This window comes from Zalophus californianus, chromosome 11 (genome assembly GCF_009762305.2).
Source record: "Zalophus californianus isolate mZalCal1 chromosome 11, mZalCal1.pri.v2, whole genome shotgun sequence".
Lineage (NCBI taxonomy): Eukaryota > Metazoa > Chordata > Mammalia > Carnivora > Otariidae > Zalophus > Zalophus californianus.
Window position 1 is genome coordinate 109,139,512 of NC_045605.1, and position 68,687 is coordinate 109,208,198.

At 54.4% G+C, this 68,687-nt stretch overlaps 3 protein-coding genes across 6 annotated transcripts; 1 reads left to right on the forward strand and 2 right to left on the reverse strand.

Moving 5' to 3' along the window:
• Positions 1 to 4,920: 4,920 nt before the first annotated feature.
• Positions 4,921 to 17,574, reverse strand: MRPL21 (mitochondrial ribosomal protein L21). Of its 4 annotated transcripts, XM_035722739.1 has the most exons (8): positions 17,311 to 17,458; positions 14,554 to 14,611; positions 11,937 to 12,022; positions 10,540 to 10,703; positions 7,920 to 7,972; positions 7,175 to 7,278; positions 6,706 to 6,910; positions 4,921 to 5,037 (listed from the first exon to the last, which is right to left on the reverse strand). In XM_035722739.1, exons 1-7 carry the CDS (start codon positions 17,408 to 17,410, stop codon positions 6,741 to 6,743), a joined length of 735 nt encoding a protein of 244 aa, XP_035578632.1. In that variant the 5' UTR covers positions 17,411 to 17,458; the 3' UTR covers positions 4,921 to 5,037; positions 6,706 to 6,740. The 4 variants fall into 4 exon arrangements, with proteins under 4 accessions (XP_035578632.1, XP_027435084.1, XP_027435085.1 ...); XM_027579283.2 differs by lacking the exons at positions 14,554 to 14,611; positions 17,311 to 17,458 and adding an exon at positions 12,683 to 13,015; XM_027579284.1 differs by lacking the exon at positions 6,706 to 6,910 and having other exon boundaries at positions 4,922 to 5,037; positions 17,311 to 17,457.
• IGHMBP2 (immunoglobulin mu DNA binding protein 2) lies at positions 17,503 to 44,723 on the forward strand. Its single transcript, XM_027579280.1, has 15 exons — positions 17,503 to 17,633; positions 19,858 to 20,027; positions 22,822 to 23,005; positions 23,233 to 23,330; positions 25,749 to 25,912; positions 27,199 to 27,399; positions 29,408 to 29,555; positions 31,999 to 32,173; positions 34,506 to 34,688; positions 35,004 to 35,122; positions 35,639 to 35,733; positions 36,896 to 37,019; positions 37,844 to 38,743; positions 40,942 to 41,114; positions 43,633 to 44,723. Exons 1-15 carry the CDS (start codon positions 17,548 to 17,550, stop codon positions 43,825 to 43,827), a joined length of 3,015 nt encoding a protein of 1,004 aa, XP_027435081.1. The 5' UTR covers positions 17,503 to 17,547; the 3' UTR covers positions 43,828 to 44,723.
• A 15,414-nt stretch (positions 44,724 to 60,137) lies between these two features.
• Positions 60,138 to 61,212, reverse strand: MRGPRD (MAS related GPR family member D). Its single transcript, XM_027581480.1, is given in 2 exon segments — positions 60,138 to 61,163; positions 61,165 to 61,212. Coding segments are annotated over 2 exon segments (1,074 nt in total).
• Between the last annotated feature and the right edge of the window lie 7,475 nt (positions 61,213 to 68,687).

Consider the following 68,687-nt stretch of genomic DNA (forward strand, 5'->3'; position numbering starts at 1 on the left):
AAATACCAGTTTCTTCTCAAGTCTGGGCTCGACAGTTCCGTAGAGTCTTCCCTCGAAGGGGCAGGCACATCAGGAGCTCCCATTTGCGTGCACTGTCGGATCCCGGGAGAACTTTTCTGGAAGGCCAGACACTGGGCACCCCTTGCGCACCCACAATTAGCCACCGCCGTGACAGTGACAATGCTCCCCCTGCACAGGTGCTGGTGCGAGGCCAGGCGGGCGCCGCGCCTGTCCCCTGCCACAGGCAGGAAACCGAGGAGCCTCATGAGCTCGCTCAGGGCTCGGAGGCCGACTTCTCTGGCCGACAGACTCTCTGCTTCGAACGAGTCAGGAACTCCCCTCAAAAAGACAGTTATCATATGATCTCATATGCGGAATTTGAGAAACAAAACAGAGGATCCTAGGGGAAAAGAGGAAAAAATAAAACAAGATGAAACCGGGAGGGGGACAAACCGTAAGAGACTCTTAACCACAGAAAACGAACTGAGGGTCGCTGGAGGGGCGGGGGGTGGGGGGCTGGGGCAGCTGGGCATGAGGGAGGGCACGTGATGTCATGAGCGCTGGGTGTTATAGAAGACTGATGAATCGCTGACCTCTACCTCTGAAACCAGTAATACATTATATGTTAATTAAAAATAAAACAAAAGAAAATGATCCTTGATGACGTGCCTCAGAGATCCCTCAGAGATCATTCCCGGAGACAATCAGATAGGCTCTGCCGGCCCTGAAGTTTGGTTAGGAGCCCGGGGGGCAGGGCAAGACCCCCACCTCGCCATTCTGTCCCCGCACACGGAGCCTCGAACCCCTGGGCGGGCGGAGCAGGGGGCGCCGTGTCTCCTGGCCACCTTCCGCAGGAGCGAAGAGAGAAGAAACCCAGAGGGCGTCTTTAGGGGACATTAGGCGTCCCCGGCTAATGCGTCTCCAGTCCCTGCAGTGTCACGGCACAGGAAGTGGGTCAAAGGGCAGGTGGGGCAGCTATCTCCTAGAGCCATGTGGCTGTGCCCCGCCTCTGAGGAAGTGGCCCTCAGCCCCAGGAGACGGAGGCCCCGGGGTGTGGCGATGCCGGGAGGAAAGGTCAGCCTGGCAGCCACACTTCCTGGGGGCTCCCGGGAGCCACGTGCAAACGGAGGGAGCAGCCCTCCATCGCTGAGTCCCACCTGTGCAATTTACATATTTAATGCTTCTAGAGCTTTGTCTGACCGTGGTTCTGGTAGACACGGGATTCGATCTCTTCCACAAAACCCCCAGGTCATCAGCCTTGCTAGTGAGCCAAACAGAATTTCATTCTCGTCCTGGGGCTGGCCGTCCAGCGAGGGAGGGAGGCCAGCCAGAAACCTGGGATAAATAAATACGCATGTGCTGACCCCCGGAAGAAGGCAGGGAGCAGCCAGTGACCTGGGGAAGGGTCCTCCTGACATGGGATGGCCCGGCAGCCCCATCCGAGGGGGTGACTCATATCCATAGCAGCCAGGCAGGCGGGTTAGTGATGGAGGGGACTCCTAGCCCTGTGCCTAACCCCTGGGCTGGGCTGTCTCCCACTGTCCATTCCATACTCTCCTTACAAGACCTAACACCCCACCCCCTGCGCTCTCGGGACCTGCTGGGATCAGCCGGGAGGTCTCGAGGTGGCCTTGAGAGGGTGAGCGAGCTCTGCAGGCCAGGGGAGCACCCTGGGGCGCCAGGTCGAGGGGCAGTGCTCAGAGAGGGCCAGGCCAAGGTGGGTGCCGCTGTGCGGGGGGGCTGGGTTAACAGGGGGTGAGGCAGGCAGGCGCTTGGAGGCCCTGGGTGAAGCCCACGCTATTACTGGGGCAGCGAGGTGTCCCTATGGAAAAGAGAACAGAAAGCCGGCCTGGGTGAGATGGGAGGCAGCGGGATGTGGACAAAGCAGGGGTGCAGGCCAGAGCGTCCTGCCAACCCTGGGCCGTGCGTCCGCCGTCTGCCGCCAGAACGGCACAGCTGTGTCGGGAAGAACCTGGGAGCCGACGTTCATACTCTGCAAAAATACAGATGTGGGCCATTTCTCTTTTTTAAGTCAAGTGATGTCATTAACCTAGTCCAGGTTCCCCCCCCCCTTTTTTTTTATTGTGGTATAATCTACCTCACATAGAATTTACTATCTTAACCATTTTTGGGGGGAGAGAGAGAGAAAGAGAGGAGATGGGGAGAGGGAGGGGAGGAGGGAGGGGGAGAGAGAGACTCTCAAGCAGACTCTGTGCTGAGCATGAAGCCCGACAGGGGACACGACCCCACAACCCTGAGTTCGTGACCTAAGCCGAAACCAAGAGTCGGCCACTCAACTGACTGAGCCACCCGGGCGCCCCTCATCCTAACCATTTTTAAGTGACAACCCAGTGGCATTAATGATATTCCCAATGTTGTGCAACCATCACCCCCATCTACACGCAGACTCTTCCATGACCTCAAACATTAAGCAATAGCTACCTCTTCCCCAGTGCTTGCCTCCCCTGGGAAACTTTCTCCTGCTTTCCCTGTGGATTTGCAAATTCTAGGTATTTCACACAAGTGCAATCACACAATACATGTCCTTTTGTAACCGACTTCTTTCACTCAGGGTCGCGTGCTCAAGGTTCATCCAGGCGGAGGCCGCTCAGGGCTTCATCGTATTCGAGGCTGAACAACATCCCACTGAACGAAGGGCCACCTACGTTTCTCCATCCACCTGCTGACATTGAGTTCTTTCTACATTTTGGCTACTGTGAAAAAGCCTAGTCCAGGTTTCTTTTTTAAAGACTTTACTTATTTGAGGGGCGCCTGGGTGTCTCAGATGGTTAAGCGTCTGCCTTCGGCTCAGGTCATGATCCCGGGGTCCTGGGATCGAGCCCCGCATCGGGCTCCTGGCTTGGTGGGGAGCCTGCTTCTCCCTCTGCCTCTGCCTCTCTCCCTGCTCGTGCTCTCTCTCTGTATCTCTGTCTCAAATGAATAAATAAAATCTTTAATAAAACAAAGAATTTGAAAAAAAAAAAGACTATTTGAGAGAGTGTGTGCATGCAAGAGAGAGAGAGAGAGAGAGAGAGTGAGCACAGGAATCGGGGGAAGAGAGGATGAGGAATAAGCAGACTCCCCTCTGAGCGTGGAGCCCAACATGGGGCTCCAATCCACGACCCTGAGATCATGACCTGAGCCCAAATCAAGAATCTGGATGCCTAACTGAGCCACCCAGGTGCCCCAAGCCTAGTCCAGTTTTTAAAAGCAGTAAATGTTCACGAGCTCAACAGCCCTATTAATGCCCTGAAGGCACATCACCCAGTTCCCCAGAGCAGAGGTTCTGCCTCTTTCTTTCTTTTTTTTTTTTTTTTAAGATTTTATTTATTTATTTGACAGAGAGAGACACAGCGAGAGCAGAACACAAGCCGGGGGAGCGGGAGAGGGAGAAGCCGGCTTCCCGCGGAGCAGGGAGCCCGATGCGGGGCTCGATCCCAGGACCCTGGGATCATGACCTGAGCTGAAGGCAGACGCTTAACGACGGAGCCACCCAGGCGCCCCAGAGGTTCTGCCTCTTTCTGGGTAAATACGCACGGTGAATACTGCCCCAGCTCTTCCCATCACCCGGAGTCCTCACGGCGGTCCCCACTAGGGAAGCGGGTACTGGGATCTCCCGCATTTGACAGGGGAGGCAGTCGAGGCCTGGGGTGCACCGGTCCGGGGTTCACACCCACGTCTGTGGCTCCGGAACCACCTCATGCCCCAGAGCTGTACTGCTGGCCTGAGCAGGCTTTCCAGAACCTACTGGATGTTTCCAGCATATGGATCTGCCAAAGGCAGAGAACGTGGAAGGTGACTCCTGTCAGCATGAGGGATGTCCACAGAAGTTCGCGGCGTGGCCTTAGGGGAGAGCGCTCCACATTCGGGGGCTGGGTCCCACCACCCCTCACACCCCCGCGTCACAGCCCACTTGGGTGTCCTCATCCTGCGGGACTGTGCCCCCTGCCGTCCACGGAGGGCACTGCAGGGGGAGCGTCTCCAGGGGCCGCCAGCTCTCCGGTCTTCATGTCCACAAAGCAGGGCCGACCCCGCGACCCCCCAACGGGACTCTCCAAGGCCTCCTGCAGAAGAAAGCACGCACTACGGTTCCACGGGTTTTACTGTGCGGCTCGCAAGCCCTGACTATTCTCTGGGAGGAAGGCCCTACCTCTGGGAATGACACAGCTCGGAGGGCCTTGCCGTCCAGAGAGCCCCTCGTCCCCAACCCGCTCGCCCGTTCCCTGACCTCAGGGCTCAGCACCTGTTGTCCCTCCTTGCCTGACTGACCCCACCCAGGTCTGGGCAGCCCCAAAGCCTCCCGGGACAGGTGGCTGCTTTTAGGACCCATTCCACAACGCCTCTGCTGTCCCTTCACACCCAGTTCCCCGAATGGCACGCAGCACCGGCTCTCCGCCCCCCGCCGCCCGCCGCCCGTCCTTCCCTGTCCTGCCTGTGCTGCCCGTGGTCGCAGCACCAGCCCCTGCACCGTGACCCTCCTTCCCTGCTGGACCAAGAGCAAGAGTAAGGACCCTGGGCCCAGACTAGTTTGAAGCCCAGCTCCTTAAAAGAGCAAATCACTAGCAACAGGTACACTCAGGAGGTGGGCTTCGCTCAGGCTTTGTCCACCTTGCCAGAAGCAGAACCCAGGTTGTGTCTCCCTCGGCTAGCTCCCGGGTCCCGGCCGCGCCCCCACACCATGCCCTTGGGCCCTGCCGCCTTCGGTGGGGTGGAGGGCAGCCAAGAACACAACCTTGTCTCCTAAACAAGCCTCGAGTCTGTAGCTTGGGAGGGCCGGGCTTGTCATTCTTCCCAAATTCCAGGCTCCTCTGGCTCAGGGAGGCTGTTGCTTACAAAACTAAGCTCACAGACACGGTGCTCAAGTTAGAACAATCTGTCACAGGAACGCAAAGCTTTTTATATCAGAACTCAGAAACATGGCCTCCAGAAAACAGGAGTTTATTTTTATATTCTGTAAACATGAGCTTCACAATCAGCACAAACGTGGAGCAATCTCGATGGTGTTTACTCGGAGGACAGTCTGTGGGTTCACAATAACTGGAAGAGAGAGAACAGAGTCACAGCTTGGCCACGTCTGATGCTGTTTGTGGGCTACGGTGAGACCCTGTCGCCGGACCACCTGCTCTTTCCACAGGGAGTTGGCCCGGCACCAGCCTTCCCCAGGTGGAGGGCCCTGCCGGCCCCGTGCCATGAGGGCTTCACGGGGGGCGCTGCCTGCCTCCCCCTCCCGCTCCGTGCGCTCCGTCGGAAGCAGCAGCAGCTGTAACTCCCGGAGGCTGGAGGTCAGGAGCAGCCTGGCCTGGCCCTTCTTCCCCCTGTGTGCCGTGAGACCCGTGGGCTGCTTGGGGGTGGACAGCTCCGAACGGTCGAACCTGAGGCTGCCTGGAGGCGGCCCAGGGTGGCAGAGAGGCTCCTGCAGACCTGACCTGAAGGAAAGGAAGCCTACTGTGTCGGAGTATTTTAGTAACTCCGTGCCATCGGCAGTTCCGGCCAGCAGTTACGGTGGCGACCAGGGGCTGTGAGTGCTACATGTTTCCCAAGACAGGATGCCTCAGCCTGCGGGTCCCAGCCTTGAGGGGCCCCCACAAGGTGACTTCCAGGGGAGGCTCCTGCAGGGATGGTCCTGTTCCTGCTCGTGGATTACCTGGGCAGAGGTGGGGGCCGAGGATTGGAACAAAGAAGGGTAACATGTAGGAGACAAGGGCGGAGAGAGCGCAGGCCAGGCCTGGGCTGGGCGCCCCCCCAGGGTGGAAGGGCAGAAAGTGGGCAGTGATAGCTGCTGGGGGCCTCCTGTGACCCCATGTGCCCCGAGGCCCTCCGTCCTGGATGTGCGGAGCCTGCCCCTGCCCCAGGAGGCTGGTCAGGGAAACCCGGGGCTCCTGCCCTTACCCAGGAAATGCCCTCACCTTCCCGACCCCTCGCACCACACACTTCCGTGACACCCCTGCAGCGGGCACCAAAATGCCACCGAATGAAGCTTCTTTTTCTCTTCCTGCTAACTGGCTGCTGAGCCCACCCCAGGGCCCCTCTGCTCCCTCACGCACGGGTCATGAGCCCCCCCCACGGGGGCACTCACGGTTGAGGCCTCTGCTGTGAAGTGACCCCTCAGACTCACTGCTGCTCCTGCAGCTCCACTCCGGGTCTCCTGAGACCGCGCCAGGGCCACCCCCGCCCCACGCGACTCAGGTGGTCGGCTGCCCCTGGTCCACGCCCGTCTTGCCTCCAGAACCACGTCATGCAGCTCCTTCTCTGGTCCACGCAGGCTTTGTTTCTTCAGCTCTCTGACTCCTGACCCCACCTCCACACCTTCCCACCTGCAAACCGACCCCCTCCGGGTCCCCAGCAGACCCCTGGACTTCCTGCCCAGCAGTGAGGCCATCAGATGGACGCTCACTTCATCACCAAGCCACACTGCTGCCCGGTCCTTCGCCCTGACCGAGCTGGAAGGAGGGCCCTCCTGTCTGAGGCATCCCATCGCCGGTGCACCGAAGCCCACGCTCCTCACCCCACCCTCGCCCCCAGGCACCCCTGGCTCCCCCTTTGACATTTCATATTGATTTTTGGCCTTCTCTATCAACCAACAGCCCCCCGCCCCTCCAGCCTCCCTGCTCCCCTGGAAACTCTGCAGACGGGCTCCCCCTCCTCCCCTTCCCATGTTCCATCACACACACATGTGTGTAAATACGTGTGGGCGGATATATGTACCCAGAGGCACAAGGTCAGGTGTTGCTCGGGCCCCACTAGAATCGAAGATTCGTTCCCGTTCCCGTATAGAGGGCCAGTTCACTTAGCGCGTGCTGCTGGGCGACGTTCTGCTGAGAGGACCCCACCACGTCCCTTTCTTTGTCCAGTCTTTGTGCAGGACGTGAGAGCCGCCTCTGGTGTCCCCGTCCGTGTCTCACGGGGCATGCTGTGCCGGGTTGCAGTGAAGGCGAATGTTTGCCTCGCCGCAGTGACCGGCTGAGCCGCAGTCTGGCGGCAGCACCTGAGGCTCCCAGGGCCCTCTCCCTCCACACCTTTGGCCTGGTTAAGAGTGACCTCCAGACCGGAGCAGAGCTCTCTCCCAGGTGTCCGTGGCCCCTGCACCCCCGCAGCCCCAGGCCCCCAGCAGCCGCAGGACCAGCAGACGAAGCGGGGCGGGGACACTGCGCCTGCCACACTTTCTCTAACTTACCTTTTTTCCTCTTGTAGTTTTTCCTTTTCTGAAATTTCATATTGATTTTTGGCCATGATTCTGTCTTTTCAATGACTGTGGCTTCTACCCGAACAAGATCTTTTCTAGAAGGGAAAAAGATAATCAATGACATACCTTCTTATTTTTCAATCTTACTAATGCTTTATGTAAGAATTTCCAAAGTTTTGCTTTCTTTTTTGCTGATTATAAAAGTAGTATGTCCTCCCTACAGATATTTTGAAAACCGCCAAGAAGCATGATCAAGAACCGTGTAGAAGAAAGGGGAGAAGGCTGGGGGGACGGGGATCAAGGGGTGTGAACTTCTATCATGAAGTGACTTTGCCCAGGGAGTCCGGTCGGTAAGACTGTAATCACTTGGGGAGGTGACAGAGGGTAACTCGGCCTATGGAGGTCTGCACTTGGTAAGGTACAGAGAATGGATGCGATAGTGTATGTGAATTGTAATTTAATAATAATAAAAAAGAACAGCACAGGGGAACCTGGCTGTCTCAGTTGGAAGAGCACACAACTCTTGATCTTCGGGTTGTGAGTTCAAGCCCCACGTGGGGGGTAGCATTTACTTAAAAACAGAACAAAAGAACAGGGTAGTCTGTCAACAAATCTTACAAGCCTCCACTGTAATAATTAGTAACAGAACACTGGTTTGGCCCGGGTGTCCTCTGCCTGGCCTCCCATGCAGCCCGCGTGGGTCCTAGACAAAGCCCGGCGTGAGCGAGCGCGTTACCCAAGGAGCGGCTTGCCAAGTAACGTGAAGTCGTCAGCTCCAACCAGCAGGACCTGCGAATGGAACAGACGCGTTACCAACAAGTGACAGGACAGTCAGCGGCGCAGACTCTGGAGCATGAGGAAGGCACCGGCCACCTTCCTAGCCGTTCCTGGGGTTCGAACCGGTGGGGATGCAGGCCGGCCCCGGGCTACTGTGCCGCAGCTCCTGGGGTTCCTCCTGTGCGGGCCCAACGGCAGAGCCAGGACCACTGTCCCTGAGCACTTGGTGCGGTGATGGCGCATCCAGAGAACAGTGTCAACCGTCCTGTCAAACAACGGTGGCTTTTTTTTTTTAAACTTTTTATTGAAGGTCGTAACATATACAGGGAAAAATCACACTGTAGTGTCTTTCAAGGCAGTTCATAACTGCTAATCCCGCTAAGATACAGGTTTAAGTGTGTTTTTTTATATATTTTTTAAAGATTTATTTATTTGAGAGAGCGAGAATGAGAGAGACAGCACATGAGGGGGGGAGGGTCAGAGGGAGAAGCAGGCTCCTCGCTGAGCAGGGAGCCCGATGTGCGACTCAATCCCGGGACCCCAGGATCATGACCTGAGCCGAAGGCAGTCACTTAACCAACTGAGCCACCCAGGCGCCCACAAGTGTGCTTTTTTTTAAAGACTAGGAAATTCCATGTGGACGTTCCAGAAACCGTCCTCAGCGTGGCCAGGCGTGGCCAAGTGTGGCCTCAAATGAAGACATCTTTGCACTGCGAGGGCAGTGGTATTTTTCGTAGATGTTGAAGACCATCTTAAGTTTTACTGATAAGAAAAATACCTGATCAGGGCCACCTGGGTGGCTCAGTCAGTTAAGCGTCTGCCTTTGGCTCAGGTCGTGATCCCAGGGTCCTGGGATCGAGCCCCGCCATCAGGCTCCCTGCTCAGTGGGGAGTCTGCTTCACCCTCTCCCTCTGACCCTCCCCCCTCTCATGCTCTCTCTCTCAAATAAATAAATCTTAAAAAAAAAAATACCCGATTGTATAAAACTTACATATTTAAAGACAAAGTGTATTTTATAACAACACCGATGGACTCTGTTTGACGATGACAAATAATCAAAATGCTATCTTACAGTTACTTTCAGGTTGACGCGTTCTCTGCTACTGAATTTCCTAAGTGAGGAAAACCGATCTGCATTAGGTTGTGCTTTCTATAATGTTCTCGTTAACGTGAAATGTTTCAAAACAATGTCTTTTTAGGGGGCGCCCGCCGGCTCAGTTGGTAGAACGCAAACGCATGACTCTTGATCTTGGGATCGTGAGTTCAGGCCCCACGCTGGGTATAAGGATTACTAAAAAAAGCAAATAAACTTAAAAAAAAAGTCTTTTTAGAAATCTTCTCAGATAGACTCCTAAAGTCTCCTACTTATCTTAAGACATTATGGAGTAAACGTGCCCTTGCTCAGGGGCTCACGACAGAGCCCCCGTGTCATCAAGAAGCGAGCACGGCTGGCTGCTGATGGCTATACGGTCGATTAGCTCAGCTCTGAGCTTAGACCAAAGGCTGTGAGAATACGTCTTAGAAACAGAGTTTGGGGCGCGTGGGTGGCTCAGTTGGTTAAGCGACTGCCTTCGGCTCAGGTCATGAGCCTGGAGTCCTGGGATTGAGTTCCGCATCGGGCTCCCTGCTCAGTGAGGAGCCTGCTTCTCCCTCTAACCCTCCCCCCTCTCATGTACTCTCTCTCATTCTCGCTCTCTCAAATAAATAATCTTTAAAAAAAACAAAAAAAAACCAAACAGAGTTTCATGCTCCCCTTGGTGTAAATACACAAAAACTCTGCCGCACAAAGGAGGGAATATAGAAAACTATCATAGAAAACTTACATGTATATAAACATATATTTTAGGATTTGTTTATTTGAGAGAAAGAGAGAGAGAGAGAGAAAGAGCGCTCAAGCGAGTGCATGAAGGGAGAGGGAGAGAGAGTCCCAAGCAGACCCTGCGTCAAGCGTGGAGCCCGAGGCGGGGCTCGATGCCACGACCCTGAGACCATGACCTGAGCCGAAACCAAGAGTTGGACGCTCAACTGACTGTGCCACCCAGGCGTCCCTGAAAACTTAGATTTTATACACTTTTATAAATAGAATAAGAAAAAAACAAAGAAGGCCGCCCACAACAGCCAACAGAATCGTAAGTGATGGGTAGACATGCGAGGCCAAATACGTAGCCGAGCAGTGCAGAATGGCGGGTAAGCACATCGGTCAGCGAGACGCCTCTAAGACCAGCCTCTGAAAGCAGCCAGCAAAGCCAAGGCCGAGCAGCACTCCCGCCGAAACCTTCTCTCTGTAAATATGCGGAAAGCCCTCCGTCTGTAACCAGGATGTTCATTCCTTCCTATGGGAGAACGTTCCTGAGATGTGAGAACACTCAGCACACATAAGCAGCTCCGAGGAAGTCTCCTGGGGGAGGGGGGCAGCCAGCGGGGCCGCCACACCCGGAGGGGACGCCCATGCCCCCCGACCCTCGGCTCTGCTTGCCTTCGCCCACTGACCCAAGAAAGCCTCCCCAGGGATGAACCCGGGGGCAGGAAGGCACGTTTGGTGACGGAGCCCCCAGGTACACAGGCATGGCCGGTCTCACCTTCTCCAGCCGTACCCTCTCTCCGCACGCAATGTCTAACTCGTTGTCAATTAAAATCAGGTCCTCAGAGGTCACCTTCCACTGGTGGCTGGCGAAGTGCACCACAGCGAAGAGTCGGCCGTATCGGCCTTTGGCGATCATTTCGTTCACCTTCCCCACGACTTCTGTGGGGCAGAAAACAGGACAGGCAGCGGGCCAGTCAGCCGCTCACACTGGGCATGGCAGCCGCGCCGCCCCTCACGGCCCAGGCCCGCAGCGACAGTGATACGAGGCCATGTGCGCCCTGCTCTCCCTCAGCAGGGCAGGAAGCTCCAGCGGCAGCAGGGACACGAGGCGATGTGACAGATGGCACCACTGGTGAGGTCACCCACTGAAGGCCGCACCCCTCCCCACGGCCAGCGCTTGGCCTGCCATTCCTAGGAGCATGGGCTCGTCTGCGTGGGGGGCTTCTAGAGACACGCATCCTCCCAGACCTCATGGAATGCCCCATGGCCACCCGTGATTCTCTGGCCTGCGCACTCCGCGTGCCTGGCTCCATCTCTCTGACTCTGGGGTGGAAAGACCTTCACCCTGTGGGAGTCCCGGTCTTTATTAAGAAAAAGCCAGAGGACTGGCAAAGCGAGAGGAGAGGCCTTTCTGCAAACCAGGAAAAGCTAGAATTACACCCCCTGGTGCTAGATTTACTTGCAAGCCTCTGGGCTTGCACACAGCTCTGGGCTGCCACGGCCTCACCTCAGCTCATGGTCTCCTCTATCCTGCCCCGTTCACTGTCTGCTAAGCGTCTACGAGCCCTGACCCACCCAGCCTGGCCTGGGGCTGGGGGCTTGGAGAGGAACACACAGTTCCTGCCTCGGAAGCAGAGTCAGGCTGGAGCCGCGGCTGGAGAAGGGGCAGAACACCGTTGATCTTGCGCCGCATCTCAAACAGTACTTTAAAACTGGAAGATGCCCCGTGCTGACCTGCATCTCCTGCCTTGTGAGGGAACTAGGATCCCACACTCGCTCATGGCAACGGTGGCCGGCCACACTGTCCCTCCTTGTGTCCCGACACCCCGACAATTTCTGCGACTCCCGGGACAGCACCGGCACCCCCGGCTCTTCTGACTGTGGGGAAGTCTTCCCCTGCCCCCACGTTCCTACCAACACCAGGGAGACAGGGATGGACCAAGGGCCCCTCCCTCGCTTACACCGCCTGCCTTGACCACGGTGGGTGCTTGGGAGCATTTGCGAAATGAACGAGGGTTTAAATTTTTGCATCAAGTGGCAAAAATGAGCCTGAGTGTTCACACCGCGCTGGGTCTCAGGGCACGTAGAAACATGAGATCCTGTTCTGTGGCCAGGGGACCATCTCGGTGAAGGGAGGAGGGACCACCACCCTCCAGTTTCTGCCTCTGTTACCTGCATGGTGTCTGGTCTCCTCAGCGGGGTCTGGCAGGACAGCTTCTGGCCAAGGTGGTGAACTCAGCGATGTTTTAGGAACGTATCTGTAAAACACAGTTTATATGTGTGTGGCACACCCATGGGAAGACAGTTCAGAGTCTGTAGGAAATGGCTGTGCTCAGGCTGGGGGGCTGTCACTGCCCTGCCGATGCGTGAGTCTTGGGTACAGACCTGCCCCCTGGTGGGACCAAGGACGGGCTCCTGCGCAGCCTCTCAGGTGGGCCGCGTAGTTCAAGAAACACCCACTAATCACTCAATAATCAAAACAGGAATTCCAACCATTTTATTCCAGAAGAGCCCCTCCTGGGAATAACTACTTGCAGAGAAGACTGGCCCTTCTTAGCGTCCTTGGGGCACACGGGCTCTCAGAGGTATGAGCTGCAGTGCTGCCCCCCCTCTCTCCTCCACCCAAGGGCAAGTTCTCTGCCTCCAGCCGGGCTCTCGCGCCTCACCCTGGCATTCCAGGGCTCTGCGAGCAGGGCTCCCGCGACAGGAACACTTCCCCTGCTCTGCCCCAAGCCGGTCTGCCCCGACCTCTAACTCCTACCAGGTAGGTGCCTGCTCGGCCTTCATGCCCAGACAGGAGCCAGGCCCGGATCTGAACCCCACCTCTGTCACCAGAGTAACATGACCTTGGCAAGCATCTCACAACTCTGAGCTCCCATTTCTTTCATGGAGCAAACGAGAATAAAAAAAGCACCTGCCTCCAGGGTCGCGCAGGGTCAGGAGGGACGGTGTGCCCAGAAGGACCGGGCAGTGTGGGGGCGCACTCAGCGGCCATGGCACGGCCGTCACTGCCTGTCTTGTGTTGCAGCCAGGCGTCTGTCCCGCCCCCTGCTCAGCCTGGAGCAGATGAGCCGACTGTGCAGGGAGGGGAGCCCATGGGCGACAGGAGATGGCAGGGTCTTTCCCACTTCCTGATCTCATTTGGCCTCGAATTCCTGAAGTCTACAAAGAGGGGAGAGCTCAGGAGAGCCTGTATCGAATTCAATTATTCAGAACCGTTTTAAAGCTTTTGTTGCTGTTTGCCGCCACACGGGGAACCTTTCCTGACCTCAGTCTTTCTGCAGCAGAGCTCCAGCGAGGAAAAAAGCCTGCTCACCGGGGAAGAGCCGCTGCTTCTGCAGCTGGCCCCAGGCCCCTGTGCTGCTACCGGCAGCCAGCAGGCGCTCAACACGGGCGTGTACAACAAATGCTCTCCGCACTGGGGTTCGGGGCACTGCGGTGTCAACTGGCCAACAAAATGAAACTGTACTCGTTCGCTGTGCTCCTCTCAGAGCACCTGGAAACACGCTCCCGCTCTGTGGCCAGGCAGTGGCCTCTGATGGACAAGGAGGAGCGGGGTCTGACGTAGGAGCTCTGGCCTCCTCGCCAGGCCTGGCTGTCCTCTGTTGCCGACCGCGAAACAACAGATGCCGCAAACCCGGCACTCCACAGGCCTTCGGCTCAGGTCACGATCCTGGGGTCCTGGGATCGAGCCCCGCCGTCGGGCTCCCTGCTCAGCGGGGAGCCTGCTTCTCCCTCTCCCGCTCCCCCTGCTTGTGTTCCCTCTCTCATTGTGTCTCTCTCCGTCAAATAAATAAATAACATCTTAAAAAAAAAAAAGAGAGAGAAAGAATAAACCAAAGTAACTGACATTCCCCCTTAGGATCTCTCTCTATAACCTGATTCTGTTTTTCGACTCCTCTTTTGAGAAACATAAAAGCCCCCTGAATCTCCCCACTTCTGAGTCTGCGATGCAGGAGCAGCCAATACTCTTGACAACTCCCTGTATGCCAGGCGCTGTCCTAAGCTCTTTAAATGTAGAAATTTACTGAATGTACACAGAACTCCACTGAGAGAGATCCTAATACCACTTCCATCTTGCAGAAGAGGAAACAAAGCTCAGGGACGCTGGGCTGCAAGGGGCGGGGCCAGGATAGGACCCAGGAGCTTCCTAATTCTTCACTGTCACCCTCTATTGCTCCTGGATATTCCTCCCAGCGGGTGTGATTTTGTCCAATTTACTTTCTGTAGTTTACATTAAAGGTTTTTTTCCCCTGGGGTGGCTCAGTCGGTTAAGTGTCTAACTCCTGATGTCGTGAGTGAGCCCCGCATTCAGACTCTGCGCGCAGTGAGGAGTCTGGCTTGAGATTCTCCTCTCTTTCTCGTCTCCGCCTTAAATAAATAAATAAAGTCTTTAAAAAAAAGGTTTTTTTTTTTTTTGTCGTAAGTGTATTTTAATACTAAACAAACTCTTCCAAGTGATACTTATTTTTTTCTTCCAAATGATATTTAAGTTCTTCCTAAAAATTCTGATCCAACCTTCCTGTGAGTCCATCTTCCCACTTAGAAGTCTCTAATTAGGAGCCACAAGCTTTCCTTAACAAAATCAGCTGCATAAGGCCTAGAAGCACATTTATCTTTGGACGCTTGATGTTCCATCTATGTTTATGTCAAGGGTTTTAAAAAACTACTATCAAAAGGTTAAGAGAAAATTTAGATGTTCTCGAAAACCCACGCATATGCCAGTTTGACTTTATAAAGACAGTCCTACAAATGACGAGTCACCCAAACCCACGTTTTGATATATTACCCTTGTGGAACTGAAGTGCTCTGCGAACCGAACCTTCGGGAAGCGGACCCCAGGGAAGCTGAGGGAACAAGAAACAGCGATCGTTACCGGTAAGAAATGCCACTGCTCTTCAGAAAGCAAAATACACTAGTACTACTGCTGGTGCCCGAGTCAGAGCCCCAGATCACAACGCACCTGCGGGAAAACCAAGGTCAACAAAGCTAGAACAACATCGCTTAGTTATTGCTCGTGTGTGTCAAGATGTGTTCTCATGCCATCAAAAAGGGCCTAAAACCAGAACCGCTCACCCACCGACCCGATCCTTGACCGCCAAGTGCCCAATGGGTTCAGATGCTGTTCTGTGCTTTTCAGACGGCCCGCGGAGCCCACCTCCTCAACAGAGCTGGTTTCTGTGACCAATGGCATGTGGTAGAGGGAAGGGCACAGCACCTCTCAGATTAAGTTATAAAAGACTGGAGGCCTTTTGCCCACGGCCCACCTGGTGAGCTTGGAAACAGAAAGCCCAGCCCCAGCTGACAAGAGTGCCAGAATCACCCAGCTAGGCTGCTCCTGTAAGTGCTGTGCATGACAAACGCTGGTCATCTTTAGCTGCTAAGCTCTGGGGTAACTTGTTATGCAGCAGTAGATGACTAATACACCAGGGGACAAAGGCAATCACGGTCTACCAAGCGAAGGGCCCAGTAATCAAATGCAGAGCTTAGGAGCAAAAAGCAGAGGACAGCAACTCAGGAACTGTCAAGGGTTTATTTATTCATTTATCTCCGAAGATGTCTTGTTCCTGAAGTTTCATTTGTGGGGCTCCTGGCTGGCTCAGTTGGTAGAGCATGCGGCCCTTGATCTTGGGGTTGTGAATTTGAGTCCCACGTTGGGCGTGGAGCCTACTAAATTAAAAAAAAGCTTCCTCTGTATCTATTTTTTTGAGAGTTTTTGTTATGAATGGATGTTGAATTCTGTCAACTACTTCTTGCATCTACTGATGCGTGTTTTTTTTATATTGAGCTACAATTGACAGTCCATAAAATTCACCCTTTTATAGGTACCTGTTAGCAGGTGTTCCCAATTATTGCTGTCTTGGGCTGGTTTGTCCTCCACTACCTCGCTGTGCCTGGGGTTTAGACCTTCGGCCTTATCTCTTCTTTCTCTATTATTCCTCTGCCCACTGCATCTAGTGGAATGAATTTAAATAACCCGTCTACACTGGTGACTCCCAGGTTTACACCTGCAGCCTGGATTTGATCATCCACTTGTCTATTTGCTGTTGCAAATCTAACAGGCATCTCAAAACCTACGGAGGTTCCAGTCCCCCCCCCCCCCATGCCTGCTTCTCCTCCCCATCTCACACAATGCTACCTCCATTAAAAGCAGGGATTATTTATGTTTATTACTGATGTATTCCACCCCTCCCCCATCAGTTCGTGATGCAAAAAAGGTGCTCAATAAATGGTGGGTGAATGAATGAAGTCCACTCTGCTGAGTCAGCACATGAAGCCCTGGTTGAAATACGCCCTGACGGGGGACTCAGCACTTCTCTTGGGAGCCACCCCATTGTTAAAGGCTCAGCTGGCAAGTTTCTGCACCTGATCTGCTTCCTTGTAACTCTCAGCTATGGTCTTGACTTAGCCCTGAACCCCAGAAAGAACAAATGTACTCCCTCCTCTCTCATGGGGTCATCCTTTAGGTCTCTGAGGACTGTGGTGTGTCTACCATCCTGTTTTCCTCTCTCACTCTTCAAGGTCCCACCCGCTTATCATTTTGGTCGCCTTCTCTGTATTCCATGTTATCTGTGTTTCTTAAGGTGGGAGACTGGAATTGAATACAGCATTCCAGAGGTGGTTTTATGTCGGTAGAACGGAGTAATTTTCAGTGCTTTTGTTAAAACGTCCCTCCGTACTTAAATCCAAGTTTTACTAATGGAAAACGTCAAGCACACGAAAGTAAAGAGGACAGAATCGTGAGACCAGAGCCCTTGAGCAGCTGTTCCCGGACTCAACAGTTAACAACTCACTTGATTCACACTGCCTCTGGCCCAACTTTGCAATTATTTTTAAGTAAATCACAGATACATTGTTTAATCAGTAAAGATGTCAGTACACGTCTATGAACAATATTCTTAGAAAACGCACATAACGGGAGCACTATTATCCCATCTTAAAGAGGGAACGATTCTTTAATACGGCCAAATATACAATTAGACTTAATTTTAAAACATACCTAAACACTCCCACACACAAATAACACACTCCAATCATTTCAAGCAAAAATACAGTGTTTCCGGCGAACATAACTTTTTTGAACCTCATAAAAATACGGCTGCTGCTTTTACTGAATGGGTTAAGATTTGGTAAGGACGTTCACCACTACTTTCCAGAGGAGGACAGCGGAGGTTCTAAAGAGTGGCTCGAAGCCTGGGAGCAATGGTACAGCACGGGCTTGGGAGCCGTACCGAGCTGTCTGAATCGCTCTCGACCCACCTCCCTGCCGTGTGACCTTGGGCAAGTTCCCTAAGTTGTCTGAACCGAGCCTCAGTTTGCTCCCCGGACAACACAGGCACTGTAGGGAGTTGAAGAGCTGATGTCTGTAGCGAAGCCGCTAACTAAAGGAACCAGGATCCGAACCCGGGTTTCCCCGACTGCAAAGCGAGTACTACATGCACCGCACCGAAAAAAAGCGGTCAACACCGAAGGCACCGAGGCAGACACGGACCCGCACGCCCCGTTCGCCCCGCTCCCTCTTCTCACCCCGCCACCCGGGTCTCACCCGCTCCGGGCCCGGACACTCTCAGGCAGCTGCGGCGGCACGCGGACACCAGCCCCCCGAAGGCGACCGTCACGATCCGGGTCGTCACGGGCGCCGCCATCTTCCCGCAGCTTCGGCCGGAAGCGGAAACGGCCTCGGCGCGAACCTTGTGCGTCGACGCACAGGGTCCGGCCCGGGAACTCCGGCTGTCGCGGCAGCCGGAGCTCGGCGGCCCTGGGCCCGGGCCCGGCGTTGGCCATGGCCTCGGCGACTGTGGAGAGCTTCGTGACCAGGCAGTTGGACCTGCTGGAGCTCGAGAGAGACGCGGAGGTCGAGGAGCGCAGGTACGGCGTCGGTCGGCAGTTCCCCAGCCCCGCTGGCCTCGGGCAGAGATTTGCCCTCCTGCCCCCCCGAGTCCCGCCAGCGGCGCTGGGGGGCTCGGCCGCCGCTGGGGATGGGCCACCCCGGGCGGCCCGTGCCGGTTTGGGGTCCTTAAGAAGCCTTTTCTTTTCGGCCTGGAGCCCCCCACTCCCAAACATGCAGCCCTAGGTCCTGCCTCTTCCCTCAGCGCGTCCTCAGCCCTTTCCCTTCTTCGGTGCGGGGCCGGTGGGAGGGCTCGAGGATGCGGCCTCCTGGGCTGGCGCGGGGTTGGGGGTGGGCCTGGGCGGGGGTAGGGGTGGGGGAAGGCTTGGGCCTGGGCAGGGGACCTGGGCAGAGGGGTGGGCCTGGGCAAGGGACCTGGGCAGAGGTGGGCCTGGGCCTGGGCAGCAGTGGACCTGGGCGGGGGCAGAGAGGTGGGCAGGGGATCTGGGCAGGGGGGTGGGCCTGGGCAAGAGACTTGGGCAGGGCCTGGGCAGGGGACCGGGGCAGGGGCCTGGGCCTGGGCACGGGGTGGGCCTGGGTCCGTGTAAATGGTGCCTTCCAGCTGGGTGCGCTCACGCTGTGTGTCCGCGCGTGCGCGAGCGCGGGCTCTCAGAAAGGGCCGAGCAAGTGTGGAGGAAGACCAGCTCCCCCTGGGAGGTGCGAGGCTAAGGCGGGCTTCAGGGACAGGTGGTACCAAGCTCAAAAATGAGTGAGGTGGGTGGAGGAGCCTTCCTGTATGAGGCGTGGGGAGATGGGCACTAGAGAGAGCCCTGCTTGCTGCCTGGACGTGAATACTCATTTAGCTGAAACAGTAACAGCGAACGCGTGCAGAGTACTGTAAATGCTCTTTCGGTATGTTCGTTCCTTTAACCCTCAGTGTTCTTCTGATTTTGTGCCTGAGGAGGCTGTGACACTGAGCAGTTCAGTAACTTGGCCAAGGTGACACAGGTGGAGTCGGGTTGGAGGCTAGGCAGTCTGATTCACTGCACTGCAAACGCGGATGGGTTTGTGTGCGAGGCTTTTGATTTGAAGATTAAGAGCTTTTGCGGTTGTATCGACCTGGGTAGAACCCCAGCTCCATGTATGGCTGTGGGACTTTGCACGTTACATTTCTGATCTTTAGCTACGTCGCCTGTGAAGTAGGATTATTCCCACCTCACAGGTTTGCGGTGAGCACGAGATGGTCTGCTGTCAGGTGCTCAACTCAGTACCCAGAGGAGAGTGAGCACCCACGGAGAGGTAGGCAGTGCTCAGATTGAGAAGGGCCTTGTGGGTGAGCTTGTGTTGTATTCTGTGCGTGGAGGATGGCTCTCTGAGCGTTAAGTGCGGGGGGGTGGGGGGTGGGTGTTAACCTTAAAAATAAAACTGCCAGTTATTTTACTAGCAAGATGGGTTTATTCATAATGGCAGAGAATTGAAATTCCGGCCAAGGAAGCTGTGGCACAAACTCTAGGTTAGAGCAACAAATGACGGAGAGGACCTTTATTTTACGGAGAAGGAGGGTGTGGGAGGGATTGTTTTGAATGGAAGTCCATTACAGAAAGGCAGGAGTTCAGGGTGATGACCATTGCTCACTGGATGAGTTGGAGGGGTGGTGGATTTCTTGTAGGGTATGCAATGTGCATCTTTCCCTGTTGCTTGATTGAGGATTCTGTCCTGTCAGGGTCTGTAACTGACAGGGGATGGTGCAGCTCCCCCTTCTGGCCTCCCCACTCCACTTTAGTGAGGTTTTCCTTTATTAAGTTTCAAAGGGGAGTGGATAGGGTGGATTTTGTGGGTGCTCCTGCTTGCGACTGGTCAGGGCAAGCCCCCGAGGTCAGGCAGTTAGGAGGCAGGAAGCTCTGTCTGGTCCAGACGATGAGGGGTGTGGCTTGAACCAGGGTTATGGTGGTGAGGACGAGAGGCAGAGTGGATGCATGCGGGTACAGATGGCGGGCGGTTGGTGGGGGCACCGATGGACTTAGTGACCCCGGGGAACCAGGCGCAGAGTGTGAGTAGAGCAGGTAAAGAGACCAGCTCTACCTGCAGGAGGGGTGGGGGAGGAGCAGGATGCCAGGGCAGATGTGGAACCCTTTTGGGTTTTATTTAGTGCCCGTGCACAGATCTTTGTCTGCTTTTCTCTCCCTTTTACTTTCGTCCTGTATGGGTGGAAGTAAAAGTTGGTAAAGCGTAAATATTGAACACTCAGTGTTGGGTGTCTTCCAGGTCTTGGCAGGAAAACATCTCTCCAAAAGAACTGCAGAGCCGAGGCGTGTGTTTGCTGAAGCTGCAGGTGTCCAGCCAGCGGACCGGGCTGTATGGGCGGCTGCTGGTCACCTTTGAGCCCAGGAGATATGCATCTGCCGCGGTGCTTCCCAGCAACAGCTTTACTTCAGGTCTGTGCGTTTGTGACGTAGGCATGTGTTGCATACCACTGGTCTCCAAACTGTGACTTTTACTCTCGTGGAGACCGGCTTGCACGTGGCTAGTTGGAGAATAAAGCGTGGCAACGAAGAACCCTTAATTAGGAGTTCACCACTTATGTGGCTTTTTGGTAGTCTAGGTCTGTGTGTCCAGAATGGCAGCCACCAGCCACAGGTGGCTCTGGAGCTCTTGACCTGTGGGCAGAACACACCAGATTTTGAAGCTCGAGTACCAAAAAATTTAGACTATCTCCAGAGTCATTTTTTTTGAAATCTGATACATGTTGAAATAGTATCTGTCATGTATTGGGTTAAAAAATGTTGTCATTAAGATCAATTTACTTGTTTGTTTAAAAGAAATTTTTTTTTAAGATTTTATTTATTTGACAGAGACCATGAGCAGGGGTGAAGGGTAGAGGGAGAAGCAGGCTTCCCGCTGAGCATGGAGCCCAACACAGCCCAATCCCAGAACCCTGGGATCATGATCTGAGCCGAAGGCAGACGCTTAATCGGCTGAGCCACCCAAGCGCCCATTAATTTTTTTTTTATCACGGCTCCTAGAAAGGGTAAAACTACATGTGACTGTCTTCGTATTAGCCTTGGACCGCCGTGGTGCGGTGTGCATGGTTCTGTCTTCCCCTGGGTTCTCGTGCCCAGCACACTCGGGGTACACTCATGCCAGCCCTGCTGGAGAGAAGAGGCCGCTAAGCCACACACCGGCGTGTCTGGTGTAGCCCCCAGACCTGGAGACAGCAGCATTGCTGTGCTGGACTTGCTCTAGAAAAGTCTCCACCTTGTTTTGGTGGTGATGGGTTTTTGATTTCCTATTCTGATTTCCCAAACTCTTGCCCACGGTTGTTGGGCTGGATTTGGAGACAGAGAGGATGAAGGGCCGCTGGTTGGGATCAGGTCCTACATGTTCTTGTGAAGTGAGCTAGAGCTCATCGCCGCCCGCCCTCTGTAGATGGGGGCTGGGGACGTTAGAGCGGCACCTTTCTGCTTCGCCGTTGGGGTCGAAGGTCCGTGGGGGGGGTCCTAAACCCTGAAAACCAAAAGTAAAAATCTATTCCGTAGTATATTCAGTTAGCTGGCATTGTGGAGTGTGACCCCAGAGATTGATGAGGGGTTCATAAACAGGAAGTCAGGGGAAGCAGCATTTCTGTGGAAAATCTGATGTGTCGCTGCAACTGTTGATCAGATTGAGGTGAGGTTGTTACTTTTTCTTCTGCAGAGCAGTTTTAAAGCTCAGCTAAGAAATGTCAGTTCTATGCAGGGCGCTGGTGGGGAGGTCCCAGGAGGCATGGGGTCCTCTGTGCTCAGCCCCACAGCGGGCCCTCCTCACAGAACCAGACCCTGCCCCAGGAGCATTGTTGCCATCTGCTGCTTATCTCTATAAAGTTGGGGAAGGAGCCAGAGAAAAGGTTCGAGGTACAGATGAAACTCATCGCCTGGAGGAAAACACAGCCCAGGCTAAGAGCGTGCCTGGTGCCTGGTTGACTGTGGCATATACTTTCTGACACGGAATAGAGGGAGTGTAAATACATGAGTAGCTCTGGCTTTATCTCAGAGTGGAGTCTGTTTTGGTCAGAACTGTCTTCTGTTCCAGGTGATGAAAAGCTAAGCCAGGGATGCCTGGGTGGCTTAGTCGGTTAAGCATCTGCCTTCGGTTCAGGTCATGATCTTGGGGTCCTGGGATTGAGTCCCGCATCGGGCTCCCTGCTCAGCGGGGAGCCTGCTTCTCCCTCTGCCTGTCCCTCTCCCTGCTTGTGTGCACTCTCTCTCTCTCTGACGAATAAATAAAAATCTTAAAAAAATTTTTTTTTAGAAAAGCAAGCCAAATGGGCTTGGGCAAGAAGGACTACATTGATTGTGATACTAGAAGATTGGCTTCAGGGTTCATGGGAGGTCGCTTGGAGTTAACTTCTCTCCATTTCCTGGCGTTGCCGTCTTCTGGGTTGGCTTCCTTCTCAGGCAACACCTGATAGCAGTTCTGGCCCCGACATGCCCTCAGGTTTCTGGTCAAGCTGGACAGACGGAGGGCCTTTTCCCAGGTGCCAAGCAAAAGTCTCACTGCATCTCAGGGGCAGATTTGGTCCTGTGTTCATCCCTGAACTGTCACTGTGGCCGGAGACGTGGGATGCAGCGACTGGTTCAGGCGTAGGTTGCATGCTCCTTCCCTGGTGTCAGGGTCACCTAGCAGATGAGTGAATCACCCAACAATTACCATGGGAAGTGGGGGAGATCTGTGCTGAGTGGGCAGCAAATGACCTCTCTCCCTCCTTCACTCATGTTCCCGTTCTGCCTGGAATGTTCTCCCCTAGATGTGCTGTGGCCCCCACTTTGTTCAGGGCCCGTCTTGCTTACCTGCCACCACTCAGAGGAGCCTTTGCCATACACTGTTTCTAAAATGATGCCCGTGTCCCTCTCCATCTCCTCCTGGGCTTCGTCTTTCCTTAAAACCTTTGGTGCAGACATCTGTGTCTTGTTTTTAATCAGACCACTGCTTAGAGCAGCGCCTGGCACAGAGTGAGTAGGCACTTTAAATGTTTTATTGACTGGCATGTTTGTCTTAAACGGTTCATTGATCTCAAGTCAATTTTCATATTTAATTTAGGTGTTGGTTAAAAAACTTTTGCCGCTACTGGTTTCATTCCTAAAGAGAGCAATAGAGATAGGTTATTTGAAATATGCTGGAATTTATTATATAAAATAATTCACAGCTTAACTCTGCGCAGTGTTTGTGTAACTTGAATCTTTGTTTCTACAGGCGATATAGTGGGTCTGTGTGACGAAGGGAGTCAGCTGGCCACGGGGATCCTGACCCGGATCACGCAGAGATCGGTCACGGTGGCCTTTGACGAGTCCCATGACTTCCAGCTGAGCTTGGACCGGGAGCAGGCCTACAGACTGTTAAAACTTGCCAATGATGTCACTTACAAGCGACTGAAGAAGTAAGGGTGTGACTGGGAATCACATGTTCTTTTTCCTCAAGCACCACTCACTCACCCTGACCGCTTGTCCTGCCGGGCAGAAGGGAGCAGTTGCATTGAGTGTGGAGTCACTGGGGGCCGCTCATGGGAGACGGCAGCTGCAGGTGGCCACGCTGGGCAGGGGTTTGGGCAGGGAGTCAATGTCTGGTTTTCACCAAACTCCTAATTCTCGTTTTCTCCCCTGGCAGGGCTCTGATCACCCTAAAGAAGTACCATTCCGGCCCCGCGTTCTCACTCATAGAGGTCCTCTTTGGTGGATCAGCCCCCAGTCCTGCCAGTGAGATACGTAAGAACCTTTGTGTTTTCTTTTCTGATTGAAGTCACTGTGGAAACACCGAGAACAGCAGGGCCCAGGGTGTTTGAGGGAGAGTTCGAGGACGGGCAGTTAGAAGGCATCTCTTTTCACGTCTTTTATAAATTTCTTTGAGTGACTCACGTGGACTGGACTCTCGTGTACTCAGTGCAAGGAAGCAGCTCATTCTGTTGACTTTACAATGTTCTCTCGAATGTATCTTTGTTCTTTTAAGATGTAAGGATGTTCTAGCTCAGTGATTTGTGGAAAGAGGATGGCTGAGCACAGTCTGCGCTTAATAGTGTTTTTGTGTTTGTTTGAAAAGTCCTAACTTGGGACGCCTGAGTGGCTCAGTAGGTTAAGCGGCTGTCTTCAGCTCAGGTCATGATCCTAGGGTCCTGGGATCGAGTCCCACATGGGGCTCCTTGCTCAGCAGGGAACCTGCTTCTCCCTCTCCCACTCCCCTGCTTCTGTTCCCTCTCTCGCTGTCTCTCTCTCTCTTTCTCTCTCTCTCTCTGTCAGATAAATAAATGAAATCTTAAAAAAAGCCCCCAAAACAAAAACAACTTTCAAGTCCTAATTCTAAACACATTTGATTGTTTCTCGGCATCCTTCAAATTGAAGATCGCTTATTTCTGATGAGAAGAGTAATATAATATGTGTTAATTGTAGAATATTTGGAAATAGAGAAGCGCGTTAGCAAGGGAAACAGAGCACTTGGGAATCTACCATCTGTAGTTAGCCTCCCCAGTATTTGTGTGTATTCTAGTCTTTTCCACGTAGAGCACCGTGTCTTTCGCATACAGACATTACGTGTGCACACATGTGCACACACGCACCCCTTCCTTGTCTTTGCACTTTCTCTTATCCCTCTATGGTCTTGAAGAACCCATTTTGAGGGGAGCATGTTGTCTCCACAAGCAGCTGCCGTGATTTGCCAATCCTCCACAATCTGACTTTGCCACCTTCCCAGCATGGCCTCAGTGAACCTTCAGTCTCTCCTGCTACCTGGGGTGACAGGGCTTATCCTGCGCCCATGTGACGTCAGGCCTGTGCCGACCACCCAATGATGTGTTGGCTTTAAGCACAGGGCTGCTGGGTGGTACCTCCAGGTTCTGCACGCACTCACGTTTCAGTGTTTTATTCTGCCAAATATTTATCGAGAGGCTACTATGCGGACACTGAATTAGAAATTTATTTACTGTGTTTTAGGGAGCACGGTAAATTGTGGCTAGGTGGATAGCTAAGGAAAAGGGGTACAGTGTGGAGGGTGGGGTGCGCTGGGGCTTTGGGTCAGGTGATCTGCTGCTGCTTTTCAACTTTGTGTCCGTCTGGCCAGGCCAGCTCAGGGCGCTGTGCCCCGGCGTTCTGCTCCCTCACGGGTTGGGTGTCTCCACGCACAGGGACCCTGCAGAGCCGGACACGGAGCACAGAGCACAGGAGGCAGATAACTGGTCTTCATCATGGAAGATTCAGTGTTCACAAACAGGATTCCGAAATTTGCTCCTAATTCCTTTTTGTCATTTGTTTTTGTCATTTTGTGGGCACTTATAAAGGGGCAACATGATAGAAATAAATAACTTAATTTTTATTTATTTTTTGAGAGAGTGACAGAGAATGAGTGCACGTGGAGGGGAGGGGCAGAGGGGGAGAGAAAATCCTAAGCAGACTCTCTGCTGAGTGTGGAGCCCGACATGGGGCTCGTCGATCTCATGACCCTGAGATCATGACCTGAGCTGAAATCAAGAGTCGGATGCTTAACCGACTGAGCCACCTAGGCGCCCCTAGTAGAAATGAATAGATTCCAAGAAACATTTACTTCAGAAAGGTCTGTTATTGTGGAGCATGAGTTGGGAAACTTTTTATTTTATTAATTAATTAATTTTTTTTAAAGATTTTATTTATTCATTCATGATAGACAGAGGGGGAGAGAGAGAGAGAAGCAGAGGGAGAAGCAGGCTCCCAAGGAGCAGGGAGGCCGATGCGGGACTCGATCCCAGGACCCTGGGATCATGACCTGAGCCGAAGGCAGACGCTTAACCATCTGAGCCACCCAGTTGCCCCAATTGGCAAACTTTTTAAATAAAGGGATGGATTGTAAATATTTTTGGCTTTGTGGGCTGATGTAGCAGCCAGAGGCAGCACGTCAGTGAATGGGCATGGCTGGTCCCAGGGAAACTGGTCTCACGAAAACAGGCAGCCGGCTGCACCGGGCCTGTGGTCCATACTCTGCCTCTTCCTGTCCTGGGAGGAACCATTGGAAGCCCAAGCAGGTTGATTCTGTGTCGGCTGGCTGGCTCCCAGGGAGGTCCCGGAGCCCCGTGGTCGGCACTTCCTTCGGTCAGTGCCCCCTGACAGGAGGAAGTACTGGGGGCACTGAGCTGGAGCCTAACACTGTTGCCTCTCCCACAGAGCCGCTGCCATTCTATAACACTTCCCTGGATGCCTCCCAGAAGGAAGCGGTCTCCTTTGCGCTGTCCCAGAAAGAGCTTGCCATCATCCATGGGCCTCCTGGCACTGGGAAGACCACCACCGTGGTTGAGATCATTCTGCAGGCTGTGAGGCAGGGCTTAAAGGTGGGCCCCGTCAACACGCATGAGCTCCCCATGCCGGGCTCGCAGGTGCTCGGCTGGGTCTTAGCCTGGTCAGGAACATTCCTGCCCGTGTGCTGTGCACAGGTGACCGATCTTCTGAGACGTGAAGTGTTGTATGTTACTGTTCGCTTACATTTTTAATGGCTGAGAAAGGGTCTTTTATCCTCATCTGTGTCAACATGAGTCACCATGGATTCTGAGCATGTGGAAAATTTTCAGAAAATCTTTGTTTCTGAATGTCAGATCACGGTAAGAATTAGAATAATAATGGTCAACATTTTACTGGGTGCTTTTTACAAAACAGTTATCCTTCTGAGCACTCTCCATACATCACTCAGGTAATCCTCACAGAAACCCTGGGTGCTGGGAGCTGCTGGTACCCCCCATTTCCAGAGGACACGGAGCTAAGGGCACATGCCCCAGTCAGGAGCAGTGGGTGGCAGGGCCAGAGGTTTGAACTCGGGCAGACACGCTCTCCCGGGCTCTTGCTCCGAGCCTCCCACTCCTCTGCGGGCAGAATCGCTGCTTCGAGCTGAAGGGAGATCTGTCGCTTGGTCATGAAACTGTCCAGTAGTTTCCTACAAACGAGTGACTTGGTGTAGGCATTTGAAAACTTGAGTAAGTGATGACTCACTGGCGGGAAGCAGGTCTGGGGGTTTGATTAGATGCCTTCTCTTTGCGTAAACGGCAAGAAAGAACACAGCCCTGTTCCCGCTCAGGCCCTCAGGACACGGGGAGGGATGGCCGCGGCGCCTGCTTCTGAGGCTTGTGGGGGGCTCTCCGCCGTGCTGTCCCTGCAGCTGTCACCTGCTTCTGATGGTGGGGCTTCGGATTTTTCTCTCCTGATTGAAATCACTACAGAAAATAGTTGTAGGAGTAAGATTGAGCCCATCAGAAAGATCTTCCGTTGTTCCACTTTGTCAGATGATAAAGTGATTTCACTGGTGATGAGCTGGATGCTCCAGTCCTGAATATTTCAGGGCACGCTTTAATCTTCAAGTCCTTTTTTTCCCCAGTTGCAAATTATTTAACATTTTTGGTGTTTTGGTGACTAGGAGTTCTTAAGACCCAAGCTCCTGTAGAGTCTGCGGTAATGCGTGTCCTCTAGGCTGCACCCACCCTTGCTCCAGCTATATGTTTGCGCTCTGTCATGACCACTTGTGCACACTCTGTCCTCTTTTCTTTACTCCCAGGGCTTTTCCTTTGTTTTAGTGTGAACTGAAGTGGTTAACTAAAGAAGTCACCGAATTTGAGCTTTGCTTCCCCAGGTTCTGTGCTGTGCTCCCTCTAACATCGCCGTGGATAATCTGGTAGAGCGTCTGGCTCAGTGTAAGCAGAGAATCCTGCGCCTCGGGCACCCCGCCCGCCTGCTGGAGTCCATTCAGCAGCATTCCCTCGACGCAGTGTTAGCGCGGAGTGACAACGCCCAGATTGTCGCAGACATCAGGAAGGACATCGATCAGGCCTTCGTACGTATCTCCTACCAGCGACCGCTCTGCGTGGTTTCCGACCCGCGGTCTTTCCTTGGAGTCACTTCTGTCTGTGTTCCTCTCGCTTTTCTTTGTGTCTGTCAGTTCTTTTAAGAATTTCAAGCATTGTGGAGGCTCAGTCTGTTAAGCCTCTGACTCTTGATCAGCTCAGGTTTTGATCTCAGGGTCGTGAGTTTAAGCCCCACGTTGGGCTCCACACTGGGCATGGAGCCTACTTTAAAAAAAAAAAGAATTTCAGGGGCGCCTGGGTGGCTCAGTCGGTTGAGCGACTGCTTTCGGCTCAGGTCATGATCCTGGAGTCCGGGGATCGAGTCCCACATCGGGCTCCCTGCTCAGCGGGGAGTCTGCTTCTCCCTCTGACCTTCCTCCCTCTCATGTGCTCTCTCTCTCTCTTTCATTCTCGCTTTCTCAAATAAATAAATAAATAAAATCTTAAAAAAAAAAGAATGTCAGATATCAGGACTGCCCATTAAAAAAAAGCTCTCTCCCAGTTTTTGGTTTTTTTTAAAAGATTTTATTTATTTATTTGACAAAGAGAGACACAGCGAGAGAGGGAACACAAGCAGGGGGAGTGGGAGAGGGAGAAGCAGGCCTCCTGCCGAGCAGGGAGCCCAATGCAGGGCTCGATCCCAGGACCCTGGGATCATGACCCGAGCCGAAGGCAGACGCCTAACGACTGAGCCACCCAGGCGCCCTTTCCCAGTTTTATTAAGAAATAAAGGACTGTCTACTTTTGGTAGAAACTTGTACTCAGCATGTAATAGGGACTCAACTGTTTTCAGAGTAGGTGAGGGATCATCTTAAAGAACACATCTCTCTAAGCGTCCCCTAGATCTGGTCATGTTGGCTAGGTAATACTGGCAAGAAAATAAAAATTCAAAAACTCGTCCCAAGTTTTGGTCCGTTTTACACTCTGCCTGTGGGAGAGAGGCAGTGGTGACAGGTTACTTGGAGATTGGAGAGGTATTTTTTTTTGGAGTCCGATGTGGGGCTCGATCCCAGGACCCTGGGATCATGGGATCATGACCTGAGCCGAAGGCAGACGCCTTGGAGAGGTGTTTTATCTTGCAGTTAGGTACTTTGGAGCTCGGTGGTTCTCTGATTGGCACTCCCCGTTTGCTCGCTGTCAGCTGGCCTCACGGCCTCACGGTGGTGCCCCTCCGTGTCCTGGCCCCACAGGGCTGGGGCCATGAGTCAGCCTTCCTGTGGGCGTGGAGTAGCGGGATGGCGCTCCAGATGCCCGCGTGGGCCCAGCAGAGGTGGGGGCAGGATGAGGCATGTCATTTGAGGGTAGAGGGGGTGTAGGAGTGCACACGGATGGTGTTGCCTCCACCACAAACGTGGATGACTGCATTTCTTGTTCCCGTTGACTCAGTGCTTTTCAGGGTCTTCTTCTCCATAAGGGAGGCGCAGGAAGACCCTTCCAGTCAACCCTGCCACACTTTGTCCTCCAAAGGAGAAATCACAGGTTAGGAAGGGTGTCTTTTTTAGTATTACAGAAAGTCAGGCCTTAGGTCAGCATTTTATAGGTTGAAGAAAATTTGTTACTCTCTTGTCAAGCATGGACTAACAGCTGAAGTGTAGTCTCTCACCTGGAAGCAGCTGGAACCCAAATCCTGGGATGGCAGGTGCTCCTTCTTGCCCAGAGCATGTGCGGTGACTCTGCGCAGGGGAGGGTGGGGTTCAATTTCTGGTTTCGTCTGAGTTACAGTTCAAACCGCCGCGCGTGTCAAGGGCCTGACTCTGCCCCTCTGCCTCTCCCTGTGCGGGTGAGGCCGGCTGGGAGGCCGCAGGGGTGCCGGGCGCTCGCTTACCTGTGCGGATCTGTTGCTCCTTCAAGACAGGTTTCGGACGTGTTAGTGGCTCTCGAGAGACTTGGTGAAGTGGACCAGCTGGTTATAACCAGAAGCACTTCAAGAGCACAAGAGAGCGAAGTCATTGCAGGGTTGTGTGCACATACTTATGTGTTCTTGGCTTTCCTTCGTAGGCGAAGAACAGGCAGACCCAGGATAAGAGAGAGAAGAGTAGTGTTTGGAGTGAAATCAAGCTGTTGAGGAAGGAGCTGGAGGAGAGGGAAGAAGCTGCGATGCTGGAGAGCCTCACGTCAGCAGCCGTGGTGCTGGCGACAAACACAGGTGAGGGCAGCAGGTCCTGCCTGCCGCGGCCCCCCCCGGAGGGGCCGGGAGGTGCTCTCCTTTCCGCAGTCTGCTGGGGGGGGGCGGGGGTGTGTAGAGTTGTCCGGAAACAGTGGGTAGGATCCACCAGTGAGTGTTCCTTGTGAGGAGGTTTTCAACGAGAAGCTCCGTTTGTTTCACTGATACCAAATACAGGGATGTTCAGGTTTCCTCTTCTTTAGCGAGCGGCCGTCTTCAAGGAGTTTGTTCATTTAATCTAACTGATTGCATGCACAGGTCAAAGTTGTTCATACCCTCCCCTACTATAAAAACTGTATGTGGCATCTGTAACAACAACACTGGTTTCATTCCTGGATTAGAGATTTGGAAATCGGGTTTTCCTCCCTCCCCAGAGCTTGCTGTTACTCTTTCGTTTGTTCAGTGACTTTGCTGAGCTGATTCTGAAAGGTCTGTATCGTCGCCCCGGGTGGCTTCTGAAGCCTGCCAGCTTAGGGGGCAGGAAGGACCCCACAGAGTCCCTCCTGCTCCGGAAGCGGCACATCTGCCGGGCTTGGCCAAGGGGGCTCTGTGTGTGTGTTGGGGCGCACTTTTTACAACTCTTAGGCCTCACTTCCTGTTGTTGCGGAGCCAGGGGTGAGCCATCCGTGAGTGCTTGCGGCCTCCTCGAGTCTTGCACGTGCATGCACACAGCCTGACGAGGTGTGTGGCCCGCCGGGTCCCTGGGGACAGGCTGGAGCTTTCCTAAGCCCCCATGGACATCTCGCTCCCCGACTCTTCCTTGGAAGCTTTCTGGTTACCTCTTGTTCACTCCAGCTGTTATGAGTTGCCTCAGAGACTCTGATGGTTTTGGGCAAACGCCTGGGGGAAGGGCTGTCTGCATTAGGGGAGTTCCAAGTCAGGGGAAATACAGTCCTGAGAGTGGGATCTTCTGGGGAGCCGGCAGACAGCCCCAGTCACGGCATTTCTCTGGGAATGGGGCTTCAAGGGAGTTCTGCCTCCTCGCTGCGGGTTTTTCCCATGATTGCCGGCTGTTGGTTTCAGGGCTCCCACAGAACCGGGGAGGGGGTGCAGGCAGGGCCTTGCCTGTAGGAACACTGCAGAACTCTGTGTTCTGGCCCAGATTGAGCCACGTTTGTTTTTTTTTTTAATTATTATAAGATTTTATTTATTTGAGAGCGAGAGAGCACAGAAGGAGAGGGAGAAGCATACTCCCTTGCTGAGCGGAAAGCCTGATGTGGGACTCGATCCCAGGACTCTGAGATCATGACCTGAGCCGAAGGCAGATGCTTAATCGACTCAGCCACCCAGGCGTCCCGAGAGCCACGTCTTTTAAAACAAACACTCCCTGGGTTGCTACAAGCCTTTAGCTAATTACTGGAGTTCTGAGAAAGTTGATTCTGACAATGCTGCCAGTGTTCTTGTTGCTCTCGTGGAGGGAGAGGGTTTCCAGAGATCCTTCTCCACCTGATCAAATCTTTAAATGTGGTGCTTGCTGGAAATCACAATGCAGCCTCCCCCCCAACTCAGCAAGGTCAGCTTGTGGCCTTTTAAGTCCTCCTGTCCTGTTGGACGGGGAGCTAGAATGGGTCTCCTGGACGTGCTTCTCTTTATGCCGTGAAGTCACATTCATACTCTGAACCTGCCAAGTTCTGCCTCCTCCAGCAGCTTCTCCAGCCATCCTTGCAAACCCCATCCCTCAGGGGGTTCATCAAGACACAGGTCTGAGTCTCAAAGTCATTTGTTAAAAGCTCCCTTCCTGTGGCAGGCACCTTACGTACTTTGTGTTAGTACGTATGTAGCGTATTAGGATTTGGTCATCTTAACGGCCCTGTGAGGTTCAGGTGGTGCCCACGTTTGTAGATGAGGAACAGGCTCAGGGTGGGTGGCCTGCCCGGGCCCACTGCTGGTTATGAGGGTTGGCGTGGGGCCCGGGTCTTGCTCACACGTGAGCTTTTGCCATGGCACGGCTGTTCCAAGAAGGAGCTGGGGCTGTGGTTTTGTGTTGTCAAGTACGCGGGGGCTCTTCCCCTCCCCCCCAGATTGGTGCCCAGTTAATTGTTGTGTGTGTCCAAGAGAACATCTTACGGGGGAATTAATTAAGCTCTAGATTCAGAAAATGGTACAGAAATAATACTTAGAAATCAGACACCCTTCGAAGGCCTTGGTCCCAGCCCCAAGGGGTGATTGATTCTGGTGATTGGGAATGTTGGGGTGGCCCTTGCCTAGGAGCACACTGCCCTACACTGAAACACAGGTGGCCTGGAACAAGAGGTTTTTAATGTTCTTCCTGAGTGTTTATTCCAAGATGCATACTTCTTACACAGTCTTAATGCCAGACTGGATTCTGAACTGACTGGCCTGTCGGTGTCTCTTTCGGTGCGGTCGCAGCCTCTAGGACGCAGCTAGCACCTTCTGTGAAGGCTTACGGTTCCAATTTCACCAGGTGCTTCTTCCGACGGCCCTCTGAAGCTGCTGCCCGATGGCCACTTCGACGTGGTGGTCATCGACGAGTGTGCCCAGGCCCTGGAAGCCAGCTGCTGGATCCCCCTGCTGAAGGCCAGGAAGTGCATCCTGGCTGGAGATCACAAGCAGCTGCCCCCCACCACGGTCTCTCACAAGTAAGAGCCCTGCCCGCGGTGCCCTTCCCCGCCTTCACCCGCCACCCCTTCAGCCCGACCTGCGGCGCCGCGGCCCAGAAGCCCTGCCGTGCCCTCCTCTGCGTTTCCTGCCCGTTTTATTGCGTGCGCCGGTTTAGGTGTCAGGTGGGTCAGGCCGCGTGTGCCCGAGCTCGGGGGTCGTAGCCGCCACGCACATCTCTGTAGGCTCAGCACCTGGCACTGTGCCCAGTCCGGGCCAGTTGAATGGAGTTTCCCTGGCGAGGCCAGCAGGTCGATGTGCCCATTCCCGCCGGGTGGGGTCCGAGAGACGGTTGCTTCTGTGGGCGGGCCGACTGGCCTCTGGGTCGATCAGCTTCCGGCCTGGCGTGGAGTCTTTAGAGTCCTGACCTCTGGGCACATCCTGCCACCTAGGCCACAAGGAGCGACTCCGTAGGCTCCGATCCTACACGCTGTAGATGCAGCAGCGGTCCCTAGTGTTGTGAGCAAGCTCGGCCGCCCCCAGCCCTCGCCTCACCTCATTCCTGCTGCTCCCCTCATCCACTGCTGCGGCCACCCTGGCCTCCTCTGCCCTTGCTGTCGCCGTCCGGACGGCTCCTTCCCGGACATGGGGTGGCCTTGCTGTCCTCCACTCAGTACTCTCTCAGGTGAGCCCCCTTCCTGGCCCCCCGGGACCACCCTGTCTCAGCGCTTCTCAGTGTTTCTGAGCACGCATCCCTCCCCTTCCCTCGCAGTGGTGCGTGTCGGTCTGTCCATTCCCTGGCCATCTCAACTAGGATGTGAGTCACATGCAGCCGGGGCCAGGGCTGGCCTTGTGTCCGTTTGCCTGGGGCCGCCCACCATCCCCGAGGCGGGGAAGGCCTTCCCGCGCAGGTGGCTGTCTTCTCGTTCCGCTGCCGCCTGAGACGGTCCTCTCCTTGGCCGTGAGTGTGGACAGGTCCCAGTGGACCTCGGAATGCTCCCTTGGTGTTCTCTGATGGCCAGAAGTGGAGCCGTGCTAGCGCGTGTTGGGTGGAACCCCGCCAGAGGGGAGTGGGGCCCCCAGGCAGAGGTGCATTAGGTCAGGACCCCTCAGAGAATCTGGTTCCTCAGAGCGGGCACGGTCCAGGTGGAGATGGGGGGCTACGTTTGGGAAGTTTGTCCTGGTGGGAGAACCGCCCCCCAGGGTGGGAGTCAGCGTGGAGCCTCCGGACAGGGGATCCGTGGGCGCTATTCAGCGACTTGTTCCGGAGTGCCAGGGGCCCTTGAAAGGGAGCTTTGTCCTCCACAGACCTTTGTGTGGAGAGCGTTTGGATCTGTGCCCTCAGAGCAGGGACGCCCCCTCCCCTGTGGGGGGATGCGTGCTGGCTAGCTCTCTGCGAGCAGTTGGGACTGGGAGTGGCAGCTGCTTTGCTCGTGTCTTTGGTGTGAGTTGTTTTCAGTAGGTGTCTGTACTGGAAGAGGTTGACCACGAGGTCTTACAAGCTTATAGAGCCAGGACCCCTGAAGTACGATTAGGAACTTTCCTTCCGTTTTAGTATCACCGACTCAGTGGGAGGTGGTGTGCCTTCATGGTGAAGAGGAGCGCCAGGCTCCAGCTCCAGGAGCTGCAGCTCACTGGCTGGGCGGCCTGGGGCTGGTCACTCCACCTCTCTGTGTTTCACTCCCCTCCTGGGGAAGTGGGAAGCACAACACAACCTCCTAAGGTTTTGTGAGGATACAGTGAATTAATAGGGGGTAAGGTGTTAAGATGGAGTGAACGTTAGTTGCAGTTATGATTAGCAATGGGTTACTTGTGGCTGAAGTATGTGGGAGTTTAAATAATGGATCTGTAATGGCTTGCTATTGCTACTGGAACAAACTTAAACAACATGGATTTATTGTGTGTGCTTTTGAAAGCTGGAGGTCCAAACTGTGTCTCTGTGGGTTACAGTCAGGGTGTTGGCAGGGCAGCTCCAGGGGAGGGTTCATTTCTTAGCCTTTTCCAGCTTCTGGAGGCGCCTCACTGCTTCACCTGGGCCCCACCTCCTTCTGTAAAGCCAGCAGGCGGCGTCTTCAACTCTCCATCTCGTCGTGTCTTCTGCCCTGACCCTGACCCTCCTGCCTCCCTCTTGGAAGGCCCCACTTCGCCCCACAGTGGCCCTTAACTTCGCACACACAGGTCAGGTCACATGTTCGCAGGTCCCAGGATATGAGGACACAGGCTTCTCTGAGGTGACCACACCCTTAATTTTAGGTCAGAACTTGGTGGGGGCGTTGGGTTCTGAGGCTTGAGCACTGCCTTCCTCCCTGGCCCCTGGTTTCAGGCCGGACTCGGAGACTCAGGCTCTGCTTTCCGGTTGCTGTCTTGGTGCAGGGCTGCCCTGGCGGGGCTGTCGCTGAGCCTGATGGAGCGCCTGGTGGAGGAGCACGGTGCGCGGGTGGTGCGGACGCTGACGGTGCAGTACCGCATGCACCAGGCCATCATGCAGTGGGCCTCGGACGCCCTGTACCACGGGCAGCTCACGGCCCATCCTTCTGTGGCTGGGCACCTCCTGCGGTGAGTGACTTGGTTCTGCCCCACCTGGCCTGCCCTGAGTCCCTCGGGTCACCCGAACCATGTTCAGGAGAGATTTAGAGTCAAAGTCACCTCTGAGGCTAGTTTTCAGGAGGGGAGAGGGGCCTTGCTCCTACACTTGGGGTACCCAGTGTCTGATGTTCTTCACGCCCCTTGTGTTCCCAGTGGAGCAGCCCCGTTCTCCCGTGGGAAGAGCCCATGCCCAAGGGGGTGACGGGAGATGTGAGTTCTGTGGTTAGGACCTCAGCTCTGCTTTATTGCCCTGGCCTCACGAGTTCAGTCTTTCTCCGTGTGCAGGGACCTCCCAGGAGTGGCTGCCACGGAGGAGACCAGCATCCCCCTGCTGCTCGTGGACACGGCCGGCTGTGGGCTGTTTGAACTGGAAGAGGAGAACGACCAGTCTAAGGGGAACCCCGGTGAGCTTGCTCGGATGGGGCCGGCTTCCTGGCTTACACAGACCCTGAGCTCCTCTTCGTAGAAACCAGAGTGTCTGCGGTTGTCCACCTCGGACGAGCTGAGTGAGGGGAGAGAAGAGGGGAGGTGGGAGCCCGTCCCCGATGAGCTGGGGGGTTCGAGCCGGACGGGAGCGCTCACAGCGCCCTTCTCAGTGGGCGGCACTGGTTCGGGGGGAGGAGTAGGCCTGGGAGCGCGTGGTGGCCCAGCTCTGCCTGCTCAGCCTCGGGTGAGATCCTTACTCACCCACGGCGCCAGCCTGCTGGGTCGCACACTCAGCACTGCGGGGGTAAACTGAGGCTCAGCTGCGTGGCCTGCGTCTTCGTTGGCTAGATCTGCAACCCTGCGGCTCAGGGCATTACCCCAGGCACAGTGTAAGATCTGCTTGTTGAATTGGGCGGAGAGCTGAAGGAGCTAGCACGAACGACGGGGATCAGCGCGGGGTGACCTGGACTGACAGCCTGCTTGCTGCCCTCCAGGTGAAGTGCGCCTCGTCAGTCTGCACATCCAGGCCCTGGTGGACGCTGGTGTCCAAGCGAGTGACATCGCCATCATCACGCCATACAACCTCCAGGTGTGAGGGGCCACTTTGTGTGTTGGGGCGCAGTCACCCCCAAGTGCCTAAAGGACGGGGGTCATTTAGTGTCTCTGTGACCGTAAACTCCAGGTGGAATAGACCACCTCACGACTGGATCTGGGGCTCACATGACATCAGCAGGTGTCTCCGTCTGTCCCTTGTACTTGCTCTGCCACACCCCTGCCCCATCCTGATGTCAGCTGGCTTCCCTGGTTGGCTTTGTTTTCTGGACAGCTGCCGGGTGGCCCAGGCTGTTTTGGGCTGGCGCCATCCTTATAGGGCTGCCCCGGGGACTGCTGGTCCCTTCACGGCATCTCCCACAGGGTCTCAGCTTTGAATCTCATGAGTCTGGCTCAGGTCCCCATCCCTGAGCTGGTTCCTGTTGCCAGAGCAGGGTCCTTGCCCATCTCTGGGCAGGAGGGCTGGCTCTGCTTCCTGGGCTGAGCGTGGGATGGGCAGTTTCTTTTTTTTTTTTTTTTTTTAAAGATTTTATTTATTTATTTATTTGAGAGAGAGAGAATGAGAGATAGAGAGCACGAGAGGGAAGAGGGTCAGAGGGAGAAGCAGACTCCCCGCCGAACAGGGAGCCCGATGCGGGACTCGATCCTGGGACTCCAGGATCATGACCTGAGCCGAAGGCAGTCGCTTAACCAACTGAGCCACCCAGGCGCCCAAGGGATGGGCAGTTTCTTGAAGGAGGATCGGGGTGCTGCCTGTTACCTGGAGGAGGGGTGGAGGCTGGGCCAGTGGGAGCAACCATCACTTGCTCCTTTCTTTTCGGGGTTTCTCGTGTTTTCTCTCTCGGTGCCTACGTGCTTATCGGTAAAGCCTGTCTTTCTTAGTGGGAAAACGCAGCTGTAGCAAAGTATCATGAGGTCTGTGGATCGGCTGCCACCCCTTCCTGGTTCACAGGCATCACCCAAAGGGGCGTCCGAGGCAGGTGGCTTGTCACCTGAGCCAGAAGAAATGACATGATGTCAGTGCTGGGGTGTGGGGCCACGTCTGACCTGTTCAGGTGCTGCTTTGTGTGTTCACTGAGCTGTCAGGCGGCGGTCATGGCTGTTCTGCGGTGTGAGGCCCTCTGCTGAGTCCACGGGTGGAGTGTCGAGGCTGCCCTGGCCTGAGCTGAGCTGAGGACCGGCCTTACTTGGTGTTCCAGGTGGACCTGCTCAGGCAGAGCCTTGCCCACAGGCACCCCGAGCTTGAAATTAAGTCCGTCGATGGCTTCCAAGGCCGAGAGAAGGAGGCTGTGGTCCTGTCCTTCGTCAGATCCAATAGGAAAGGTACGTGGGGCTCAGCAGAGTCCTCTGGGGCACCGCAGACGGTGGACTGGGGTTCTGCTAGGGGCTGTGCCGGGCAGTGCGAGTGCGGCCTCTCTGAGCTCGCCGTCGGGCTGGAGGCAGGCGAGAGAGTGGGCAGGGAGTGGGGGGCAGTGGGGCCCTGACGGAGCCCACTCGGGGCCAGTGCCGCAGGGGGCAGGAGTGGTCCCTGGGCTGCTGCGGGGGTGGGGCCCGGTGCTCCGGGCAGAGGGGACAGCACGGGCGTGCGGGTGTGCCCTCGGGGACCGCCTGGATGCCCTGCCCAGGCCGGGGAGGCCCCTGAAGCACAGAGCTTGGTTTTTGGCCTCAAGGTTAGCCTCAGGGCCTGGCTTTTATACTGCTCCGGTTTGTGGTTATTCCTTTTGGTGGTGTACTCAGAAACGGTTTGTCTGGGCTTTGTAAGGCACCTTCAGTGGAAGGCTGAGGACGGATAAGAGAGTGGGGAGGGGGTGGGGGGGAGCTAAGGTACTGGAGCGCCCCTCATGCTTTCTCCGCTGCCGGCTGCGGTCACTCTCTGGACTGGGCTGAGGGAGGAGGTCGTACTTGGAGATAAGCGGTGGTTCGGTAGCTGCCACGTCCAGGCCACGTGTGGTGGAGGCAGATTGGGGAGCCCTGGGCGGACGGTAGGATGCCGCGCAGGGGGCGGTGTGGGGGCGGGCTGGTGGCCGGTGGAGGGAGGGGTGTTTGGTGATCCCCTTGGTGATCCTTACTGCTCGGGTGCAAGAGTCCGTTTTCCATTCCTTCGTCTTGGGTCCGCTCTGCCACTCACCCCTGCCACTCACCCCTAGGTGAAGTGGGCTTCCTTGCCGAGGACCGGCGGATCAATGTTGCTGTCACCCGCGCGCGGCGCCACGTGGCGGTCGTGTGTGATTCTCACACCGTTAGCAGCCACACCTTCTTGAAGACCCTGGTGGATCACTTCGCGGAGCACGGGGAAGTGCGCACGGCCTTTGAGTATCTTGACGACATCATCCCTGAAAACTACTCCCACGAGAGTTCCCAGGGCCACGGCCGAGCTGGCGCGAAGCCCCACGGCTCTGCGGCGTTGGCCAGGAAGCCTCCTGGGGGCCGGCCGCGGGAGGGGGCCCAGGAGGCCAGAGCAGCTGAGGGGCTGGAGCGGAGGAGGCCGGGTGGGAAGCCCTCAGGCCCTGAGGTCCCTTCTCAGCCCAGGCTCAACGGAGGCAGCCCAGAGGGAGCCGGGAGCGGAGACCGTGCAGAACACTTCAGAGCCAAGATCGCTGAGTTTGTGGCGAGTGAGAAAACTCAGTTGGAGTTTCCTGCTTCCCTGAACTCCCACGACAGGATGTGGATCCACCAGATAGCCGAAGAGCACGGGCTGAGGCATGACAGCGCCGGGGAAGGGAAGAACAGGTTCATCACTGTGAGCAAGAGAGCCCCGCCCGCCCTGTCAGCCCTGCAGCCTCCAGCAGGGGCCGGCAGCCAAGCCCCTGTCAGGCCCACGGCCCCCGGCCCCACACAGACCAAGCCCCCTCTTGGGGAGCAGAGCAGTCAGGACCCCCTGAATCTGAAGGCCCTGCACCTGGAAAGGCTGCAGAGGGAGAAGAGCAGGCGGGAGCGGCCAGCCAAGGAGGGGCCGGCCAAGGAGTGGCCAACCAAGGAGGGGCAGCAGGCCTTGCGGTCCGGGCTGCGCGCGTTACCAGAGAAGAAGAAGAAGAAAGAAGCAAAAGGTAAGTGGGTTCATCTAATGGGAATACGGGCCTGGTATCCCCTTAACTGGGGTGTTTGCCCCACTTGAAGACCGCTTGTCACCCTCAAAAAGGTTCAGGACTTCTTGGTGCTACTGCCCTGATTCTGCATCTTGCACCTTGTTTTTAACTGGTTTGGTGTGAGCTCCTTGAGGGCAGTGATTGGTTACAGTGACCTTGGCGTCCCCAGGTCCTCAGGCAGGGCCTGGCAGGTAGGAGGCCCTTGGGGTGCACTTAGTGCAGGGGAAGAGCCTGGAAGAGGAGACGAGGAGACGAGGGCAGTGGACAGGAGCCCTCGGGCAATCACAGACCTCCGTGCTGGGCTTCATCCTTGTTCCGCTGGGACCCGAGCGGGCTTATAGGCCCGCTGGCCCGCGTCCCGGCTCCCATCCTGCGCGGCGGTGGCTGCGCACTGGCGTGCTCCATGGGGCTCTCTGCTCTGCCCCCCGTCCTGCACTGTGATTGAGCATCCATGGGCACTGAGCTTGAAGACCTGGATTTTCTGGAGGTCTCTGGGTCATCTCTTCAGCTGTTGTTGCTCTCTGAGCAGGACCACCCCAGCCATGCACATTCTCTTTCTTTCGTTGAGTTCCTGTGAGCAAAGCTGCACGGGCATGACTCCTGGTCTTAGAAAGCAGCTGCAGGGCCTGAGGCTGTAGCTGATTCGTTATGTGGGATTCAGTGCGTAGCTCCTACGTGCCCAGCTCTGTGCTGGGAAGTAAGGTCACCCCTGCTCTCCAGGGCGATGTTGTGGCAGAGGGAGGAAATGTCACGTGCCTTTCTAAACCACAGCGAGGGGTGGTTAGTACCGTGAAGGGCAGGTGCTGGGACACTGACGGGAGGACCTGGCCTGCCTTCTAGGGGTGTGTGGTGTGCTCACTTGAGGACAGAGCGTCCTGGGGAGACTTTGCCCTGTTTAGGCGATGGTAGCACCACTCAGTTTTGAAGCGTTCATTCAAGCAGCTACCTTCAGAATTCACTCTCAGGCTCCGAACGTGGTCTGTCCAGTTGGTCCCCAGACTCTGCTGAGGTCCCTGCACCTGAGAAGCAGAGGCCAGTCTGAGCAGGCCCCGGGACCATGGCTGGGGGCCCCTTAGGGAAGGGTGCCACTGAATGCATCAGGGGCTGCCTGCCGCGCAGGAAGGCTGGGGGAACGACAGGTGTTGTGGGGTAAGTGGTCAGGGCTCTGTGAGGCCTCATTTCTGGGTTGGGGCCTGAACACTGCGTGCCTGGTCCCTGCGCCCTGTTTCCTGAAGATGCGGGCGAGCGATGAGCTCCTTGGCAGGCCTTGTCCAAGCCTCCTGCTACTGCTTCTGGGCCTCAGCATGTCTGTCCCTCCCCTGCCTCGGGTGCCCGTGTGAGTGCAGTAGAGCCTGGCATCTCTCAGCCCGTCTGGGGAGGTGGGCTAGGGGCACCTCCCCATTTGCAGGGGACCGTGGCAGAGTTGCACCCGCCTGGAGGGACTGACGTGGCCGTGGCCGTGGCGGACGGAAGCGCCGGCAGGCCAGTGGGGCTGAGCTCACGGTTTCCCCTGGGTCCCCTCCACGGCCAACCGTCCTGACCCGGGTGCCTGGCACTGTGGCATGCCGCCGGCACGTCTTGTCTGTGCCCGTGCCCCAGGTCATTGGTGACAGCCGCCTAGCAGATGCCTTCCCCGTGTTCCCGCGTGTCCACGCACAGGTGTTTGGGCTACGGGTGTGTGTTTCACAGAACTGCACTTCTACGTGATCTCGTGTTTTTCTTCCGCTTGTAAGCATTTTCTGATAACTTCAAAAGATTTCTACATACCCGGTCAGGAGCGCTGAGGTCCCCTAACATTGTGATCTGCGAATACACTGTGGTTCATCTGAATACGCTGTCGTTTCCCTGGTACGGTTAACATCGTAAGGAGTTTAGATGTTTTGTTGATGAAAGAGGATGGACTTTTCAGGGGCACTTTCCACGCACCGCCAGCCCTTTCTAGGAAGTCCGCACGCGGTCCACACCTCCCGGCAGGGACTGGTTATTAGCTCGCTGAAGGAGGGCCGCTCTAGGCTGCACAGACACCGAGCATGACTGAGGGTCATTTGCCTGTTCACTGTGAACTGAAATCGGGAAGCTGGGCGCGGCAGCTCGGTGGGGCAGCCGTGAGTCTGACGTCTGTGTTCTTCCCTGTTTGAGTGGCCCCTTTCTTCCGCTAGGACACACGGCTGTAGATTTGCCCGGTGAGGAGGACTTCGAGGCCCTGGTCGCAGCCGCCATCAAGGCTGATAACGCGTGCAGCCTCGCTAAGTGCACGGCCAGCGTCGTGACCGTGGGCCAGCTCTGTCTGCACTGCGGCCGCCGCTACTGCCTCAGCCACCACCTGCCCGAGGTACGGCGGCCCCTCCCGGGGTTCAGATGGGGGGGGGGCGGTGTCTGCAGGGCTCTGGGCAGATGTGCTCCTCACACCAGCGGTGCCTGGCTGCGAGCACTGGGCATTTCCGATGGACGGACGTAGACCCATGCTTTGTTTTGAATGCATCAGGGTGTGAGGAAGTAAAACGTTATACTTGCCAAGTTACAACCAATTTGGTGGGAATTCTGGGCAGAGAGGGTCGTTGGGGTCCGTCAATGATTAGCCTAGGGGAGGTGGGAGGTGGGGCCTCTGGCCTGCGGTCTGAAATGGGCTTCCTGCCCATTTTTGTTCATTTCTTGAGCCCATTTGGATGGGAATCTCCTTTGCCAGGCATGGGGAGCTGGGGGCCAGAGCAGGCTTCATCTCTGCCCTGGGTGGGGCGAGGACCTGTGGGACCTGGGTGTGAGACCACGTCTGGTGCCACGTGCTGACCATGGTGAGGGAGGACCCAGTGTCAAGCTGGTGGCAGGGGTGGGGGCTGGGCTGGGGAGGGCATGTGTGAAGGCCCCAGTGAGGGAGGGCCTTTGTGCAGCTGGGAGCAGAGCAGGAGGCAGGGTGATGAAGTGGAGGCTGAGAAGTCTGTGCCCTGAGCAGTTGAGCCCCGGTTCTGGAGGCTGTGGGAGCCCTGAGGGTTCAGCACCACCGTGTTGCTGGAGCCCTGCCTGCAGCACAGGGAAGGCTCAGGGCGAGGCTGGGAGGTCCTGGGGTGGGTCGTGGAGAGCGTGGAGCAGTGGGCTTGGGCCCTGGACAGGTTGTGGGTCATGATGGAAAGGGGAAGGAGGGCCCAGAGGGGCCCTTGGGTTTCTGGTTTGGGCCGATGGGACGTGGCAGTGGGGCTCTCGGAGGCGGGTGGGTGGGGCCGGTGTGGGGGAGGGCATGTGGTGCCTGGGGTGTCACCATCCTGGATGAGCTGCATGGGGGTCCTGGTGGGACCCCGCTCTGGGTCAGGGGGTGTAGCTGCTTGCCAACAGGGAGCTTTGCCACCTCTTAACCTAGAGAGGGCCTCCTCCCGGGCAGGGGCTCCTCTCCCTCCCCCGCCCCTCCTCCCCCTTCACTTGCACGCACGCACACGCTTTCCCTTCCTGACACGCACCCGTGCGTGCACAGTTTGTATTCGTGCCTGTTGACAAAGTGTGTGGTGTTTTGGAAAGCTGTTCATCTAGAACGTTTAGAAATCGTCAGGTGCGAGGTTTGGGTGAGCAGCTTGCGGTACTGGCACAGGCTGTGTGGGTCCCTGGTGCGGGGCGGTGGGAGGTGCCAGACCCTGGGCAGCTCTCGCTGCAGGAGCAGCTCCCGGCCCCTGAGAGCACATGTGCCCCATGTGGCCGGAAGTGTCGTGGGGAGCACCAGCACCGTGTCCCGTCGGACAAGATGTGCTGGGTGCGGGCAGGGTCACAGGTCCCTCTGCTCTGAGATGGGTTCTGTGGGATGAGGCTCTGCAGAAAGGGCACAGGGTTGGGCGGCGGGGACTGGGCCGCAAGCACCAGCTCTGTCACCTGCCCTCCTTGTGACACGGGCAAATGAATTCTGCCTCAGCCCGAGCCACTCTCCCCACACGTGCAGTGAGCAGTGTGCCTTCGCCCTCGCCCCCTGACCTGGGGGTGGGATCCTGGGCCACGTGGAGAGGTTGGCACCACCCGGCTGTCTCTGGGAGAGCTGTGCCAGGCACCCTGTGGGCCTGGGGCCGCCCAGAAGGGGCAAGGGTGAGGACACCCCATGGGTGGGGGGGGACAAGCACGGCGAGGGTGGCAGGCCGTGGGGGTCTCGGTGAGCCACGCACAGGGCTGGGCGCGCCGATGAGTGAGGTCCAAACTGGGTCCCACCTGGCAGTTCCCAAGGGAACACCCTTGGTCTCTGCGGCGGGTTAGCATGGGCTTTCTAGAAAGAACCCGGGACACGCACTGGCTGTAGTGCCTGGCACTGGGCAGGCTCGGAGGGTTTCCTTCTGTCTTTCTTCCTGTCCTTTCAAAAACAGAAGGAGTTACCTGAGAGTTTTCTGGAAACATGGGGGCACTTCATCGGGTCGGGCTCCTTTTGGAGCGCCCACCACAGGCCTAGCATTGGGGGCAGATTAAAGAGCGCAGCTTTTGGCCCAGAGGGGACAGTGGTTGTACTTGGGCTGTGTGCTCAACGAAGGGCAGCGTGGCTGCTGGGGCACGTTGCCAGTGTGTTGATGTTCTGTTCAGACACCACTGCCGGCGGCCGTGTGTGTGTGTGCGCGCGTCACCCCCCGTCAGGGAGGGTATGGGGATCCGGCCCTGCGCCACCATGTGCACAGAGGACGGTTGGGGCTGAGCTGAGGGCAGGGGTGTTGTTGCTCCCTCGTGCCCCCCACCCCAGCAGCCTGCTGGTGAGGACCAGGTCCGGCTGCAGGAGTAGGGAGCCCCTCCAAGACCTCGTGCTGGGGCTTCATGGTCCCCAAGCTCTGCAATGGGCAGCACTGCAGGGCCTTTGTCCCCGTTTGGCTCACCACTGACTGCTGTGTCCCCCCCAGATCCATGGCTGTGGGGAGAGGGCTCGTGCCCACGCCCGGCAGAGAATCAGCCGGGAAGGAGTCCTCTATGCCGGCAGTGGGACCAAGGACAGGGCCCTGGACCCAGCCAAGAGGGCCCAGCTCCAGAGGAGGCTGGATAAGAAGCTGGATGAGCTGACCAGCCAGAGGAAGAGTAAACGGAAGGAGAAGAAGTGATGGGCGAGCTCTTCACACGCAGCTTCAGAGCTTCTGTTTTTGAAAAAAACCTGTGAGGGCGAGCAGGGCTGCTTTCTGCTTTCTTGTAGCTGCTCCCCGTGTCGGTGTGCAGCCTGGCCCACCTGCCTGTACCAGAGCCGGGTGGGGCACGGTGTCTATGGGAGGAAGGGTGTGGTTTTGGACCCTGGAGATGAGCTCTTCTAACCAGCTCTTGGAGGAGGGTGCCTGGGGCATGTGGTCATTGCCCCGTGGCCCTCTCTCTGGGCTTGGTGTGGGTCGGTTCGGGCAGGTCCCGTCCCTCTTCTGCCCTGGACCATTTCCTGGTCTCTTCTTCCTTCCCAGTCACAACCAAAATCCCACCATCTGAATCTTGTGGGGTGTTGCTGTCCCAGCCCAGTGCCCCCTCAAGCTTCGTACAAGGAAATTCCCAATGTTGGGGGCCGGCCAGCTTTCAGGCCACCAGAAGGAGGGAGAGCACCTGAAAAGTCAGATCACGCGTCTGAGACGCCGGGTGCCTTCTCCCGTGTGTCCCCACGCAGCGACTTCACTGAGGCCGGTTTCCGTCTGTGCCCTTTTCCCTGCCGGCTGCAGTGACCCGTCCTGGTCATGCAGGGCGGCGGACACGGCTCAGGCTGCCCCGGCTCGGTCTGGAGCTGTCCCCGAGGCGTGTGGCCTGAGCGAGCCCTTCGTGTGTGGCGGTCGCAGGAAAGAGCTGTCCCAGGGCAGCAGCGCGGCCGACACGAAGCCGAGCCCTCCGACAGGTGTTCCCCAGCGATCTCTGCCGGCTGCTGTAGTGGGGAGAACCTCAGGCGGATGTCACATTTTAGTCTCAGAGTTTTGTTTGTTTAAGTGGGCTATAAATTATTTAAGAGTAAAATAAAGATCTCTGCACACCACCCGTAGTGTGGTTATGTGTCTACGGTGAATGCGCTTCCCCCTTTCTGCTCCCTGTCCCTTTCCTGGAGTAGCCCGGGGCTCAGGGTGAGCCCACGTTTGCTCCGAGCCCTGGGCATCCGGAAGGTGCTGGCAGTACTCGGAGCAAGAAGGTGGGCATGCAGGGCCCCTGTGGGGGCCTTGTCCCCGTTCACAGGTGCCAGAGGGGAGGAAGAATCCTTGGCTATTCTAACAGTTAGAACCAAAGCTTGAAATCGGGAAGGCTGGGGTTGTAAGCTGGTACAAACCAGCCAGCCTCTGTGGAGAGGTGGTGGGAGAGAGGCTGCTGCCCCAGGAAGAAAGAGGCAGGCAGTACAGACGGCGCCTCCCTGGGGGCTGCCTCCCGCTCACGTCCACGGCCCCGGGTCTGACTACCTGCTCTCGGCCGACTTGTAATGTCCTCTGCCCGCCCCCCACCCAGACCCCCTCACACAGACCTTGCACCTGCTGACCCTAAATGCCATTTGTGTGTCTGTGACCGCAGCTTCCCTGACCAGGCATTCAAGATGTCTGTGTTGTCCTGGGGATGCCTGGGCGGCTCAGTCAGTTGGGTGTCTGCCTTCGGCTCAAGTCATGATCCCGGAGTCCTGGGATCGAGCCCCGCATCGGGTTCCCTGCTCCGGGGGTGGGGGGTCTGCTTCCCCTCTGCCTGCCGCAGAAGCGGTGGGGACCCCACGGCAGTGTGTGTTTGAGGGCCACACGCAGTCCACTGGTTCGTGTTGGCACAGGGGGTGCTGCTGCCTGCAGGAGCCATGCGGCGTCCCGGATGGCTAGCTGCAGTTCTCACTGCCCCCAGCAGCCTGTGGCTGGTGGTAAACAAGATCGCAAGGTAGCGAGATCTGTGCACACAAAGCAGTGATTCACCATTGTTGAGGGACACAGTGGCAGCCGTTTTGCGTGCCGAGGTTGCTTGCTTTTTCTCCTTGTCTTTGTGGTAATAAGCTCTGAGCCTCTGGCCACAGCGAGGCCTGGTTCAGGGATGGGCCAGAGTCCAAACGGGGCCCATCAAGGTTCTAGCCTGGGGTCCACACACAGATGCTGATATAAAGATGTTGGCTTTTTTTCCTGAGAGTGGCTGGCGGAGAAGAAGCCTGTCTGTAGGAGGGAAGGAGGCCAACACAGAAACAGCCAAAACTAGGGGTAGGGAAATAACAATCACATTGTTTGAGCACCTGGATCCAGCCACACTTGACCCCTACACTCTTCTTCCCAGTGTCCTGAAGTAGTGTCCTTTTCTTTAGCTGAAGAAAGTCTGCCTTGGGTTTCTGTCACTTGCAGCTAGAATGATCTTTACTGGTCCAGTGGGCATACCCAGTCCCAGCATGGGGGCAGTATCGAATCAGGACCCCTCTGCTCATTAGAGGAGCATGTCTTGTACCTTCATCCACGTGCTCTTCCCATGGGCCATGTTGCCAGGAAGAGCTTGAAGTAGGGGAAGGAAGGCAACGCAGAAATGGCTGGGGTGGCGGGAGGCCTCCGGAATCACAAGGCCCTGCGTGGGCATGCTCTCTCCATGGAACGGGGCTTCAGCCAGTGCCCGCCTCCCTGAGCTCGTCTGCTCCTTGGTGACGGGGTTGAGGACAGTCTGCACCTCCCCGGCTGTGCAGACAGCTCCACAGGGTGATCCGTGGGCAGCATTGCGTGTATTCCAAGCCCTGGGTCTGGGTTAGTAGGCTCTGCGGCAGGGCCCGGCACGGGCTTTGCGCTGGCCGCTGCGCCCACCTGCCCCTGCACGGAGCCTTCCCCCTCCCCCGCCGACCTCCATGCAGGCTGGTTTTGACGCATCGTTAAAATGCGTCAAAGTTGATGGTTGCAACACAAAAAGTTTCCGTTTCTCGTCCCAGAGAGACCTTGTTAGGACAGTGTTTGTAACTGGTTGCTTGAAAAATGTCCTACATTTGGCCTGGACAGGGTAGCCCAAAAAAAGGGGAAAAAAATGTGCCAAGCCAAACATCTTCCCAGGCAGTGAGGGTGGTCTTGCTGGCAGCCTGCAGGCCGCAGCCTTTCCTGGGGGAGCTGCCCGGGGCTGAGGATTCCCTTCCGGGTGGGCACTGAGCGGGGAGCCCTGTCTTTTCTTCTTTTGGGGTGAGGGGAAAACATAGTACAGGAGAGAGCCCCAGCTTGGGCCGTGTCAGCCCTGGGGCTTCATTCAAGGTTCAGCCCATATGGGCTGCGTGGCTCGTGCCTCCATTTCCCCATCTGTAAAGTGGGTAAATAACAGGACCTGTCTCCCAGCGTTGCTGTGCAGGTTAGGGTCATAGGGCCCCCGAAACCGTGCCTGGCGCTTCCGTGCTCAGGGAATGTCCATGAAACTGCAGACGTTAGGAGGGGCGCTTTGTGTGGGTTTGACACACAGCCTTTCCTGCTCCAGTCCGAGGGGAGGGCGCCTGGGGCCCCAGAAGCCGGTCAGCTGCCGGCCGGAGTTGCTGGTACAGCTTCGCGTGGGAACGCCAGGCTTCCTTGGGGGTTAACAGGGCTCACCCTCACCCCCTGCCGGTGGGCCAAGGACAGCCGCCAGACCAGCCCTGCTCTGTTTACGTGGGTGGTTTGGATCGTTACCCAGAGGGACCAGTGGGCTGACGGGCACCATGCTGCTTTGGGACGTTTTAGGCCCGAGTTATAACCTGGCACTTAAAAGGAACTGTGGTGTGTGCCAGGAGCATTGCAAAAGCTGCAGCCTTATTTGGTCTGGAAACTTCTTTGCTTGGAGGAAAAGGGGAACGAGTAAGCAGACCTCTCATCTGGGCAGGCAGATGTGTCATTATGCCGGGACTTGGTGTCCAGTGTGAGGGTTGTTTTGCTCCCTTCTGTGTCTGGCTGCCTGGCCGCTCGGCTCTCTGCCTTGCCCTCGACGGCCGGTGCATGGCTGCGTCGTGCAGCTTTCCTGAGGTGTGATCGCCAGGTTATAAAGTCCACCGCTGCAGGCGTGCAGCTCAGTGAGCATCGGGGGACGCAGAGGGCTCTGCCGGCCACCGCCCTGCCCGGCTCCCTCGTACCCGGCTGCAGTGATCAGGCCGGCACGTTCCCTTCCCTCCTGTGTTTGCTGAGTTTATTTGTGCATTGAGTTATTTACTTGTTTTTTTTTTATTAATTTTTTTGAGACAGCACGAGTGGGGGGCACAGGGAGAGGGGGAACAGGCTCCCCACTGAGCAGGGAGCCCGACGCGGGACTCGATCCCACGATCCTGAGATCATGACTGAGCTGAAGTCAGATGCTTAACCGACTGAGCCACCCAGGTGGCTCTCATTAGTTGATTTCTGAATGTTAGACCAACCTGGTACTCCTGGAAAAATCCCACTTGGTCATGGTGTTTAATTTATGTGTATGTTGTTGATAGGGGTATATATGGTCGGGAGCATTTGGAAACCATCGTTTTCGGGATCTGCTCCAAATCAGAAGTGACTCTCCTTCTGTGGGGCAGCCATGCTTGGGTTTTTTTTTCGTGAAATGAGACAGGGATTTCAGGACTTGGAGAAACAGACCCCCTGAAGGGTTTCTCGTGTCCCTTGTTCTCCACTGAGCACAGAGCGCCCAGGCCATCCTGGGCGGTAACGCGCTTGTGTCAGTCTCACTCCGCGCGCGCACCTTCAGCGTCAGCGTGGCCCTCGGGGGTGGACCGAAGCAGACCCCCGCATCAGGCCGTGCGGGGTGGGCTTTGGGGGCGAGCTGGGACTGCAGTTCTCCGTGGAGTCATGCCTTCAGGCTGTGGCCACTCAGAGGAAGGGATGCTAGTGTCCAGCTTGCGCAGCGATGCTGCGGGGGCTGCTGGTGGTCCTGGCTGTGGGCAGGGGTGGGGGTACCGGGGCGAGATCACACAGCCTACCCTGTGCAGGGAATTTCTGCTCCGTCCTCTGTAGCGAATGAAGGAGCGTCCTGATGTCTCTTACACTCGTTCCTCGAGTCAAGAGGACAGAGCTCCTGGCTTGCTCCTCCCTGTCCACCTCCGTGCCCTCCCCATGAGCTCTATGGGGCCGAACCCTAGCAACCCCCCTCCAGTGCGCTGGCTCTCTCTCTGAATGTACGGGAAAACACATTCGTGCGGGTGGCCAGTGCGTCGTTGAGTGGGGAGGGCCCTGGGAGCCGGGAATGACCCTGCCTCCCCCTTCCCCTGAGCCGACATGCCGCTGTCTTCTGGGCCAGACAGGAATCGCCACGGCCTGCTTGAGAACAACAGTCGTGCTCTCGTGGTCTTCATTCCTGAACGGTTAGGCAGCAGGACGCTCAGGTCCCACGGCCGGGTTGGGGGGGGGGTGTGCTCCCTAGCCCCCAGCCCCCAGCATGGAGGGCAGCCCGTTTTGTAGGAGGTCAAGGTGAAGGGCAAGTTTATGCTGAGAGGCACTGCCCCTCCCCCGCCCCCATCTGACCTGACACTCAGCGGTGATTCACAAAATGGAAAAAGTTTTAAAAACATGGAGCCACACGCCAAAGATAAACATCCCTGTTTTCCAGAAAGCCCAACAGGGCAGTCAGAGGTGTGGACACCGTGGGCCTGCAGGGTGCTTTCCTGTGGGTGACAGGGACGGGCAGGGCTGATTCTCAAGCGGGATCGGAGCCAGGTTCCAACCACTTTGGAATTAGAAGCCGGGGCAGGACTTCCTGACTCATCAGAGGAGAAAAGGCTGTTCCCGTTACCATGGCTGCATGGTACACTTACCCGAAACTGTGGTATGAACAACCATTTACCATGCTCGTGGGTTCTGGGGCTCAGGAATTTGGACAGGGCAGATTTCAGAGTCCAGCCCTTTGCCTCAGGTGGGACAAGCAGAGCCGCCGCGGGGTCAGGCCAACGACAGTGGTCTCCAGCCAAGACCGCGTCTTCGCCTAACTTGCCCTGAGCCCACCCTGCTCCCTTCCCTGTCCTCCGCAGTGGCCTCTCCCAGTAAACCCCGCGCCCCGGAGTCTGGTCCCAGGCTCGTATCCCGCAAACCGGGCCTGAGCCCCTCCGTGCGGCCTCGGGGCTATAAATGCCTGGTCCTCACTGAGGGCTCCCCACTGATGATCTGCTTTGCCGTCTTCCCCCAACTCCGAGTGATCGCCTACTCACATCTCCACTTAGATATATTTAAGAGGCATCTCAAACTCACCGTGTCCGAATCTGCCCCTCAGTAGCAGACTGAATGGTGACCCCCAGAAGATATGTCCATGTCCTAATACCCAGAACCTGTGCGTGTGAACTTACTTGGATAGAGGGTCTGCAGAGGTAGTTAAGGATCTTAAGAATGAGACATCCTGGGGGCCGGTGGGCCCTAAATCCAGTGACAGGTGTCCTTCTAAGAGACACCCAGAGAACAAACACACGAGAGGAGATGACCGTGTGAAGTCAAAGGCAGAGGCCAGGGAGCGCCTGGGCCCCCAGAAGCTGGAAAAGGCAGGAAGGACCCCGCCCCCCCACCACAGAGCCTTTGGAAGGAGCGCGCCCACATCTTGATTTTGGATTTCCGGAAACCACGAGTGAATAATTTTCTGTTGTTTTTAGCCACCCGGTTTGTGGTTTGCGTGCTCGTCACCCCAGGGCTGCTGGTGTTACCACCACACGCTTCTGCTCCAGATCCACATTTTCTCCTCTGCTCTCTGACTCTGGGCGGACGCTCCAGAGGGGGACAGGGAGTTGGGAGGAGGGACCGGGGTCCTGTACTTGCCTGTCCCTCCTGGTGTCCCCCCCCCCACAGTGGCAGCTTCCCAAACCAGCCTCTTGCCCAACCTCAGAGGCCACCTGGTCCCCCCCCCCCCCCGCCTGGAGTTCTGTGGGGCCCGTCCCGTGAGCTCCTGAGTTCTGGACACCCTCTCTGTCCCCGCCTGTCCTCCTCGTGCTCAAGGTGGTGACTGCTTCCCGTGCTTATTTTCTCTGCGACCTCAGTGCTCCAGATCAGATCCCGCGGTTTGAGACGCCCACTGTGGCTTCCCTTGTTCCGGACCAGATCCCAGCTGATCCTGGTCTTCCAGCCTCCTGCCTTTATTCTCAACCAGGCAGTCAGAGGGGTCATACTGGAGACAAGTGGGGTCTCTGGAGTTAGCTGGTTGGAACACAGAACTCTATGACAACCGTCTGTACGTGTCTGCCTGTGCCACCAGCTTTGTGCTGTTTTCCTTTTCCCGGTGGCGGTCCGTGAGGTCCGCATGATGGGTGGTGACCAGGGTTGTAACCAAAAGTGAAATGAATGGACTAGACTAAGGTGTGCAGGAGTGATCAGAGCGAACAGACGTGGTGCAAGGAAGCCCTGTGGGGTGAGACCTCCATGCAGGGGTCTGGTCACACGCGGTGCCCCTGCGGCTCTTTCTGGGACCGCCTCACGGAGCTTTCCAGGCAACACTTGCCGAGTGTGCGACTCGGGGCCATCCCTCCGCGGCTAGGGCGGTGCCTCTTCGTGCTTCTGTCCAGGGACATTTTCTGCAACTGTTGTGCTGATTCCTCTCCTCTTATTTTATTTTATTTTTTTTAGATTTTATTTATTTATTTGAGAGAGAGAGAGAGAGAGCATGCGTGGGGGGAGGGAGGAGGAGGGAGGGGCAGAGGGCAGAGGGCAGAGGGCAGAGGGAGAAGCAGATTCCCCATTGAGCAGGGAGGCTGATGGGCTTGATCCCAGGACCCTGTGATCATGACCTGAGCCGAAGGCGACACTTAACTGACTGAGCCACCCGGGCGCCCCTCTAATTAGGTTGTAAACATACATTTGCCCACTTGTCGGATCTGCGGTGCTCTGGGGGCCGAGTCGGGGTGCGGCAGTATCTCTGCAGCTGCTATTCGTGCCTCTGCTGAGTGCCCTTGTGTTTGTGTGGGATCCCCAGCGCCCCACTGCACCCCCGCTGCACAGGGAGACCTGCACACACAGTCTCCCCTGAGACTGGGCAGGAGGCTTCCCTGAGGAGCAGAGGGGGTTGGAGGATCTGATTGCTGCTGCTGCTTCTTTTTTTTTAATTGTGGTAAAATAACATAAAATTTGCCATTTTAACCACTTTAGAAGGCACAGCTCAGTGGCACTGAGTGCATTCCCACTGTCATGCAGCCATCACCACCATCTAGAAACTGTGCGGGACACACCATCTCCCATCGCCCCCTCCCCGGACCCTGGCGAACCTCAGTCGACACGGGAGTTCAGTCCGCCATCTGTACCCAGAAGGTCCTCTGTGACATTAAAGAATTCCTCTTTTTGTAGATACTTTGTAAAGCCAACCAGTAGAATCGTCTTATAATCACAGCATACAGTCACAAATGTGAATGTTTAATGATAAGAGTGGATATAAAACTGTATGTTCAGTGTCTCCGACTTAGTTGGAACACCTGTCTATACACAAAAAAGATGAAGAGGCATAATAAGGCCAAATTGTAAATGTCTGTCGCCTTTGGGATTTGGTGTGATTCTCAGTATCTCGTTTGTACTTCTCTGCCTCCCTAGTTTTTGCAGATGGTGAGTACTGGTTTTGTCATCGGAACAGAATGACTCCTTCTGGCCGGTTTTGCGGCCAGTCAGTGGAGCGGGTCACAAGCAAGGGCAGGTGGGAGTCCTGCTGGGTCTGGGGTCCTCTCGCACCTTCTCCATCCAGCGACTGTGGCTCTGGGTCTCACACGGGTGGGAGGAGGTGAAGGGGGGTAGCGGGAAGGAGGAGACAGGCCCCCGTTGCATTGTAGAAAAATTGCTCCGGGGAGGCCATGAGGAGCAGGTGCCGCAGGTGGGCTGGAGTCGCATAGGAAGGCCTGCCGGGAGGGCGGCAGGAGTCTGCAGGGGCGCTGGGCCGGGCGGTGGGGCCGAACATTCGCAGCTTCCAGTCGTCAGAGCTCCCCGGCTGACCCACCGTGGGCGTGGAGGACAGGGAAGATCTTCACGTTTCGGACCCAGGCGATGGGCGAGTGGCTCAGGAAGGGCAGCCCCAGTGTTCTTTATAATAATGTATTTCTTTCACTTTTAATTCCCACTTGCTGCCCAGAAGTTCTGCGCGCCCAGGAATGTATGCGTATGAGGAATTCTGGATTTTCCAGTCATGTCAGGCTGCATGGCATCTGCCAACAGTCTGTTCTGCAGGAGTCCCTCCGGGCCTCACCATGGGCAGCATGGGGCCGGGGACAGACGCAGGGGAGGCCGCAGCACCCCGGTGGGAATGGAGCTTTCTGGGAGCTCTTTGTCCTCTTTGGGGACAGGGTCGCCAAGTCGGCTGGACAGTGCTGAGCTCTTCTCGCTGATCCAGGGTCTGCCTCATGGTGGGGGGGGGGGCGGTGCCGGTGCATATTTATTGGATCGAAGAACCGTGTACATATTTGTGTGAGGCGCTGGTTAGGACGGCTGGCCTTGCTCTCGACAGCACTTTGCAGCTGCCTTTCCACCCCCAGGCCAGCTCTCTGGGCACCGCTTTTTCTGCGGAGGTAAAATTCACGTAACATAAAACTACCCGTTGTAAGGTGAGCAGTTTGGTGGCATTCATAGTGTTGTACAACTATTACCTCTTGCTCCAGAACACTCACCACCCTAGAAGGAAGCCCCGTATCCGTCAGCAGTCACCCCTCTGTCTCCCCCTGGGCCCCACAGAGCTGCTTTCCGTCTATATGGATTTGCCTATTCTGCACATTTCGTGTATATGGACTCCTACACTCTGTGGGCCTTTTGTGTCTGGCTGCTTTCACTTAGCAGAATGTTTTCAAGGTTCATCCACGTGTCAGGACTTCGTTCCTCTTTATGGCTGAATATGATTTCATTTGTATGGCTAGATCACATTTCATTTATCCATTCATTGTTACCCATTCAGTTGGTAGGCTTTGGATTTTTTCCACTTTTTGGCTGTTGGGAGCAGTGCCACTGTGGACATTTTATGTGACTGTGTTTTCACTTCTCTTAGGTGGTCAGTCTGGGTCCTCTGGACTCCTTTTTTGTTTTGTTTTGTTTTGTTTTAGATCGGTTTATTTATTTTAAAGAGGAGGGGAGGGGCAAAGGGAAAGGGAGAGACAGTCTTAAGCAGACTCTGTGCTGGGCACGGAGCCCAGTGAACGGCTCAGTCTCACAGCCCTGAGATCAGGGCCTGAACCGAAACCAAGAGTTGGGTGCTTGACCAACTGCGCCACCCAGGCGCCCCTCCTCTGGACTTCTTGAAAAGCATACAAGACTTCCAGGCTGCCGTATCAGCCAAGCTCTTTATAACTCTCATGTCCTTTGGCCCTTACTCTCCTCTGTGAGGGCGGTGTGTTCACTAGCTCCATTCCGAGGCACAGGGCAATGAGAAGACTTGCTGACTGCCGCTGGTCAGTCTAGCCTCCCCGCCTCTGCTCTGTGGCTCTGAGTTTGCCTCCCTCTGAGTGCGGCTAGTGCCCGTGCCGGCTGGGCTGGGCTGTTGGCAAGCTGAGGAGGTGCGTGCCAAGCACTTGCTGACCACTAAGACACAGGAAACCGTCGTCTGGAAGGTGCCTGTGAGGGACCGTGACTGAGGAGGACGCCATGCACTGCAGTTGAGGTGCAGAGGAGGGCTCCCCGTGGGAGAAGCCTCTCTGCATGGGCAATACCAGGAGTGCCCCCACGTTGGGAACCTACCAGATGCTGGGTGCATGTGCCCACTTCCTGCGCGCAGCAGTCCCCGAAGAGGGAGCAGAGGCTTAGCCAAGTCAAGGCCCCAGGATGATTAAGGACCAGAGCTGGGTTCAAATCCCTTTATAGCCAGAAGTTAGGATTTTAATCACTGGCTACACTGCTTCCCCCAGCCTCCAAAATTTCATTTTGTGACAGGAGCTGGGTCTTACTATATTGGTTCTTCTTGAAATAAAAAAATGTGAAGAAATAATGATAAAAACTCCTCATGATATGCTAACTCAACACAGCTATTTTAATATTTTGCAGATTACCCTCCATATGCTTGCATGATTTTGCATAGTTGCCATCAAACTGTTCAGACCCTTGTGTGTTCTGCTATTTCTCACTGAATGAGTCACAAACATTTCCCATATTTTTTGTATTTGTCACAACTCTCATTTTAAATAGCCTCATAGTATTGCATCGTGGGGCTCTCCATAATTTAGTAAACTATTCCCCTAGTGTTTGTTATTTAGATCAGGAATTGGCACATAGAACACGTGGGCCGGATCTGGCCCACCACCTTTTTTGTATGGTCCACAAGTTAAGAATGGGTTTTACTTTTTTAAATGGTTGGGAAAAAAAAAAAAATCAAAAGAAGACATACGATACTGGTATTAAATGCAAATTTCAGTGTTTGTTAGTAAAGTTTTATTGCCACACAGCTACTCCCATTTGTTTACCGCTGTCTGTGGCTGCTTCTGGCTGAAATGGCCGTGTCAAGTAGCTGTGTGGAGACCATGTCCTCAAAGACTAAAATGTCTCCTCTTAGTCCTTGACAGAAAAAAGCTTGCTCACTCCTGATTAAGATTATTTACAATTTTTTTTTTTTTGGTTCTTTATTTCTTCAAAATATTTTGTGAAGTGGCAGGTGCTGTCTAACTCTGGGGTACAGTGGGGCATGGAGTGAACAAAGCATTCAGGGTTCCTGAGCTCCCGGGGCTGGTATGTTCTGGAAGTGATGTTGGGTGGGGTGGGGGGAGGGACAGTGAAATAAGATCATCTCAGAGAGTGGCCAGGGGAAGGTCACGGGGCTCTAGGAAGGCCTCTCCAAGGAGGTGACACACCCAGGAGGTGATGTTGGAACTGAAATCTGAATGTTAAGAAGGGGCAGCCATGCAAAGCCGTGGAGAAGGACATTCTGGGTCAAGAGAGGAGTGACTGCAATGTTAGCCAAACTGATTGGGGTAATCATTTCATGATATATGTAAATCAAACCATCATGCTGTATGCCTTAAAAAATGTATATAGTGATGTATGTCAATTATTTCTCAAACTGGGGGAAAAAGAGGAACTGCAAATGCTCTGAGACAGGAACCCGATGGACACTGCTGAAGAGTCAGTAGGAGGTAAGTGTGAGTGCGACAGAGAGTGATTGGAGGGTCTAGATGGGCGCTACCTCAGAGGCCACAGAAGGGAGCTTGGATTTTGCTTAAAGCCACCCTGTATAAGGGTCCTTGGCAGACCCCCAGGCTTGTAGAAAACAGACTGCAGGGCCAGAGAGAGTGCAGGGTTGATGGAGAGAATTGCGTGGATGCAGGATATTTTGGAGGTTGGAACTTACAGGATTGCTGAAAGGTTGTGGGAGATGAGGGGTTGAAGAGAGGGGTTAAGATACCTCCTCAGTTTGTGGCTTAGGCCGCTGGGTGGACGGGGTTCTAATTCCTGAGATAGAGCAGACTGGGAGAGGAATGGAGTTTTGGAGCCGGGATCGGCACAGGACCGCAAGGACTCTGCTGATGTGTTAAGTGTGTGGAGCCTATTAGACATCCAAGGAGAGATTTTTAAGAAGCCAGGTTGATATGAAAGTTGGAAGCTCAGTAGGTAGGTGGGTGATGGGATACCGTAGGGGACAGGGGTGTCACTGGCTCTGTAATGCTATTAGGCCATGGGGCTGCATGAGCTCATGCAGGAGGACAAATCAGGGTAGAGGAAATCAATACAATAAACGCTGATTACATTTCCTTTCTTGAACAACTCTTTGTTTTTACTAGTTACTAATTGCCTTGTTTTTCTCATTTGCTTAATTTTCTGTGCACTTTCTATACACAGCCTCAAACACTCTCACAAAACTAAAACCCCTCTTTCTTGTTTTTTGCTATTAGTGGCTTTCTGAGAAAGAGTGAAGGGAAGGTAGACTTTTTTTTTTTAACTTTTCTTTATCTAGTCTCAGACATGGTTGGATCCTAGGTTGAAGATCGTTTTTTTTTTTAATTTTTTAAAATATTTTGTTTATTTATTTGACAGAGAGAGAGATAGAGCAGGAACACAAGCAGGGGGAGTAGGGGAAGGAGAAGCAGGCTTCCCGCTGAGCAGGGAGCCCGATGCGGGGCTCGATCCCCGGACTCTGGAATCATGACCTGAGCCGAAGGCAGACACTTAATGACTGAGCCACCCAGGCGCCCCTTGAAGATCGTTCTCAACCTGACATTGGAAGGCACTATCTTCTGCCACTTTGCTTCTTCCTTCAGTACCCTGCATGGGTCTGTTTCCTCGGAGTTCCTTTCTCCATTTTGTTTTGGCATCTTGTCTTTCATGTTTAAACTTTCTCTGGCAATCTTCGACTCTATTTTTATTTAAGAGTGCAGTAGTAAGAGCTGATGGAAAACTCCGTGGGTGGGGGGCAGGGTGAGTTGATTACTGGTTTCACTATCAGTTTATAGAGAAGGGACCATTGGTTTCTATGAGAAAACACTACACACAGTCTGTAGGTCTTATCTCTTGGGTAGGCCATTTTGCAGTATGTTGGACAGAATAATTGTCCCCCAAGGATGTTTGTGTCCTCATCTCCAAGGCCTATGTGTATGTGAGTGACCTTAATGGTGAAAGGAACTTTGCAGATATAATTAAGTATCTTAAGAAAGGGAGATTATTCAACTCAACCCAATTCTCAATTATTTACAAGTGATAAATCTAACAGATCTAACTCCTTTCTTATCCGAAAGGTTGAAAAGGAAAGGTTGAAAATCAAAGAAGGCAAGAAGATGCAACTGCCAACCAAAGAAAGCCAAGTTAATATCAGACCAAATAGATTGTAAGGAGTAACATGACTATGATCAATGACAGTAACTTCATAATTTATCACCAAAGCTCCACTTCCCCGGGATGATATAACGCTCCTAAATTTGTATGCTCCTAATAACATAGTCTCAAAATAGATAAAGCAAAGTAGCAGCTCATGCATGGACTAGTATTTTCATTTTGGAAGTCATATATATATATATATATATATATATATATATTTTTTTTTTTTTTTTTTGACAGAATTCAGTCTTTGCCATTAGCCTTGGTGAGGCTGAAAAGAGTCAGGCCCTCCTCTCAGGGAGTTTGCCCTACAGAGGGGAGAAAAAAAAAAATCACAGATTCATGAAACAGTTGGAAACGACTGGTTTGGTGCCAGCTGTGGAGAATGTAGGTTGTATTCTGAAGACACACTCATACTCATAGATTTCTTTCCACACTGGCACAGAGCGTCCCTGAATTTCAGTCCCAATCTCAAAACAAGACATTAGAGATCTGAGTTGTCATTCTGTTCGTGCAGGGTACCCTGGGCTGTTGGAAGCAGCCCCCTGTCCTGGTCCTGGGGACCCTACTCCTCCTCATGGATGTCTATGGCAGTAGCTCTGTGGTCACACTCATGGGTCCTGTCGATCATCCTGATCAGGTGACAGGGAATTCCTCTGTCCTCCATCCAAGGACAGATTCTGTGGGGACCAAAGCCTATCAACAAGAGGGGGACGCTCTCTAAAAAAAGAACACAAAATCATAAATACAAAGTTAACTACAACGATGAATATTTATTTAGAATGGGACAAGAAATCACAGCAAATTGTAGATTTTTAGGAGCGACAAATACCACAAATAATGCAAAATACAGAAAAACATCTGCAACATTTTTACTACCATTCTTGCTGTATACTTTTCGATAGCTTTTGCATATGTAACAGTTTTGAATATTTTCCAAAAAGAGAACCGAGAGATAATGCAATCTTTATTTAGCATGGCTGAACAAAAATTGATTTGTATTCTTAATAGTTGAAAGGTATTTCTTAGCTTCACAGAACATTCTTTTTTTTAAAGATTTTATTTATTTAAGAGAGAGCGAGAGAGAAAGAGAGCTTGCATGAGCAGAGGGGAGGGGCAGAGGCAGAGGGAGAATCAGGCTCCCCGCTGAGCAGGGAGCCTGACACTGGACTCGATCCCAGGACCCTGGGATCATGACCTGAGCTGAAGGCAGACACATCACCGACTGAGCCGCCAAGACACCCTTCGCAACCCATTCTTGGTAATGTTCATAATGTCATACACATTTTTAGGACTGTGATCAAGTCTGGGAAGATCTCTATCCAGTTTTTCATACCTGGATAGAAAGGTTTCAGGGCATGTCCAGTTTTTTTTTTCTTTTTTTAAAGATTTTATTTAATTGACAAAGACAGAGAGTAAGTGAGCACAAGTAGGGGGAGCAGCAGGCAGAGGGAGAGGAAGAAGCAGGCCCCCCACTGAGCAGAGAGCTAGACGTGGGGCTCCATCCCAGGACCCTGGAATCATGACCTGAGCTGAAGGCAGACACTCAACTGACTGAGCCACCCAGGCGCCCCCAAGTCCAGTTTTCTTGTACAGCGATTAATCTGAAAGAGTCTTCGAATTGATGACGCTCATTAACTGTTTTGTTGCCACTGCCCTTGCTGCCATGGTGATTTACAATTCTAAGCTGATGTGAAATCAGCACAAAATGTAAATATTTCCCAGTGTGTTATGGGATGCATCCCTCTTCATTACCTGGATTATCAGAAATCCAACAGGCTCTTGATTTCTTCTATTCCACAGTGATCTCTTCCTCTTGAATTACTTTTGGTTAAATTCAGGTCTCATTTTCAAACTAATGGCTCCTTGTTCTAGGCGCAGGAGGCTGTGGGAAGAAAAGAGAGGTGAGGGGAGCAAGGCATTCTGATGTGTGTCCCAAATTTTCCCTCGTTGGGCATCAGGCCTAGAGGGGAGAAGTGTTTCCATCAAGTCGAGGAAGGGGCAATCCATGGGGGTACAGACGCTTGCTCTGTCAGCCACACGGGTCTCTGGGACGAAGCTGCCTCCAGGCTGCCCCCATCTCCTGAGCACAGTCCCATCAAGGTCCGTTGTGCATCTCCAGGGAGACCAGGCAGGGGCTCTCCTGGTTCCAGGGCAGCCTCTCCGAGGAAAGCGAACAGCCCCACCATGGTTGCGGGGCATGGTGGTGCACGGCGACCTGAAGGCAAAGGCCAGGGTTCAAGTGCTGGCCTGGGCCACGTGGAGGATGAGGCCGTTTCTGGCTTACCGCCAGGGAGAGTTTGGTCAGTGATGGACATGGTTGGCTGGCCGAGGACTGAGGTCCCGGAGGGGGTCAGCAGGACACCTGGTGGAAGGCAGACCAGGGGCATCCCCCTGGAGGTCAGCTGATGCCACCAGCACGTGCCCAAGGAGCAGCACCGGGCCACCAGGTCACAGGAACCACACCCTGCCTCCTGGACAAAGATGTCCTTGGAGGGAGAGAAGGTGCTCTCCCACTCAAAGGGAAGCAGGCTACTCACCTGCAGAGGCTGGGAAGAGAATCAGCCTTCCACAGGCCAGGCCTCAAAGGGAACCTGAGCCCTCTGACAGGCGGGAGCAGACAAATTGCATTTTGTCTTCCCATGAGTCCCATTGTGAGCGCCAGGACACACTGAGCCGTGGGGGGCTTGGCATAGAAGAAAGGCACCCCGATAGGGCAAGAGGCAAGTCTTGGGGGCTGTTAACAGCAGGCCAGACAGGCACCGGGCAGGGCGGGCATACAGATCTGAGGGGCGCCCCAGGTCTCAGGCCCACAGCTCGTTGGTGCCGGTGGAGGGTGTCTCCCTCCCCTCCCTCTCAGGCTCCTCCTTCAGCGCCCTGTGGAGCACGGCCCCCAGGGGCTCCCACAGGCCCCGGCGACCCTGGCTGCCCACCATGAAGTAGATGACGGGATTGGCACTACTGCTCAGGGCTGAGGAGAGGCACGCCACGTGGTAGAATAGAGTCTTCTGTTCCTGGGGCACGTCCAGCCAGTAGAGGAAGAACCAGCTGATGCTGAGGGGCAGGGCACAGACGAGGAACACCAGGACGGAGGCCAGGATGACCACGTACAGCCGCGTGGCCCGCCACCGCCACTGCCGTGAGCTCTTGCGCACCCGCACGAAGAGCGTCACGCTGGACAGGGTCATCACTGGGGTGAAGATCCCCATAATGAGGAAGCTGAAGGCGGAGTCCACTGTGAAACACTGCTTTTGCATGCCGTACCAGGACTCGCTGCAGAAGAGTGAGGCCATCACGTTCATCAGGAGGGACAGAGCCCAGAGCAGGGCACACACCACGGCTGACAGGTACTGGGGCTGATGACACTTGTACCAGACGGGAAAGAGGACAGACAGGCAGCGCTGCATGCTGATGGCCGTCAGCAGGCTCAGGCTGGCGGTGTAGGCGAAGAACTTCACTCTAGTAATCACCTCGTAGGCCAGCACAGGGGTTTCTAGATAGAGTGTGATGGGCGTGCAGAGGAGGAAGAGGAAGTCAGCCACGGCCAGGTGGAGGACGTACATGCAGGAGGGGGTCCTCGGACCCCGGCAGCTCAGCAGCCAGACCACCAGGCCATTGCCCATCATGCCGCACGCACAGATGAACGTGGCCAGGGAGCTCAGCACCTCTGGAGTTGTGTCCAGTGTGTCTACCTGGGGGTTGTCTTCGGAGATTTTACTCATCCAGCTGTGGTACACAGTCTCGTTCATCCTGTGGAAGGAAGACGGACCAGCGTGAGGTTCTGTGTTACTGGGGCCCCAAGGGACTTCTGGGGGCCCCACACCCCAACTTGTCCTGCTTCGGGGCTCTCACCAGTGTTGTTCTGTTTGCAAGAAACATGGCCAGGAGACTTGACCCATTCCCCCCTCCTCTGGCTCCCACTCCGCTGACTCTGCCACCACCACCGTGACATACCTGAAGTTGCTCTAGACACTCTTTGTCAAGGTAAGAGTTTCTCTTGTGTTTTGAGTTTATTTTTTTCAATCATGAAGAAGTATTGACTTTTATCAAAGGCTTTCCCTAAGTCTATTCATTGCATCAATTTCCCTGATACTGCTCAAATCCTGTGAATTAACTTTTTTAAAATGGCACCGTGGGTGCAAATACGTTTAACTCCACCCCTCACTTTGCAGCCCACAATGAACATCAGGTCATTTAAAACCAGATTAAACACACGTGTGTGTTTCCATCTTCATCCCCATCCCGGCCCCGCCGCCATCTGTCTAACCTAACGTAGATCCTTGGGCATCTCGCTGTCTCTCCAAACAGGTGGATGCCCAGAAGTGTTTTTAATTTACACAAATGTTGTGATTTAGAATTTATGCTGTTTTTCTTCACTCAGCAGTATGGTATTTTTTTAAAAGGCTATTTGCAGGTGGTTGTACGGAAAAGTAATTTGTTGGTTTCAATCTTACAGTGTACCATATCTGTTTCTTCATTCCCAGGATCATAGAAATGCTGTGTCAGATACCTCATGCCTGTCCCCATTGGACTTGGCTGAGGATTTTTCTGGGCTGTTCCAGGAGTGGGATTGCTGGGTCATAGGACATGTGCATGCTTAGCTCCACTAACCCTCATCTGCTTCCCTCCCTGGATGGCTGCGTCAGGCCTCACTTCTCAGTAGTCCACAGAAGATTTTTTTTTTCAGACCTCTAAAGTAGTCACAATGGCAAGACAGATTTATATCTTACAAGATGAGAGCTAAAGCAAGCTATAGACGCTGGTGGTATACCTCCTGCAGATCCGTTATAAAGGTTCCATTCATTTGGATGTCTTGAACATACTGGGACAGGAAGGGTCCTGCTTCCTCATTCCCTCACAGATAATTATTGTCATGCCCTCTCCTCATTTTTGCCAACCTGATGGTTGCAGAGTGGATTTTACTGATGTTTGAACTTGCATTTCACTGACGGCAACAAGCTTGAGAATCAGTTCATTTACCCACCCCCCCCCCCCGGGGCTCCCCTTCTTGGAACACCTGCTCAAAGTGGCTGCCCCCTTTTCATGTGGGTCTCCTTTCTGCTCCTTCTTAATTTGCAGGCGTCTGAATCCTTGCTGGTTTTAGACACTGCAGGTGTCGTTCTCTGAGAGCTCTCTTCAGTATGGTAGCTTGCTGTGTTGTGAACTTGAGTGCACAGATGCGCTCAATTTTGGTATAATCAACTCCCACACATTTTCACCCCAAAATGTTACGGCTTTCAGAACATTCCACATCCCTGTGTAAAAAAGATGTCCCCTTGTATTTTCCTCTGTTCCTTTTACACTTTTTCCCATCCAGAATTTGGTCTTGAGTCCAGCTGGAACTATTTTTATGTGGGAAAGAGATAGGATCCAGCTCAAGTTTTCCTCCGTATCATGAGCCAGTTTTCCCAAAACTGTCTCCCAGACAGCCTGTCTTTTCCCTGTTGACTTATCAAGTTCCCGTTTACACATGGGACTCTTAAAACTTGCTGTCCTGCTTTCCCTGTTCCTACACACTGTTTTTATGTGCGTGTATGTTTAAAATGTGTATGTGGCTTTGTGTGAGCTCTGGGCGTTGTGCGGCTGACAGCCACTCAGTACTTGTTCTGTGCCCGTTTCACCAAGTTTCATCCTTCATGGAGACCACCCAACTCTGCCTGGCTTTCCCCACTTCTGTGCCACTATCCAGAGAGCACCTCCGGGCAGAAAGCCGGGGTGATCACAGGGCTCACCTCTTCTGTTTCCCTTCTCTTAGAGTTCACGCTTCCGGAATGCCTCTTGCCCAATATCTGAACACAATTGAGTCTTTTCTCCGGTCTTCTGGTTGTTGCCAGTGAGAGGGCTGGTCCAGTAGCAGTTCCTCCCTTGTGGCTAGAGACAGAAATGCCTCTATTGTATTTTCCTCTTGATCATTGCTCGTGTGGAGGAACACTGTTGATTCTTGTAGTTTTTATTAACCAGGCAAATGTCCTGATTTAGTGGACCACACCTATCCGTTTTTCTGTTGACTATTTTGATTTTCTAGGCTGCTCTCCTCACCCCTCTAATTTCTTTTCATGTCTTATAGCAGAGACCAGAACATCTAGTAGTCTGCTGAGCAATGGTTGGAATCAGGCATGCTTATCTTCTCCCTAATCTTAAAATTTCTCTCTCGGATGTGATGGTTACCCTGAGTTTGTGGTATTATCTTTTATCAAGGCGAGAAAGTTCCCTTCCGGGTTGTCTGGGAGTTTTTATCATAAATGATGGAATTTATCACAGTTGTTCTTCTGCATCTACTTATCACTTTCTTTTTTCCCTCCCTTTGTCTATTTACGAGGTGGATATATAGTGGTAAGTTTTCTGGTGTTTATTCATCCTTACATTTTCAGGATAGACCATTTTTTGTTTGTTCTGGTCACTCCCCACCTCTGCCCCTCCAGGTATCCTGATTTTATTTAGAAAATTTTCAGCCATGTTCATAAGTGAAATTAGCCCATAATTTCCCCCTCTGGTACTATCCTTGTCTGTTTTTTATTTCAAAGCGGTAAGATTATACTGGTTTCATAAAATGACTTGGAGAGAATGCCTTTTTTCTCTACCCTCTGGAACAATTTGTAGCATGTAAGGATTATCTTTCTTTGAAGATTTGGCAGAAGGTAAAACCATCTGGTCTGGTAATTTTTATGTGATCGTTAGTGGACATGCATGGCCTTGTAAAAAGAAAATTACAGCTGCAATTTATTTAATGTATTGGGTTTATTCAGATTTCGAATCTCTTCTTGAGTTAGAGTAGGGAATATTATTTTTCTGGAAAATATCCATGCTTATGGTTTCACATTTATTGGTATAATACTCTAAATGCTCTACACGATATTCTCTTATAAATTTTAAATCCCTAATTCAATCTGCCATTTTAAATTTGTGTGTCCACTTCTTTTTTAAAAAATCAGTTTGCTGGAGGTTTGCTTTTTCGAGAACTGTTTTTTTTTTTTTTTAATCTATTGTTTCTTTGCTTCCAATTTTCTTAATTGGTGCTTTTACTTCTTCTACTCTCTTTGGATTTACCTTGTGATTGTTTTTTCAGCTTCTTGTATTGAATGCTTAGGTAACTGTCAAATGTTCTTCTTTTTCTAATGGGTATTTTGGGCTGTAGTTGTACTCCTAAGTATTTCTTTAGATGTCTCATGAGTTTTGGTTTGTAGTGCTTCATTGTTCATGACTAAATATTTTAAAATAAAAAAACCACTGAAAATATTTAAATTTCCTTAAATTAGTTGGAAATACCTTTCATAACAGTAGAAATATTTTTATTTTTATTTTTTTTAACACTAGAAATATTTTTAACCACCACAAATAACTTTTTGTTATTTTCTCTTCAGCTTTTACTTATTTATTTTTAAAAATATTTTATTTATTTATTTGACAGAGAGAGACATAGCGAGATCAGGAACACAAGCCGGGGGAGCGGGAGAGGGAGAAGCAGGCTTCCCGCCAAGACCCTGGGATCATGACCCGAGCTGAAGGCAGATGCCCAACCGACTGAGCCAGCCAGGCGCCCCTCTTCAGCTTTTAAAAACTGTGTTAAGTGGGTACAAATCCAAGATGATCATGGTGTCCCAGTCAAGTGTACCTTTTATGTTGTGGCCCTCTTCATTTTTTTTTTCTTTTTACTGATTTATCTGAGAGAGAGAGAGAGAGAGAGAGAGCACAAGCCGGGGGGAGAAGGAGAGGGAGAAGAAGACTCCCCGCTGAGCAGGGAGCTGATGTGGGTCTTGATCCCAGGACCCTGGGATCATGACCTGAGCCAAAGGCAGACACTTAACTGACTGAGCCACCCAGGTGCCCTGAACCTCTTCATTTTCAGTACTTAGATTTACTAACAGGCATTTGGCACTGGCTTCTGTTGCTATTTACAGGATTTCACTGGTCCAGGAGCAGGTTTGTGATGGAGTTCATGGCTTGGAGATTTGGCATTTTGCAGGTATTTTAAAATTCAGACTCTGTACCTGTGAATGCTGCAAATCTGGGGCTTTAGTTACTGAAATCAGTACCCGACTCTGCTCACACACCCTTCCCCCACAGTCTCAGGCAGGGAGATGCTCCTAATGGCATTCTGTGCAGAAAGCTGCTTCTCTAAGCAGCAGGGACCTCCTGGGCTCTGGCCTTGTGGAGCTCCCTCTGCTCAAGCTCCAGCTCCAGGATACTTTCTAGCCCCACAGCCCTTCCTCACCCCAGCCCCACCTAAGCCCTGGCTCCTGGAGCCTGTACCCCACCTGATGTTCCCTGGGCCATCGGCATCAGCTCTAGTTGCAAATTCATTTGTAGCACCTGGAGAATTCCCTCCCCACCTTACTTGGGCCAGGGTAGGAGGGGGATTATGTTTTCTCCCGCATTTCTTTGTATCCACAGTGGGAGCATGGTACCATGACCCACACAACCTCCACAGTTGCCCTGTCCTTACAGTCAGGAGTCCCTCCCTCATGATCCGCAGAAGCTTAAGTAATGTTTATCAAACTTCTACTATGTGCCAGATACTATGTGCGTAGTGCTCTATGTATGTAACACGTGGATAGATAATAACATATGTACCTGTGCATAATACATATCCACACGTAGTAGCACAGATGCGCCTACAGACAGTACAAATACATACAGAAACATAGTACACACGCACACTCGCACATAGGCCATGTGCGTACCCACACATGATATATGTACAGCAAGTTCAAGACGGACAAAGACAGTCCTCACAGAACTCAGAGTCCAGGGCAGGAAATATACAATAGACACAATTATCTGCTACCCCCCGGGGGGTACATAACAAGGGTGGGGTCCCTGTGGTGGGTGGGGCCGGAAGGTACTGAGGTCGGAGGGTGGCTGGGAGAGGCCGGGTGGAGGGGTTGCTGTGAAGGACCCACTGACATCCCTGCAGGGGGCTGGGACCCTGCTACCCTGGCCCCTCCCCAGCCAGCAGAACCCTTTACACACCATCCTCCTCAGCCACCAGTGATTGGTCCTTGGCCGGTGCTGGGCACAGCAAAGGAGAGTCCTCGCAACCCCAAGCTAAGTAAGGGGTGAGTGGGCCGCGCTCCCAGGGGTGGAGGATGGGGGACGCACCTGCTGCTCCGGTGGGGCAGGAAGCACACGGCCGCCCTGCGGGTCGACTGCTGCCCCCCCAAGTCCAGTGTCCCACCCCACGTCTGGGTGCATGTACAGGGTTCCTCAGCACACCCTGGTGTCTCAGCAGTCACCTGATATCCTGCTGACAGGGACAGAGGGCCGACCAGGCCAGTGCTACTCTGGGCCCTGGGCTACCAGACCCTCCCGGGGATGCTGCTCTGAGGGGAGACAGTCGACAAGCAAGAATATGCAGCTTCAGGTGGTAACTCACAGAGATCCTGACAGCTGCTGGGATAGGATTGTTAGTAGTCAAGCTCACAGCGGGCAGAGCAGGGAGCAGGGATAGAGCCGTGGGTAGGAGGGGTGTGTTGTACAAGGGGTGGCTCCCTAGATCCCTCCAAAGGGGCGTCTCTCAGTAGCAGAGACCCCCAAATGCACTGAGGAGGCAGCTGTGGAGTCAGGGAGTGTGGGTGACCTTTTGAAGGGGCGTGTGGGTGGGGAGGGCAGAGAAACGGGGCCAAGAGGCTGAGGACAGGAGCCACTCAGCAGAGGGAGACCTGAGGGCGCAGGTGAGTCCATGGTTGCAAGGGGGGCTCCGGGGGACAGAGGTGGTAGGGCAGGCAGGTGGCTGGGAGGTGAGCATCACCCAGGAGAGAAGCGAGACGGGGGGAACCCGCCAAGGGTGCGGGACCCCAGGCGGGAAGTCTCCTCCTTTCTGGTGAGAGAAGAAGGGGGTCAGACACTGAGATTGAGGAAAGAGAGGAGGGATTTGGGGGGTTGAAGAGAGAGGGGACCTCCTCCTGACAGCTCCCCCTCAAATGATCTACTGAAGCACCAAGCCGCAGAGCGACTCTCAGAGACGGGCCTGGAGGAGGTAATTAAAGTGAAATGAGATCACCAGGCTGAATCTTGATCTGATAAGATTAGTGTCCTTCTTAGAACAGATACTTGGGGCCCTCCCTCCTCCCCCAGCCACCTTCCCTCTGGCGGTCTGGTCCCCGAGCTCCGCTGGTGTGTCACTCGGCCTGTGAGAGCCCCTCGGGCAGGCCTGCGTCTGACTTGAGCCGCTCCATGCCCTCCCGGCCGCTGGCCCCATGCCTACACGAAGTCAAGGCTCAGGGATGGTGATGGTTTAGAACATAGTATCTGTTGAGTGTATTCCTGTCCTCTGAAGCCTTGTTTAAATTTTTGTCTACCCCACTGAAGACTTAGGGAAAAGTTTCGTTTCCCGCTAATATTGCCCATTTCTCATTGTACTTTAAACGTTAAAAAAGTCACCTAGATGAGATAGTAAAACGGTCTTATTTTAGAAGATGGGAGGAGGCTCAAGAGGGCGTAGGTTTTGTTGTGCCTTCACCCTGCGTCTCACTGTTAACGGTGGGATTACAACCTTGAAGGGGTTTTTTTTCTGTGCATTTCCATATAATGTTTTTACAGAAATGAAAACCTATTACCTGCTGCTTTTCCCAAACGAACCGTATGTCTTCTTCAATTGTGCTCAGCTGACACCTGCATGTCCCCCCTTTGTCCTGGCCCTGGCTGTCACCACGGATGGGGTCTCCCCACGTGGCTGGCCCCCAGGGGGGTGATATGAGCCACTTTAAATACGGTTGTGAGCTTGGCTTCAGTAGTCCATTTTATTTGGACGATGCCAGCTTGGCGAAGTCGAGGCACCTGCCCCGGCCATCCAGCTTGCGCCTGGCAGATTGGGGACCCTCTCCCCAGGTAGTTGCAAGGCACCGCCTGTCACCATCATGCTCTCCTCCACCCAGAGAGTAAAAATATGAGGCTCTCACCTGCTCCTGACACGGTGCTCAGTCCTTCTGGGAAGGGTGGCCAGGTTCTGGTGCCTGGTTCTGATGCCTGGAGGCAGGACACTTGGCCCAGGTCCCCGAGATGCTCCTGCCTGGTCCCTGCTCCCAGCTCTGCAGGGCTGCTCTGAGCTCTCCTTGGCTGCTCCCACCCTGGCCTCATAGGAGTCCTGGCCCTGGGATGCCCCAGGAACCTGCACTGGGCTCCCTCTGAGTTGTTGGAAGGGGAGCTTGAGGCATAAGTACGGGAAGGCGCCCGCCACACCCACTGGGAGGCTGCACACAAGCTGGCTGGGGGCTAATGGGTCTGGCTGGGTGAGGCCTCACAGCCTCCCCATCAAGGGTGAGAGATGCCTTTCAGGGAAATAAGAATAAGGCTGGGGGCCGTGAGGAGCCGTGAGGGTGTTCACCCCTCTCCTGTTCCATCCCGGCAACGCCTCC

Bases quoted from the DNA above. Each gene is read 5' to 3' on its own strand.
- MRPL21 (XM_027579281.2), bottom strand. From the start codon at position 17,549: ATGGCCAACGCCGGGCCCGGGCCCAGGGCCGCCGAGCTCCGGCTGCCG. The intron at 10,704-11,936 runs GTAACAGAGGCA...TCTGCCCCACAG, and splicing joins GGAGACCAGACACCATGCAG to AAGTCGTGGGGAAGGTGAAC. The intron at 10,294-10,539 runs GTGAGACCGGCC...GTTCTCCCATAG, and splicing joins AGAGGGTACGGCTGGAGAAG to GAAGGAATGAACATCCTGGT.
- IGHMBP2 (XM_027579280.1), top strand. From the start codon at position 17,548: ATGGCCTCGGCGACTGTGGAGAGCTTCGTGACCAGGCAGTTGGACCTG. The intron at 27,400-29,407 runs GTACGTATCTCC...TTTCCTTCGTAG, and splicing joins AGGACATCGATCAGGCCTTC to GCGAAGAACAGGCAGACCCA. The intron at 37,020-37,843 runs GTACGTGGGGCT...ACTCACCCCTAG, and splicing joins CGTCAGATCCAATAGGAAAG to GTGAAGTGGGCTTCCTTGCC.